The following is a 72,089-nucleotide window of genomic DNA, read 5'->3' on the forward strand; positions in this document are numbered from 1 at the left end:
ACTGCCTTAACTAGAAAAAAAAAAAAGCAGCTAGAATATGAACTGGGTTTTAAGATTAACGTTGAAATAATTTTATCACCGCGGCACATAAGGCTGAGAAGCAGTGACAGCAGTGCCAAGTGTGATGCTTGAACATTTGTGTCTGTGTGCGCGCGTGTGCATGCATAGGCAGAGGGGAAGAACAGAAGGAAAATTGACAAGATGTGAAATTGCAGGGCTGATTTTAGTGGCACAGCGAGGGGAAAAAAAGGATGGGAAAAAAAGCAGCCCTTTCATTAAACATCCTTATGGGGTGAGGGTGACTGAGATTCATTTGTTCTGGAAACCTTTAGAAAAAAAAATAAGTTGGTTGAATGGTCAAGGACGTCCTTCCCTTCCCTTCCCTTCCCTTCCCTTCCCTTCCCTTCCCTTCCCTTCCCTTCCCTTCCCTTCCCTTCCCTTCCCTTCCCTTCCCTTCCCTTCCCCTCCTCTCCTCTCCTCTCCTCTCCTCTCCTCTCCTCTCCCCTCCCCTCCCCTTTCCCCTTTCCCCTTTCCTTCCTTTGTGGAGAGCATCCTTTGGTCAGGAAGGACTGCACAACCTGCCTTTTCCAGCTTTTCTTTCAAATCTGGCTAATTTCCCATTGTTTTACTCTCCCATCTTGCAAGGAACATTATATAGAAAATAGCATTAAAGTATTTTATTAGAGCATTTATGTTTTCATTAAGACTCTGAAGCTATGTTTTATTTTAAGATTCTGTTGGCTTTTTTACTCTCCACTATTCACAGATCTGGAGAGAAGCTTACCCAGGGAGATGACATAAGATGTACATTCCAAAAAGAGATGCTGTTTAGATAAATATTCCCAGAGAAATGAGGGAGGGAGGGAGGGAGGGAGGGAGGGAGGGAAGGAAGGAAGGAAGGAAGGAAGGAAGGAAGGAAGGAAGGAAGGAAGGAAGGAAGGAAGATCTATATATGGAATAATGCTGAGATGGGAACGGAGTAAGGGAGTGGTATTTTACAGGAGAGGATTGTAATTGTAGTGGAATGCAGTCTAGATTCCCAGGAGAGAGAGAGGGACTGCATTCTTGAGAACAAAGAAGTAGCAAAGCTTGGAACGCTTGGTCAGGAGAAAGAGAATTAAGATGGCTCTTCCCTAGCGAGTCCCAGAGTATATCTTTAATGATGCAAGTAGTTGCTTTAGTTTGGCAAGATTTCTGTCTATAAGTGAAGAACAAAAAAAGAAACTTCTCAGAAGTACTTCCATGTGTTGTTCATGGTGCTTGGCAGGGGTGAAATCCAGCAGGTTCTGACAGGTTCTGGAGAACCGGTAACGGAAATTTTGAATAGTTCAGAGAACCAGCAAATATCATCTCTGACTAGCCCCAGAGTGAGGTGGGAATGGAGATTTTGCAATATCCTTCCCCCAGGAGTGGGGGGGGGGGAATGGGGATTTTGTAGTATCCTTCCCCTTCCACGCCCAAGGTATGCCTACCACACTCACCAAGCCACGCCCACAGAACTGGTAGTAAAACAAATTGGATTTCACCCACTGGTGCTTGGGACCTGACAATAATGAATATAACCTGTGCTAGTTGGAGGAAGGTCCTTACGGCCACCCACCTAACAGCTTGTCATTGTAGGTGAAAAATAAAGACTTTAATTCATGCAACTGCCTGGTTTTTGTTTTGTTTTTTAATCCCAGCTCAGAAACAAATGGTATAAGGAATAAAAATCCCAACAAAAAGAAAAGCATCATCTACTACAAGGGTGTCAAACTCACATCATCATGGTGGCATCACGTGATGTATCGGGACGTTTTTCCCCTTTGTTAAACTGAGCATGGGCATGGCCAATACATGATGCATCCAGCCCTGGGCTGCGAGTTTGATCCCTGATCTACTACATGAAGTAGATCTCAGGTACTTTCCTTGGTAGAAGAGAGGAATAAGCCAGGAATAAGAATAAGAGTTGAGCTGTGGTGGTGCGGTGGTTAGAATGCAGTATTGCATTGCAGACGTGGCATTTTAAAAATTCATTTATTTATTAGAGTTTTACCCCACCTTGATTAATTTACAAGTAACTCAAGGCAGCAAACACTTATAATATTCCTTCCTCTTCCTCTAGGCCTGGTTGAGGGTGAAATAACTCTCTTATTTGTCAGCCCCGGATATTTAACTCCGCTTTCCTTCAAAATAGCATTGTCATCATTCCTCCCAGTTTGCCAAAAGTCATATTGTCTCTGTGAGCAGGATGAAAATTGATCTCATTTGTTTGTGTGCAAGCAGCTGAATCAAAGTCTATTTGTGTATCTGTTCTAATAAAGGCTAGATATTCAATTCCATTACAGATAAGCACGCTGGCAGCCTTCTTTGTTTCATTACCAGGAATGTGAAAGGGGGAGAAGGGCAGGAAGTGTGTGTGAGAGAGAGAGAGAGAGAAAGAGAGAGGGGGGGAGATGACTGAGAGACAGAGACAGAAAGAGAGAGAGACTGAAAGAGAGAGAGAGAGGGTCAGACAGACAGACAGAAAGAGAGAGAGAGAAAGAGAGAGAGTGGGAGATGACTGAGAGACAGAGACAGAAAGAGAGAGAGACTGAAAGAGAGAGAGAGAGGGTCAGACAGACAGACAGAAAGAGAGAGAGAGAAAGAGAGAGAGAGGGAGATGAGAGAGAGAGAGAGACGGAAAGAGACAGACCGACAGACTGACAGGCAGGCAGGCAGACAGAGACAACAGAGACAACAGAGACAGAGTGATGGAGACAGAGAGAGAAAGAGAGCGAGAGAGAGATGGGAAGAGAGAGAGAGAGAGAGATGGGGGGAGAGAGAAAGGCAGACATGGAGAGACAGGGAGAGAGAGAAAGAGACACACAGAGAGTGGCTGACGTGAAACTTGGCAAAGCTGTTGTCTCAACTAACCTATGGATGAGTCATTAAGATGCACAGCATTCTAAAAAAAAACAACAAGTGTGGATGAAAAAATGGAGATAGAGGTGAGTTCCTGTTACTTGCCACAGCTCCCGTCCACCTAGCATGCAGATGTGATTAGATAAATAGGTACCACTTTCGTAGGAAGGTGGCAGTGAGTGTTCCATGTGCCTTTGGCATAGAGTCATGCTGACCACATGACCACAGAATTATCTTCAAACAATGCTGGCTTCCTCAGTTAAGAAACGAATATAAGCACCATGCCTTAAAGCAGGGGTCAGCAATCTGAGGCTCTGGAGCTGCATGTGGCTCTTTCACCCCTCTGCTGCAGCTCCCTGTCACTCAAAATATGCGTCTCAACCAACAATGTGCGACACCCACTGGCACACGATTTATTGAGCTTTTCAACCCTTGGTAGGCCAACCGTGGATAAATCCAAGAAAAGAAAAATTTCAGAAGAAAACAACATTTAATTCAACTACATATGCCATTTTTGTGGCCTCTCAAGAAATAGTCAGGCACGGGAAGGGTTTTGTGGCTCCCCGTGTTTTCTTTTCTGTGGGAAACGGGTCCGAATGGCTCTTTGAGTGTTTAAGGTTGCAGACCCCTGCCTTAGAGTCAGAAATGACTGGGCAGGGGAAACATTTACTCTCCATTTTCCATCATTTTCCCATAATGTATCTGAACCTCACTATATTATAACCTAGAGGAATTCTGGGCAAAGGAGATGGATGGGTGTTACTTCTGTAATAAGATTTTTAAACAAGAGAGGAGGTGGATCTCTGTCACCTGAACATTAGTAAATGATTAGTAAAAGCTCAACTGGCACCAGATAAGCGTCAATAGAATTCAGGAGGTGGTATTGGACTTGGAGTAGTTGTGTAAACACTAGGACTCTAAGCTGATGGCGCACTTAACTCTGCCCCCTCCAACTCAGCTTGCACTTCTCCTACATAAGTCTTCTGAAATTTGGACACCCTTTTCTTTCCAGAGGGTTCTTGATTCAACCTATTATTGCTTCCTCTAATTTCTGCTTCAGTAATTAATGTCACTACTAATTTGTATTTATAGGCATTTAAACCAGATTTTAGTGCAGTCATAATATAGGCTATATCATTTTCCATCAGTTCTTAATATGTTTTCTTAATTGCCCTGATGCTATTTGGTTAGAAACTGAGCTCTCTTTTGATATAAAGTCCTTATTTACAGTAGTATAAATATTAATACTCCCTGCATTCATGCTAGTGAATATTAATATTCTTGGATACAATAATCTAATCGCCCGAAGATGTTCTGCAGCTTGACATCGATCATTGTCTCTCAAGACCCCATGGAGGCAGATTCTGGGTAGAACATCGACCAGAAATCAACAATTGTCTTCTTTGTTAGAGAAATAGAATGCTGAAATTGTGTTGCTCACACAAGGGGGGGGGGGCTCACAAAGTTGAATTAACGGAATGATGTCTGGATTTGGCACATAGTGGATATTTAGCCATGTGTGCTTCATCTTATTTTGTCTGAAAATAATGGGAAAGTAAACATCAAACAATGACACACTGAATCATTGACTGGAAGATTAAAAGCAGTAGTGGGTTTGACTTACCTTCGCTACCGGTTCAGAACTGTGAGCGTGCGCATGAGTGCACTCACTTTGCTCACCTGCGGTGCTTCTGTGCATGTGCAGAACCTTCTGCACATGTGCAGAACGTCTCTAATGATGTCCGGGCGGAACCTCCTGCCGCTACCAGTTTGCCCGAACTGGGGCAAACCAGTAGAAAGCCACCACTGATTAAAAGGGAGTCTGGTGTCTTCTCCTCCTCTGTTGATCTTCACTTCTAAAAGTAAGGAGGAGAAGAACTATGAGCAACACTGCAAGCTACAGTCCATAGCTCAGCCTAAGAACTATATAGTGATGCTGTATCAGGAGAATTCGGAGAGATTATATAACAGCTAGACCCAGCCACCAAACGCTACTTCTTGTGCTGAAATACATTTCAATTGAGTGGTTGAATTCGAGCCTCTGAAATGTGTTCTTGGATTTATAAGGAAGTTTGACGCTAAGGAGGCCAAGTACTCTATGTAACACAAAGCAGAATGCTGTCAAGGAACTTAATGAGAAATGTTCATAATGCAGAGGCATGATTTACGTGCCCTGAAAATAACAAGAGTTGGAAGGGATCTTGGAGATCATTTCAGACCAAGGGATCACATTTGTCCAAGTGTCTCTACCTGTCCAACTAGATCAACCGGAATGGGCATGCTGCAGATCCCGTCAACCAAAGAGTGTCATCTGGTGGGGATCAGAAGATGGGCTTTTTCTGCAGTGGCTCCTATTCTGTGGATATTGGATCCTTCGGATATTGGAATGGCCCCAACCCTGTTAACACTCTCTCTCCCTCTCTCCCTCTCCCCCCCTCTCTCTCTCTCTCTGTGTGTGTGTGTGTGTGTGTGTGTGTGTGTGTGTGTGTGAGAGAGAGAGAGAGAGAGAGAGAGAGAGAGAGAGAGAGAGAGAGAGAGAGAGAGAGAGAGGCAAGAGACACTGAGATATGATAGATAGATAGATAGATAGATAGATAGATAGATAGATAGATAGATAGATAGGTGGGTGGGTGGAGACAGAAACAGAAACAGAGACAAACATAGATAGAGATAGATGGATAGGTAGGTAGGTAGGTGGGTGGGTGGGTGGAGACAGAGACAGAGACAGAGATAGATAAAGAGATAGATAGATAGATAGATGGGTGGGTGGAGACAGACAGACAGATACATTGATAAAGAGATGGAGGGAGGGAGAGAGAAGAGAGACAGAGATGTAGATAGATTAGATAGACAGACAGACAGATAGATAGATAGATAGATAGATAGATAGATAGATAGATAGATAGATAGATAGATAGATAGATAGATAAATGGATGGATGGATACAGAGACAGAGTGGGTGGGTGGGTGGATGGGTGGAGACAGACAGATACATTGATAAAGAGATGGAGGGAGAGAGAGAGAGAGGAAGGGGGGAAGGAGAGAGAAGAAGAAATTTAAGTCAGTTGTTCAAGTCATATAAGGAAGAAAACCAGCTAGTTAAATTGACCCTTTGGGCATGCTGTATCTTTGCTGCTTCCAGTACCTTGGACTTGGCTTACAAGGCAGGAAACAGAGATATCTTATTTCAGAAGACAAAGGATATTAATAACAAAGGACAGCTTTTCACAACAATGGTTCATGCATTTGCCAAGAACTTCTGATGAATGACTTGGGTGTCTTTTTCAAGAGGCATTGATCTCATTCCAGAATGGATGGGAACTTATTTTCTTCAGGACTAGCGTTATCATTCAACACAACTGCCTTGAACTTGTTAGGGTTGAATCCAGTGGTTTTAAAAACTTTTGACTTTCAGAAAATCATCAGCATGCTAATCAAATGAATATGAAAAACTGGAAATTATCCTTTCCCAGAGAAGGTGGCTCTATCCACCAAAATATCACTCTAACAACTTTTACGGGAAAATCAGCGATAACCGAACTGTGCAAGGCAAGCCTTTTAAATATTGAGGCCTTCACTTCCTAGCTTTTCCTGTCTAGAAATATCAATTTGATGACCGCTCAGTACAGGTGCAAAGGGCTACTAATGCTATAATCATTTTGCCAGGCACAAGAGTAATAATTGTATCCTGCCAACAGCAGTTAAGCTATTCAAGAGCCAAGGTGATTAGCCTTCCCTTGAATGATGTCCAGATTGGCGCCTACAAGAACACATCTGTATATATAAGAAGCCATCCAGTCCAGCTTGCTGAAATCCATGCTGGATGTCTCACCATTCCCCGGCAGAAACCTTTCTCCAGTTAAAGTTTAGTTGTGCTTCAACAGAAGCCCGAATGAGACTGTTCCAGGTGTAAATATTGAATGAAGCTAGCAATTGATGGCAAATTCTTAGCCCAGCTCACTGATAAATTCTCTTCTTTTGGGAAGAAATGAATCACCGCTGATTCGGTTTATTGCAGACTCTCAATCAACCCCTTATTCATGCTGGACTTTGAAAAAGCCATTAGCAAGGTGAAGCAGAATAGAGTTGGACGTACAAAATGAAAGGGCTAAAATATCATTCCCCCCCCACCCCCCGACACGGTCTTTATCAGCATGCCTGATGGTACTTCAAAATATTTTTTTTAATAATACCCCGTCAACTTCACAGAGAAGGGCATTGATTTAAATGGGAGCTTTGTGTCATTCTTTGGAAGGTAATGGAAGAGAGAACTCCCAAATTTTATTATTTATTTAAAATACCTATATGGCTACTCATCCGGACAAATACTACTCTGGATGGCTCACAACCACTGCATACTCCTTTTCAGACCCATATTTTGTGTTCTAGGTTTCCCAAATTAGCTCACCGTTCTTATCTGGGTTTCTGAAGCTTGACATACTTTTTATTAAGGCTAATGTTGGTTCTCAGATTACGACTTCTTATTCAGACACAAAGTTACGACAGTGCTGTATAAGCGGAATGTGCAACCAGTCCTTGGCATTCCAACTATTCAAGCATATGAGCTGCTATGAGCTAACCGCTGCGGTGGCACAGTGGTTAGAGTACAGTACTGCAGGCTACTTCTGCTGCCTGCCGGCTGCCTGCAATTTGGCAGTTCAAATCTCACCAGGAGAAGGGCAGGGCAGGGCAGGGCAGGTTTCCAGCAGGAAGGCAAGAAAGAAGGAAGGAAGGAAGGAAGGGAGGGAGGGAGGGAGGGGAGGAAAAGGGAAGGGAAGGAAAGATACAGGGAGGGAAGGAAGGAAGGAAGGAGGAAGGAAGGAAGAAGGGAGGGGGGAGGAAAAGGGAAGGGAAGGAAAGATACAGGGAGGGAAGGAAGGAAGGAAGGAAGGAGGAAGGGAGGGAAGGAAGGAAGGAAGGAAGGAAGAATATTTTTTCATTTGGATATTTTCAGAAATATTGATTCAGCTGGAACCATTCAGAGAAACAATTCTTTCCCAATATCTCTGCCTTGCAGAGATTTTTTCCTGAGGAATCTGAGTGTGTAATTTGGCTTTCCTTTATGTCAACTTTGGTTTGTAATTAATGCAGCCAAGCAGTGAGCTCCATCAAACACCGAGGCTTTGTTAACACAGCGCATGGGAAACCTGCGAGAGCGATTTCACTCCATTTGAACTACACCCATCCATAGCTGACTTCACCACAAAACATTCAGAAACAGCAGGCCGAGATTTGCACGCTCCTGATCACAGTTTTACCTAACCCGGAATTTCCTGCACTCTTGATGCTCATTTACCTTTAATCCCTTCCATTGAGCGGGTTAAGGTCCACCTATTAGCCATAGACAGCTGAGATCAAGATTTTTTGTACTCTAATCTACTGAAGGGCCTTTGAAATACTTGAAATAATCATAAAACAATGCCAGAACTGGCATTGGCAGGCCCAGCAGGACAACAACAACAACAAAAACGCACCACAAAATAGCGTGCTATTTCATCAGAAGTAAGAAGAGAAACGTAGCACCACCGCTTAATGGAAACGCAAACAAAACAGTGAGGAATTTTCAAGCCGTGTCTGGGCAGGAATGAATGACTGGCATAAAAGGGAATTAACGTTTTCTGCTGTTAAGGGACAAAGAGCCTCATTGTGCGTTTATCCCTATTTAGGCACCTGCCAAAATAGATTTTCTTTTGTGCTTAGCAAGAGCACAGAATTAAGAATGAAGGCGATATGAATTTTGCTCCACTCCAAAAGTATCCCAAATCACAGGCGCCAGTTCTCAGGCCCAGGATTGTGGTCCTCTGTAGTTTTATCAAAGCACAGGATTATGGTCCAAGGGCTTCTGCCGTGTATGTGTGTGAACAGTTCTACTGTCAGGGGTAGGGATTGGGCATGTTGCCCTAGTTTTCAGGTATTTCGTTTGGCTTTGGCTTTGGCTTTGGCCTTGGCTTGGCTCGGCTCAGCTCGGCTTTGGCTTGGCTTGGCTTGGCTTGGCTTGGCTTGGCTTGGCTTGGCTTGGCTTGGCTTGGCTTGGCTTGGCTTGGGCTTGGGCATGGGCATGGGCATGGGCATGGGCATGGGCTTAGTCTTTAGTTTTGGCTTTGGCTTGGCTTGGCTTGGCTTGGCTTGGCTTGGCTTGGCTTGGCTTGGCTTGGCTTGGGCTTGGGCTTGGGCTTGGGCTTTGACTAGGCTAGGCTAGGCTAGGCTAGGCTAGACTAGACTAGAATAGAATAGTTGGAAGGGATCTTGGGGGTCTTCTAGTCCAACCCCCTGCTTAGGCAGGAAACCCTATACCATTTCAGACAAATGGTTATCCAATCTCTTCATAAAAACTTCCAGTGTTGGAGCATTCACAACTTCTGGAGGCAAGTTGTTCCACTGATGAATTGTTCTAACTGTCAGGAAATTTCTCCTTAGTTCTAGATTGGATCTCTCCTTGATTCGTTTCCACCCATTGCTTCTTGTCCTCCCCTTCAGGTGCTCCCTCTTCTTTGTGGCCACCCCTGAGATATTGGAACACTGCTCTTATGTCACCCAAGTCCTTATTTTCATTAAACTAGACATACCCAATTCCAGCAACCATTCTTTATATGCTTTAGACTCCAGTCCATTAATTATCAGTTTAGCCAGCATAGAAACCATCTGTAGTAGCTTGCAACCCATATTTTATGGTTTAATGCGAGGCTTCCCAAATGTTCTCCTTCATTACCCAAATACATTTATTAGAAAGGCTTACTGAACTCCAAGGAGAGGTCATAACCCCAACCCCAACCCCAACCCTAAAACAATATAAATTGTAAAGATACAAGCAATAAAGTTATAGTCTTAAGTAGAAGGAGATAGGTAATAGGAAGGATGAGAAGAATAATAGTAACACAGTCTTAGTAAATAGTTTGACAGTGTTGTGGGAATTAGTTGTTTAGCAGAGTGATGGCATTCAGGAAAAAACTGTCCTTGTGTCTAGTTGTTCTGATGTGCAGTGCTCTATAATGTTGTTTTGAGGGTAGAAGTTGAAACAATTCATTTCCAGGATGTGAGGGGTCTGTAAATATTTTCACAGCCCTCTTTTTGACTCGTGCAGTATACAGGTCCTCAATGGAAGGCAGGTTGGTAGCCATTGTTTTTTCTGCAGTTCTAATTATCCTCTGAAGTCTGTCTCTTGTTTAGTCTAACACTCCATGTCAACTGTATCTCTGCTGCCTCGTCAGGAAAGAAGTGACATAAACATCGCAGCATCTTCACATATAGTGCAAAATAGCTCATTGTTTTAGAGAACACTTATAGTTTGCAAATCTAAGAATCTTTTTAGTAGAAGATGTTTACATCGGTTACGCTTTTCTTCATGGAACAAAAAAAAAAATATTGCCATTCTTTTAAGGGAGAAAATCCACGGTTCTCAAAAAAGGCACTAAACACAGACTTCATTTTAATACCTCCTAAGTCAACGGAGAAAATAAATAGAGATTAAAAGACATAACTCTAGCTTTACACCCCTGTAATATGTATTTCAGGGCTCCAAAAAAGAACTTCAATGTTTTCATCAAAATGCTAATATTTGCACAAGAACATTTGATTAAACCATCTATTGCAACACATTGCAGAGTGAGTCCAATTATCATAACAAGTCCTTATCATGCTTAATCTCTCTTTTCCTTTTTTGAATTCTTACCAAATGCTTACATTTAGTCACATGCAAAGGGGTGGGGTGGGGAGATGTATTTATGAATGAAACAGAATAAAACTAAAGATAACCAAGTAGGAAAGACTTCAAATATTTCATATGGTAAAATCACAAGCAGGCTGTGAATTATATAAAACTGTCAGTGACAAGGAATCAAATATTCAGTGGATTGGATTCAGACCCAGATATACTTAAGTCCGATGTGATAGATGGGACCATACTTCAATAGCTCAGCTTTTAGTATCACTAAAATAATTCCAACTCTTCTTCTTGCAGCTCTTGGCGCTTTGTTAGGCTGATACTTTTAGTTGACTCATGCAACTTATTCCTTGCTTCCTTTAAAAAGCAATAACACTTAGACTTATATACCGCTTCATAGTGTTTTACAGCCTTCTCTAACTGGCTTACAGAGTCAGCACATTGCCCCCAACAATCTAGGTCCTCATTTTACTGACCTCAGCAGAATGGCAGGCTGAGTCAACCTTGTACTGGTCAGGATCGAACCCTAGGCAGTGGGCAGAGCTAGCCTGCAATACTGCATTCTAACCACAGTGCCAATACAGTTTATTTTTAGGTAAAAGAAATCAAGGAGAAATTTAAACATAATCTTCAAACCAGGGCATATCACGACAAATGCAATTAAGAATTATCCATGCAGATTTTTGAAGGATGAGATTGCAGATTACTATGCAATAAAAAATGCTTTTAAAAGGCTCTGCCGATCAGGCAACTCGGCCAAAGAGGTTGTAGAAAAAATGCTTTTAAAAGCCTCTGACGATCCCAGCTGAGCCGTGCGATCATCAGAGGCTTTTTTTTTTTTTTTTTACTTTTAAAAGAATTTTTTTTCGGCCAAAGAGTTTGTAGAAAAAATGCTTTTAAAAATATTTTAAAAAGCCCCTGATGATTGCGCGGCTCAACTGGGCATTGGGGGGGGGGCAGGGATTTTTGCTACCGGTTCTCCGAACCACCCACCGCCATCACTACTGGATCGGGCAATCCGGTCCAACCCAGGAGCATTTCAACCCTGGTCAAGGACCATTTAAAACAATAAAGAAGGAAATCTGAGACAAATAAAAATCACAGGAAAAATTAATAATGATCAGGCTAAAGCAGGCAAAGGGTGGCATATTTTACAAATATCAATACAAAACCTAGCCATGTTAAATAGAAATAAAATCACATCGATCCAGCAGTAATGACTGGAATCAAAATGGGTCCAGGTGGCCTTGAAAACTGAACTAGATGGGACGTTTAAAGCTGCAACTAAGGATCTTTATCGAAAAAGATGATAGAAAAAGAAGTGTCTTTATGTTTCAGAAACATCTTCACCATGGGGGAAAAAATCTTTGTTGAATGAGATGCCCCATGGATTTCCCTCCAGAGAGCTATTGCAAGAGCAATCAATCAGGGTTGGGGAGGGGGTGTCTTTTGAATTTGGGAAGTATGATTTGGCTTAAGTATTTGGCTGACTTGTAAAAGGTGAGCAACTGTCCAAGGACACACCTTTGGGTAGGGGAGCTGGGTTTGATCGGGCTTTCAAAGGCTTGGCCCTCATATCCCATCATCAAAATTGCATGGAATGAGAAGCCAAAAATGGCATGTCAGTTTCTCCGACAACGTCCTGCTCTGAGATAAAACAAAGTCACCAGCAGTCTGCAGGCAACTCAGGAATAATGAATGCAATCTGAACTGGGAATACAATGTGTTTTTTCATAGTTGGTTGACAGTGAGAAGGTGATCTCAGTGACAGCTCTGAAGCCAACCAAATGTTAACTACAGATTCTTTTTTTCTTTCTAAAGTATTGTATCTTTAAATTGGAGTTGGACTGAATAGTCCGTCATCCTGAGGTTACCTTCCTATTAAGAATTTATCACTGGCAGTGCCAGAAATAGAGGGCTGTCCTTTGAAAAATAGGACAGGTGAACCACTCTTCCCATCCCTACTCTGCAGGAGTCCTGCTATGAAGCCAAATTGCAATTAAGAAATGTTGTGCCTCAGTTTTCTAGCTCTCCGTTACTCTCATTTTAAACTCTATCCCATGAAACTTTTCTTTGCTACAGGAAGTTGAATCTCAGTTCTTAACCCAAGTGAGGGAACTGGAAAGAATGTGCTATGTGGTATCATTGAAATTGTGCTGGGCCTCGCTTGCAGAATATGAGCACCACATTGGAATATTGCTTTTTGAACTCATGAGAGCCAATTTTTTTCTTTCTTTCTTAAATCTTAAGGGTGTTTGACAGGAGAGGCCTGTGAAACCCAACTTCAGGATTCTATATTGCCTGTTCTCGAAATCTAAGAATGGAATGGAATGGAATGGAATGGAATGGAATGGAATGGAATGGAAGAGAAGAGAAGAGAAGAGAAGAGAAGAGAAGAGAAGAGAAGAGAAGAGAAGAGAAGAGAAGAGAAGAGAAACAGAGTTGGAAGGGACCTTGGAGGACTTCTAGTGCAAGTACCGTGCTCAGGAAACCATATACAATTTCAGACAAATGGTTATCCAACATCTTCTTAAAAACCTCCAGTGATGGAGCAACCATAACTTCTGGAGGGAAGCCATTCCACTGATGAATTGTTCTCACTGTCAGGAAATTTCTCCTTAGTTCTAGGTTGCTTCTCTCCTTGATTAGTTTCCATCCATTGTTTCTTGGCCTGCCTTCAGGTGCTTTGGACAATAGGTTGAGCCCCTCTTTGATGCTTGATTATCATCAATGGTTTATTCAACACAACTTAGAAAACTTCATCTACAAAGTGGATGTAGCCCCTTTTCCAATGTCTAAAACTACAGGTCAGCTACTTTGTTAAAAACATTTTTGACATTACTTTTTCCCCTTGTTGTTGTTAGTTGTGAAGTCGTATCCAACCCATCATGACCCCATGGACAATGTTCCTCCAGGCCTTCCTGTCCTCTACCATCCTCTGGAGTCCATTTAAGCTCATGCCGACTGCTTCAGTGACTCCATCCAGCCACCTCATTCTCTGGCATCTACTTCTTCTTTTGCCCTCCATCATTCCCAGCATTAGGCTCTTCTCCAGGGAGTCCTTCCTTCTCATTAGGTGGCCAAAGTATTTGAGTTTCATCTTCAGGATCTAGCCTTCTAAAGAGCAGTCAGGGTTGATCTCCTCTAGGACTGACCAGTTTGATCACCTTGCAGTCCAAGGGACTCGCAGGAGTCTTCTCCAGCACCATAGTTCAAATGCCTCAATTCTTTGGTGCTCAGCCTTTCTTATGGTCCAACTTTCACAACCATACCTTGCAACTGGGAAAACTGTAGCCTTGATTATATGCACTTTTGTTGGCAGGGTGATGTCTCTGCTTTTTAGTATGCTGTTTTTCCCCTGATCCTACCAGGGGAAAAAAATGGACAGAATAAATGCTTTTTTTCCTCTTGATTTCCTCTCTAGTTTCTTTAGCATCCCACGAAAATAGCTCTCCCTGGCACAGTCCATTGTAACAATGTAGTAAAGGATGGAAAGATGCATTTAAAAACAACAACAACAACAACAACCAAGATAAGCGAAAAAGAAAACTATGCTCGATTGGAGAATCTGACATTGGTCACGAAGAAATTTTGCTTTACTTAATTATCCAGACTCTCAGTTCTCCATCTACCTTTGACGGTAATAGAGAATCTGGGAGCTGATGTTTGTTTAGTTGACCATAATTAGGCTGTTGTTTGTATTGCTCACAGCCATTAAGATGTTAAATGACAACTCAATCATTTATGTATTGATTTCCACTTTTCTTTGCATTAAAAGTTGCAATTTAGTACCAGCCAGGGATCGGGGTGGTTTCTCCAGATTGCTGCTGATTAGTTTGCTTGTCTGGGAGTCTGACCATGATTAAAATGAAACATGGTTTAGTTAAATACACAAAGGCAAATCTTTCTGTAATTATTTCTGCTTTATTTTCCCCCAAGTGGGCATGTAATGGAGTCCGAAACCAAGTGATAACCTCGTTACAAATACATTTGGAATTTACTTAGTCTGGGAGAAATGGTATAAATTGTTGGAGGAGAAAGGGGGGGGAAGGAGGGGGGACAAAAGAAAACTAAATTATGATTAAATTAGGTGGAGGAATATGGAAACAAATAGGAAGATATAAAAATTGTGGAAAGGAAATTAGGTACCTGTTTATGTTAAATGTAAATAAAATATTTAGATTATATTATAATATAATATATATGATATACTAGAAACATACGTATAAAAGATATATTAAGATAAGAAAGAGAAAATGTATAAATATGGATTACTGATGCAAAGATGTTGAAAAGAAGAAGATGTAAATATATGTTTTTGTTTGTTTCTTTTTTTAAAAAAAAACTGTTTAATAAAAATTATTGGAGAAAAAAAAATACATTTGGAATGGACGATAGAAAAACCCAGTTAGTTTTAAAACAGACATTTATTTTATCTTGGGACGGGTGGGTAATATTAATTAGCTGGCAATCTTTACAAGGGAAAGTTCAAATTGTGCTCGGATTTTATTTCTTTGAATCTTCACGGTGAAGGTCATTGTCTGGGAAATTATAGCCTTGAAACCATTTCTGATGCATAAACACCCCGGAATAAAGGCAGGGAGGAAGCACGAAGTCCTGGGTAATGATTCCGAGAAGTCAAAGGTCACCCCAAAAACATTTAAAGAAAAGACACTGCAGTGACTTTTTCCCACTTTGGCTGGTGAAAAAGCATCTGACATTTGCCCGCTGGAAGCTCTCAGAAATGTCTAGAATGTAAAATAAAAATAAAAATGCATCAATTATCTCATTATATTAGATTTCCGAGTGGGCACATACCATCCTTTTCCAAGATAAATAGAAAGATGTTTAAACGAAATCTTTCATTAATGAGTCTGGTTCTACTTTTACGTTCTTTTCCAGGAACAGTGATTAATACAGTGCCAGTGATTGTAATAAATGAAGTATAACTTTCTCTCTTAAAACGAAAGCTGGGCCCCAAAGTCTTCATTCAGCCTGGCAGCAAGATGGAGGCTCCTGGTGTGAATGTGTCTTCAGTAAATGGTTTTCGTTGCTATTCACTTGCTAAGTCATATCCAACTCTTTGTGACTCCATGGATCACCGCTTCTTCTTCTCCTTCTTCTTCGTCTCCTCCTCCTCCTCCTCCTCCTCCTCCTCCTCCTCCTCCTCCTCCTCCTCCTCCTCCTTCTCCTTCTCTTTCTCTTTCTCCTTCTTCTTCTTCTAACAACCCCATAATCCCTTGAAAGGTGGATTCTGGGCAACTGAATGGAGCTAGCAGATTGTTTAATGGCCGGATGCCCTTCCTGTCCCCAATGCGGAGTTTTGTTCAGCAGATATATTCTCATTGTGCCCAGAGAGAGAAATAGCTGCCTCTACCTAGGATTGAACTCACAGCCTCCTGATTGTGAGGTGAGAGCTTCACCTCTAGGCCACTGCACCACTCCTCCACCATCTCCCATAGTTTGCCCAAATTCATGTTCGTTGCATTGATGACACTATCTAACTATCTCATCCTCTGCCATCCCCTTTTCCTTTTGCCTCCCATCTTTCCCAACATCATGGTCTTTCCCCAGGATTCTTCTCTTCTCATTTGGTGGCCAAAGTATTTGAGCTTCGGCTTCATTATCTGTCCTTCTCAAGAACTGTTGGGGTTTTTTTTCCTTTGGGATTGATTGGTTTGACCGCCTTGCAGTAAAATATAAATGTAAGGTAAATGGTTAAGTAAAGGTAAAGGTTCCCCACGCACATATGTGCTAGTCATCAGCGCTGTCCGAAGACGTCTCCGTGGTCATGTGGCCGGCATGACCAAAGGCGCATGGAATGCTTGGCAGTTAAGAAGCAAAAAAGAACATTGTCTTCCAAAACTGACAGGCATTGGGGGTGTTCCTTGGAACCCTGACAACGTTGCTCCCTTCCCACCAAAGGCGATCCCTATTTTTCTACTTGCATTTTTTACTTGCTTTCGAACTGCTAGGTTGGCAGAAGCTGGGACAAGTCATGGGAGTTCACCCCGTTATGTGGCACTAGGGATTCGAACCGCTGAACTGCCCACCTTTCGATCGACAAGCTCAGCGTCTTAGCCACTGAGCCACCATGTCTCTTCCAAGGTAAATGGTTAGCAGCTCCTAAAAATGAGGAATATGCATGAAACCTCCATCGTGCAAGATAAACCTTGGAAATGCTGGCAATAATGTTGGGTATAAACAACCTCGGGAAATTTCCCCTGCCCCCCTGGTGGTTCCCATAAGCAAGATTCTGTCCTTCTTCTTTTAGAGAAGCTTCTGGTAGTTTTGCATTAATATCCCGCCTTATTTTATTTGGCCCCAGCAGTTGGTAGTTGGGAAACAAGGCTTGTCTTCCTTCGTCTTCTTGGCTGTGTTATCAAGGAGCCAGGGGGTAGCACATTTGTTATGGGTTTGATAGCCATTCCATCAAGCACTCCCCTTTGGAGATGTTTTGTACATACGTATCAAGCGTTTCCGAGTGCTTTCCTTTTCTTGTTATGGCTATAAATAGGTCAGCACGAGAACGGCCAATGAATCAAATTACAGGACTCTGGAAAGGCCAAAGTAGCACACTTTACTATCTCTCTTTGGAATATATGAGGCATTAAAACTCTGACACCTCATTCTCTGGAAATAGGCTTTAATGGCTATAGGAAATGGCTTGCAAGCAACAAACCCCTTCAAACCATCTTTAGAAAAAAAAAACAGCAGTGCCTCTATCCAGGTGCCTGACTGAAGCAGAATGTAATAAGGGATGGTTGTAGAGCAGCTGAAAGAATGTGATAAGAAGACATGCCTCCAGAGAAATCTTCGATACAATGAGATTTCGGAGGTTCTCATCACCATGTCTTTGAAGACGTACCACCAATTCCAAAGCACTGATGTGGAGGGGACATGTAAGTGCCAGATTCACAACATCTATTTGCATAGTTTGAAGAACACACAGGTGGAGGAAATGGTAGCACCAATGTCTAGCATCCTTCATCAACTGGTTACATGGTTTAGAGTTGGAGAGAGTTATAACTCCACCACTTCTGGAAAGCTGGAGGCTCTTCGTAACCAGTTGTACCAGTTGTATGAGCCACAGTGGCGCAGTGGTTAGAGTGCAGTACTGCAGGCTACTTCTGCTGACTGCTGGCTGACTGCAATTTGGCAGTTCAAATCTCACCAGGCTCAAGGTTGACTCAGCCTTCCATCCTTCCGAGGTGGGTAAAATGAGGACCCAGATTGTTGGGGGCAAGAGGCTGACTCTGTAAAACTTTTTAGAGAGGGCTGTGTAAAGCACTGTGAAGCGGTATATAAGTCTAAGTGCTAATGCTATTGCTACTTCAGCACTGCAAAATCTAGGAATACTGCACATTTGAGCATCTTCGATCAGTGCTGTCTCTTCTGCATTAAATGATACCCACTTTTTCCAGGCACCTGGATATGCAAGAGGAAAGTTTTGACATGAATCATTATAATTCAATGGGTTGCATGTGAGCAAAGTTTTATTCTTCTCTGGTCTTGAACTTTGGACTCTGTTCTTCTCTTTTATGGTTTAATTTTGTTATTTTTAGAAAAAACATTTGTTTATTAAATCTATCTTTTTGTATGGGCCTACTTTGTAGCATAATGTGAGATTGTGTGACACAGTGCTTGGTCATCTTGATCCTTTGTGTACTGAAAAACAGAATGATTTTTATAAGATTATATGTACTGAGAAGTACATATCATATTCTATCCAATAGTATCAAAGAATTATACACACACACACACACACACACACCAATTTCTGCATAGAACAGAAATTGCTCCAAAAGTATTTTTTCTAGAATGTTGAGATATTTTCTTTATCCCCATCAGCCTGAAAAAAAGACTGTATAATTTATTTATTAAATTTATTAAATAACCTTAAATCGTGGTGGCACAATGGTTAGAATGCAGTATTGCAGGCATACTCTGCCCACAGGCTGGAGTTCAATCTTGCTGACAGGCTCAAGGTTGACTCCACTTGCCATCCTTCCAGGTTGTTGGAGACAAGATAATGACATTGTAAACTGCTCAGAGATTTCTGTAAAGCGCTATGAAATGGCATATAGGTCCAAGGGCTATGGCTATTGGTGTTAAATTTATGTGCTTCCCATCTCATTTCTGATGTCAATTATAAATTCCACCACTCACATACGCAGAAACATAACACTCACTCCACGGTGGGATTCAAATTTTTCTACTACCAGTTCTGTGGGTGTGGCTTGGTGGCCGTGGCTTGGTGGGACGGCACCTTGCTGTGAGTGGGCAGGTGGGGTGAGCAGGCGGGTGGGGGTGGGGCCAACCAGAGATGGTATTTGATGGTTCGGCGAACCAGCACAATTTTCCACTACCAGTTCGTGTGAACCGGTCCAAACCAGCTGAATACCACTTCTGACTCACTCATCTTTCCATTATTTTTTTTTCACTGATTCTCTCTCTCCTCTGCAAACTGAAGGCAACTTCTATAGGAGTCTCTCCTAAATTAATCCATTGGACAACACCCAAGGTGCATGGAGGTGAAAGAGAGTGACAGCTCTCAAAATCACTCAGTAAGTCCAGTCATCAAAAGGGAACCTGGGACTCCTTCTCCAAATCCAACATATTCACCATGTTGTCTGTTCAAATATTTCTGCGCTTGTTTATTTACTTAATGGATATGTGGCTCAATAGGCCTGCACACTGGGTGGTTTTCAGCTACAGAGCCAAGCACAGCCAATTAAATTAAACAGTTGGGGTTTGCCAGAGGTCAGTCTATGCTACAGGAAACTCCAGGTCTTCTCCCTGAGCTTTTGCTGCCTTTTCAAAGAAAACGAGAGACTTCAAGCCTTACAATCCATGCAAATAATATTTGGCTTAGACCATGAAAATTCATCTGGACTTAGGCAGTGCTTGAAGATGTGGGGAAAGAAGGAAGGTTGCATCTTATATAAGGTTTCCAGTTATTGCTATTTCGTTATCCCTGAAAAGAGTATTCAAGAAATGGCATTAACAGGAAAAAAAAAAAAGTTGAACCAAAACATTGCTTTGTAGCGTTGTCGGTCAAAATGGGGAGAATTACTCATGCTAAAAAAAAAAAGAAAAGAGAGAGAGAGGAAGGATCTAAAAATAAAACATTAATCAGGGAGGCCTCTTCCCATGTATCTGCAGGAAGATGGATTTCAGAGCTCTTGCTGATTTCCAATGGGAGAAAATAGAAGATTGTGAGAGTACAAGTGGAAGTTGCACTCAGGAGGTGCTGTTGTGACCAGGAACCTAAAGGTTTTGGAAACAAAACATATTCTTAAAACCCCTGTGCATTAATTGCATTAATCTTTGGATCATTCAGTGAGTGAGTTGACTCCCCATTCAACGTAGTCCTTTCAAGAGCAACCAGATGGTTTTCCAGTCCTGCCCTTCAACTGGAACAAAATACAGAAGTCATCATTTTTTGTTTTTGTTTTTTGTAAAGTGTTCTCAAAGGGGAACCTATCACAGAATTCTAGAGTTGGAAGGGGCTTTTCAGACAATATGATGTATCCAACATCCTTTAAGTACTCTGAAATACTCTGGAAGGGAGGGAGGGAGGGAGGGAGGGAGGGAGGAAGGAAGGAAGGAAGGAAGGAAGGAAGGAAGGAAGGAAGGAAGGAAGGAAGGAGAGGTAGGGAAAGGAAAGGAAGGTGCGGGAAGGAAGGAAGGGAGGGAAGGAGGGGTGAGGGGAGGAGAAGGGAAAGAAAGGGAAGGGAGGGAGGGAAGGAACGAAGGAAAGAAGGGAAGGTGTGGGAAGGAAGGAAGGGTGGGAAGGAGGGGTGAGGGAGGAGGGGTGAGGGGAGGAGAAGGGAAAGAAAGGGAAGGGAGGGAGGGAGGGAGGGAGGAAGGAAGGAAGGAAGGAAGGAAGGAAGGAAGGAAGGAAGGAAGGAAGGAAGGAAGGAAGGAAGGAAGATTTTAGCTCACTAGTAAGAGATAGTACTTGGTGAGCTGAACCAATGATTTAATTTATACAGTACAGTATAACACAGCAGGTTAAGAACGAAATGGAATAATTGGAATGGTTTATTCATTCATTCCAAAACCAGGATGACTTCATTATTTGGGCATAAACTAAGAACAAGACATTGACTGCTAAAAGCATTTTCCCCTACAAATGTTTCTCCCTTGAAAGTTCTCCATTCTGAACTTTCTGAATATTCCAAATTCATAGCAATCAGGGATGGAAAACTAGTCTCATTAACCTGCTCCAAGTTACTCATCTGAACATTTCATCGTCTGGCAACGTGTTCAACGAAGTAGCTGATACATTGATGCTCGCGTTATGACAGTGAGTGAAATGAGCGAAGTGAATCTATTTCCAGTAATCTGTTGCTGCTGGGTTTTTCTTTTTTAAAAAAATCCCAAACTCTCTAATTAGTTAACAGATCACTACCATGTCTGTGTTTACTCTAAAACACCTAATTTAGCAGCACTTGGTTGCTATTTTCTGCAAATCTAATTATGCCAGGCTACATTGTAGCAATAAATAATTAGATACTAATTTGAGAAGGCATATCATTTGGGGTGATAGCTTTTCATTTGGGATGATGCTTTCAAAGTGCAGCTTCAGGGTGAAGTTTGGGATTATGTCTCATCAATGTTTTCGACTTTTCAACACTTTTTCCCGAAGACTTTTCAGTATATCGGTGCTTCGGAGTTTGCTTCCCTCCCTCCCAACCCAACCCAACCCATCCACGGTGTGTTTAGAACAGTGGGGGAGTGTGCTACCGGTTCTCCCCGGTTCTTGCAAACCGGTAGTGGAAATTTTGAGTAGTTTGGAGAATCGGTAAATACCACCTCTGCCTGGCCCCGCCCCCAATCTATTCTCTGCCTCTGGAGTCTCAGCTGATGGGCTAGAAGGAAAAAATCAGGGCTCACTTGACAAAGAAGAGGGAAAAAAAACAACAAGATACCTTAGCTTTAAATTGAGAAGCCAAGAAGCCTCCCAACTGATCGGCTAGAACCGATCCGCTCCTTGTAAACCGCTCGGTGGTGGTAGATTGGCAATTGAGGCCAAGCTGCTTGAAAGCAGTTTCCAATGCTCTTGATGGTGGCAGAGCGGCAAAAAAACTGTTTAAATTCTTGCCACTGCACTTCAAAGGGTTGCCCTACAGCTGATCAGCGGTAAAAGGCAACTCAGCTGGGATCGTCAGAAGCTTTTAAAGGCATTTTTTTTTCCTACAACCTCTTCGGCTGAAAAAATGCTTTTAAAAGTAAAAAGAAAAGCCTCTGATGATCTCGCGGCTCAGCTGGGATCATCAGAGGCTTTTAAAAGCATTTTTTTTTCTACAACCGCTTTGGCCGAAGAGGTTGCAGAAAAAAATGTTTTTAAAAGCCTCTGAGCTTTTAAAGGCAATCAGCTGGGATCGTCAGAGGCTTTTAAAAGCATTTTAAAAACAAGAAACAATAAATCCTTGGCTATGTTTGAATTAGCTATGAGCCATATTGTTGGAAAGTATTTGTGCTCACCTTCTTTTTTTAGCAATATGTTGATGTAAGTAAGTGTTTTCTGTTTTGTTTTGCCTTTATATCAAAGCAGAACTGAGGCCAGGGTGGGGGAAATCAGAGATTAATCATGCGATCCAACATATAGGCATGGTTATTACCATGGGTGGGCTTCAAAAATTTTAGCAAGGGGTTCTCTATCAGGTTGCTGGGTGGGCATGACCATGGTGGGCATGGCCTAGTCAGCCTCCTGCACCATGGTGGAGTGTGTGTGTTTTTGCACTCTCCAGGCTCCACTTTCCTTGAGCCTTCGGGAGGGCGAAAACAGCCTCTCCAGGCTCCAGAGGCCTCTGGAGGCTGGAAATGGGCCCATTTCCAGCCTTCCCGAACTTCCGGTAGGTAGGTCTGTTTTTTGCCCTTCTTGAGCCTCCATGTGTGCCCTGCATTTACATGCATCCAAAACAGGCCGCGTGGGGATTCGTGGGAGGGGGGGGCAGGATTGGCAGGGCCAGCCAGGAGTGGGATTTGGGGGTTCTCCAAACTGCACAGAATCTTAGCTAGATGTTCTCCCGAACCCTTGCGAACCCCCAGCAGCCCACCCCTGGTTACTTCAGGCCTGATCATTTTGAAGGCACATATTTTATTTTTTAGCAGAGTGTCAAAGAATTCCTTGGGGAAAAAAAAAACAAGTATCTATCCTTTCAAAGTAGAACCATTGATTCATGGTCCTTGCTACATTTTTCTCTATGGGTTCACAGGAGACATTGGAGATGAACCGTACAATCCTTCGGATATCTAAATAGAAGCAAAGCAAAATAAATCAAGCGAAGAAAATATGAAGGGATATCTGTTTGATATGTCATCCTAATTATCATCCTGGAAATGAGGATGACTATAAAAATGATGCAGTAGTGGAACTTGTTCTTAGAATAGTTTTTTTTTTTTATTGCTTCCTTGACTAGCATGGTAAGTTGATGGTTAGGAAGACATCTGCACAGATCCAGAATTTCTATGGTTTGCAAACTCAGAGAAGGATAACCACCTATTTAATTAAAGCAAAGGACCACCATACATCATTAATTTTAAGCCCATCAGATGCCAGAACACACATTATCATCAAGGTCCTTTTGACTCTAAAAGCTATGAACAACCTTCTGGATCCATGAAGCATGCTAGTCAAAGTGCTTAAGAGGGAGGTAGAGGCTGTACCAACAATTCTTTTAAGGGCCACATTCTCTTGGGACCAATTCTTTAAGAGTGTGACTTAAGCAAGCAAAAGTTGACATCACTTTGGGGACCTTTTTGATTCCTCTTTTTAAAAACTCACTAATGGTTCTCTCTGTTAGAAATTCTGCTTATATCTATAGCACTACAGAGCAAACAAAGAGCACAGTCACCATGTGCTTTTACTGCTCAATTGTTTAACTGTAACAGGAAACAGGAAACTCTACTTAGAACAAAAGAGCGTAGAGTATATGCCATAGATCCAAATTTATAAATACTGCAATCTACTGGCTGAATACGACTATAGTTGTTGCATAGAAATCCATTCCAACAATGAGTTCCCTTTTTCCTATTTCCAGATGGCTTCAAATTGAGGTCAACAGCTGCAATAAATTAAACAAAGGATTGCATATGATCCTAGAGGCTAAACACTGTCCACTCCCTTGCTTGGGTGTTGATGGTTGATAAATATGCATAAATAAGATTCTGATAAGCAGATGGCACAACAATTCATAGAAACTCTGCCTTGTTTCAAGGACAGCATACCTGAAAAAACAAACTCTGTATGATTCAATAGCACTGATCTCCTCAGAAAGTCTTCTGTGGGTAGAATAGGGTATAGAGAGCTGCTTAAAAAATAGTCTTCTTGAAAAATAGATATCTCAACTTTGAAAGTTGTTTTGACATCTATCATTCCATCTGAAAGTTCTGTTATTCTGTTAAACACCCATGAAAGTTTGGTTATGGCTCCTTTCCTCAAAGAAAGTATCTCCAAATGTTTGAAGACCATTCCCACATTACAAAACAGGTGGTGGTTTGTTTGTTTGTTTGTTTGTTTTTTCCTGAGGGAAGTGGAAATGTTGCCATGTAGGACTAGATAATTGACAATTCTGAGAGTTGTAGACCCAAGAGATCAGTAGACTTCAAAATTGGTGAAGTCATCTGCAGGAAATCAAAGGAGGAATACTTCCTTTATCCAAGGTGCTGCTCACCTTTTCTTTTTCTCAATGCTTTGCTTCCTTTCCCCTTTTAATTATTTTTTTAAAAAAGCATCCAGAAGAGCCTGTAACTACTTCATTTCAAAGAGGCCTGAAAGAAATCAAAAGAAAAATCAAATAATTGTACAGCCGGTGGAGAGAAAAGCTATTTCAGCTGACTTCAATATGCATTCCACTTTTTGCACTCTGATAACTATAATTTCCATCCTCAGCCTTCTCTTGCATGAACTAAAGAGATACCTGTCATGATTGATCTTGATAGAAGATCTTAATAAACTCGTGTATTATACACCTTGCACTTGGATTATCAGATTCAATGGGATTTTTGCTCGGTTTACCACTTTCTCAGCCTTTCCTCTGCAGTCTGGTTACGGAGAGCTTTGTTCTACTTGGATGGTATCCCTTCATATAAAGCTCAGTATTCAGAAAGAAGGGGGACGTGGTGGCTCAGTGGCTAAGGTGCTGAGCTTGTCAATCGAAAGGTCGGCAGTTCAGTGGTTTGAATCCCTAGTGCTGCATAATGGGGTGAGCTCCCGTTACTTGTCCCAGCTTCTGCCAACCTAGCAGTTCGAAAGCATGTAAAAAAATGCAAGTAGAAAAATAGGGACCACCTTTGGTGGGAAGGTAACAGCATTCCGTGCGCCTTTGGCATTGAGTGATGCCAGCCACATGATCACGGAGACGTCTTCGGACTGGCTCTTCGGCTTTGAAACAGAGATGAGCACTGCCCCCTAGAGTCGGGAACGATTAGCACATAAGTGCGAGGGGAACCTTTACCTTTTTATTCAGAAAGAAATGAAGACCAGTGACTATGTTATTCTGCATTTGGCTTATCCCTGTCAGAAGCCTGCTTTTGGAAGAAGAAGAATTTAATCTAGAGAAGTAAGGGTTGGCATTTGTTTGGTTTCTCCCTTCAGCAGGGAGCTGACGTTCAAGGAATATAATGGCTTGGAAAACAGAAGTCCAATTTAATTATTAGGACTGCTAACACTAGGCCTGTCCTTCATGCATCTGCTTAAATGCTTTCCTCCCAAGGTGGCATTTAAAAGACAGACTACATGATCAGCAATCTAATGCGATGATTATCCTTTTCCCCCTGTACATAATGAATCCTTCTAACCATATCCTGAATTCAATTCAAAAAATTCTTTCATTTCAGGTTGCCTTGAAAGATGTTCCCAATTTCAACTCATGCTTCAAAAAACCCAGGAAAATTGGAATGTAATGTGTGCATTTTATAATACGTGGCATGTTAGCTGCAACGTCTTCAACCTCCGATGTTATGAAATCTCTAAAAGGATGGATCCATGTATCTAATCTCTTTAGTCCTTCAGTTTTGTTTAGGGCAGATGGTTCGACAGACTCAGATTGCCTGGGCACTTGAAAGAGAGGTTTCTGATCAATGTGGGTCTGATGGGCTCGCATATAATAGCAGTTTTCTAAGCATCCATTGGGAGCCATTTGGGTGTAGTGGTTAAAGCATAGGCTACACATTGGGAGACAATGAGTTCCAGTCCCACCTTAGGCACAAAACCAGCTGGATGGTCTTGGGCCAGTCACTCTCTCTCAGCACTAGGAAGTAGGTAAACTGGTGCTGAAAATCCTTACCCAAAAATTGCTGGTCACCCTGTATGTGTATGTGTATGTGTATGTGTATGTGTATGTGTATGTGTATGTGTATGTTCCTCCTTATATATATTCTGTCTCATTTATTTTGGCCATGTCATGTAGGGAATTCACTGGAGAATGGAATGGAATGGAATGGAATGGAGTGGAGTGGAGTGGAGTAGTGTAGTGTAGAGTAGAGTAGAGTAGAGTAGAGTAGAGTAGAGTAGAGTAGAGTAGAGTAGAGTAGAATAGAATAGAATAGAATAGAATAGAATAGAATAGAATAGAATAGAATAGAATAGAATAGTTGGAAGGAACCTTGGAGATCTTCTAGTCCAACCCCCTGATTAGACAAGAAACCCCACACCACTTCAGACAGATGATTGCCCAATCTCTTCTTAAAAACTTCCAGTGTTGGAGCATTCGCAATTTCTGGAGGCAAGTTCTTCCACTGATTAATTGTTCTCACTGTCAGGAAATTCCTCCTTAGTTCTAAGTTGCTTCTCTCCTTGATTAGTTTCCACCCATTGCTTCTTGTCCTGCTTCAGGTGCTTTGGAGAATAGCTTGACTCCATCTTCTTTGGGGCAGCCCCTGAGATATTGGAACACTGCTATCATGTCATTAGGACTAACACCCTAGTCCTTCTTTTCATCATACTAGACTAGACATACCCGAGAAAGCAAGAGTTAGCAGTAAAAGAGAACCAGGCCACCAAAGAACCTGATGGTTGGACGCCATCACCACTGACATCAGCCAGAGCATAGAACAACTCAAAGAAGGAGTACAAGATTGGAAGACGTGGAGAGACCTGGCCCATAGAATCACCAAGAGTCAAACTCAACTAAATGAATAACATCTTCATCATCATCATCTATATATTCTGGTGTTCACAGTGATGTACATCCACAGCTTTATGGGAATGAGAAAAAATCAGCAGGGAGTCCTGTCAGATGAGTATCTAAGATGCTCAGGCTTCATTTATTCATATATTCATCATTAACACGTGAAGATTTCTAGTTTTACAACAAAATGAAGCCTTTCTGAATTTATAGACCCAAACTTTTTAGGCTCTCTGATGCTCCCCCTCTAGATTTCATTCGCTTACATTTTCTAGTCAAAGTGTTTTAAAAAGCATTAAACTCAATGCTAAATGTGCATGGGTTTTTTTTTTCCTTCTTCTTTCTCCCTGATTCTAATCTTTATCGCCACCCCATGAGCTTAACAGGTCGATCTCTTGGGGCTGACAGAGACAGATATTCCTTAGATTTCGAAAACCGCTGATGCAACTGAAATGGGGAAAAATGAGGGAAATTTGTCTCCTGGATATTAATGGCTGGTATTGCTTCCTAGCCCAGGAGAACCAATGCATCAATGTAGAAAGAGAGAGACAAGGCAGAGTCTATGGAGAAGGAACAGCTAATATCCCAACCTCAAGAAGAAAAATGTCTAATGAATGAAACGGTTGCATTTGCAGTCCCACAGGGGAGAAAATATCCAGGGCATTAAATAATTACAACATGAAAAAGAACTGACATCTCTTTAAGAGAAGAATTTGCTACATTTTTAAGCAAATTGTTTAACTGGAAAATGAAGCTAGATGAAGATTCCCTAATAGCATTTTCTTTTATGCAACGTTTATGGGCCTCTCTCTCTCTTCTGTGGCGTTCTAATATTTGCTCTGGCAGAGGTGGGATGTTCTTGGTGGCTGGTGTCATGGGCTGTGAGAACAACCTTGAGGAACAGGAGGAAGAGCTGCAACCAAGGCAATGGTCAGATAAAATCTGAGCTCAAAGAAAGAATGCAATTTGAGAAAGCATCTCAGATTTGCCCCATCAAAGCTGACACCAGCCAGAGCATAGAATTCAGAGAAGTAGTGCAAGATCAGAAGACGTGGAAAGACCTGGTCCATAGAAACGGAATGGGTCAATTTGGCACAACCAACTCACCACAGCCAATTCACCACATCCACATCCAACTCATCCACATCCTACTCACCACAGCCAATTCACCACATCCACATCCAACTCATCCACATCCAACTCACCACAGCCAATTCACCACATCCACATCCAACTCATCCACATCCAACTCACCACAGCCAGCTTGCTGCAGGACAATTTAACAGTTCTATTTAATTATTTCAAATAAATAAAAATATTTTAATTTTTGCCATTCACATTGTCAGCTTTGGAAGCCATATTAGCAACGGAAGCTTCCATGCTGCCACCTTCTTGTGTGTGGGAAAGTAGGAGGGGGGATTTAGTAGAGGGAATGTAGTTAGACAAAATAGCATTCTTCCTTTCGGTCAAGGTCAGGACAGTCCTGCATCTGGACTGTGGTTGGAGTGATGTCTCAAGATGGGACGGATGGTGATTGGACCATGGGTGCAGGGGATGGATTTGGGGGTTTTGATTTACTGAGGGAAACCCAGAGGGAAGAGTGTAAGGAAAAAATGCAAAAAAGTGCAAAGAGAGAGACAGAGACAGAGACAGAGAGAGAGAGAAAGAAAGAGAGAAAGAAAAAGAAAGAGAGAGAGAGAGAAAGAAAGAAAGAAGAAAAGACAGAGAGAAAGAGAGAGAGAGAGAGAGAGAGAGAGAGAGAGAAGAAAAGAGAGGAAGAGAGACAGAGAGACAGAGAGAATAAGAAAGAAAGAAAGAAAAGAAAGAAGTAGCTTCGAATTTCCCTAACAGCAGTTGTTACGTACAGTTATTAATTTACCTTTGCTCTATGGTTACATCATTACTCATTTTTTTTCTGTAGTCTATCCTGTTTAATCATTAAAACCATAAATCTTAAGTTTGTTTTTTTCTTTTTCACACACACATGCAAAAAAATCTATTTTGCATTTTTTCCTCATTTTCTCCTTTAATCTGCACCAGACTACTGGTATTTCCTTCCCCTGACATACATCTATGGACGGGCGCTGTAAATAATTAAAAATATTCTTGAACAGAATGAAAACACAGCTGCCTGCAATTTACTGCTGGTTCGAATCTCTCCAAGGCTCAAGGTTGACTCAGCCTTCCATCCTTTCTAAGGTAGGTTAAATGAGGACCCAGTTTGTGGGGGCAATAAGCTGACTTTGTATAAATATACAAAAGTATGAAGGCTATTGCTTAACGCACTGTAAGCCGCCCTGAGTCTCCGGAGAAGGGCGGCATATAAATCAAATTTTAAAAAAACAAAACAAAAAACAGCACAGTGCCTTTGCTTAGAAATAAAAATGGAGGGGAGATGAAGAATGATACAATTGCAGATGTTAAATATGTAAAGGTCTATTTAAAAGACAAATGGTGGCATTGGGAGGGTAAACAATTAGGCATAATAAATAAATGAATGGCAGCTGCATTAAAGTGAAGCTTGGTGACATCTGGATTTGACACTGCAGACATAACCTTAAATCAAAATATAGATCATTCAGGATGCATTGCTAAAAATTAGTCTTCCTCAAGTCAAGTTTGTTCTTGTTCCCTTCATAACAGTAGAGAAATAGGCTGCCATTGGGGTCTTCCAAGATTTTGTTTCTGGATTTGACACTGCAGATATAACCTTAATCAAAATATAGATCACCCAGGATGTATTGCTAAAATGTTAGTTTACCTCAAGTCAAGTTTGTTCTTGTTTCCTTCAGAATAGTAGAGAAATAGTCTGCTATTAGATTCTTCCAAGTTTTTTTTTAATCCTCTGATCTGGTCAACAGTTTAGATCAGGGTTGCTCTACCTCAACAATTTATGCCATCAGGCTTGAAATTTTGGGCTTGGACAACCTGGAACTACGCCGCCTATGGTCTGACCTAAGCATAGTACACAAAATTGTTTGCTACAATGTCCTACCTGTCAACAACTACTTCAGCTTCAACCACAATAATACATGGGCAAACAACCGATACAAACTCAAGGTAAACCGCTCCAAACTCAATTGTAGAAAATACAACTTCAGCAACAGAGTGGTCAATGCCTGGAATGCTTTACCTGACTCTGTTGTTACAGCCTCAAACCCCCACAGCTTCAACCTTAAACTGTCTACCATGGACCTCACCCCATTCCTAAGAGGCCCGTAAGAGGGCGTGCATAAGCGCACCAGCGTGCCTACCGTCCCTGTCCCACTGTCACCATTTATTTGTACTCATTACCTGTGCTCATGTCCATGTTTATAATTATACCTGTTATCTCATAAATGTTTGACAAACTAACTAAATAAATAAGTAAACTTTAAGAGATGGAGACATCAACTCCCAGAATTCTGGGAGTTGATGTCCACAAGTCTTAAATTTGCCAAGATTGAGAAACATTGGTCTACACTTTTTTGTTTTTTTTTAACTTTCCTCTCCAAATGTTAATGAGATGTCTCTCCACTAATGCATAAGTTGCTCTGTTACATTTTGTATACAGTTGGCTGAAGTGTGCGACCTAGGAACGTGAACTGAATAATGTTGGTCTGTAATGTGTGGCCATTTGCTTTCTTTGTTTGCTGTTTGCAGGAACAGTTTTCTTCTTACACAACAATTTGTTTATACTTTGAGCTACGATTGTTAGAAGTTCTGCAGAGTGCAATCGTTTCCGAGATCAGGAAGTCAACAATTTAGCACAGAAAGTTCATAGCTCTAGCGGTGGTTGTGATAGATACAATAATTGGCCAGCTATCTCCTGGCCAGTGATAGAGCTGCAAGGATCAGAAGGACGCTGCTTCTTGTGGGCTGAGTTTATTGTCAGAGTGTTTACAGCATGACTACTATTTTGAGACAACCCAGGAGCAAAATACAGGACACAGAACAGGAGTGGGTTCTATTTATCTTTACTACCGGTTCGCATCGTGCCCGCGTGCGCAAGCTTGCTTTGCTCTCTCTCTCATGCACCCTCTTCTGCGCATGTATGTGCGCCCTTCTGCACACTTTGATGATGTCCGGGTCAGTGGGCGGAGCCTCCTGCCGGTTTTACTACCGGTTCTATAGAACTGGTCCAAACTGGGGGCAACCCACCACTGACACAGAGGTTTGTCTTACAAACAGTGGTTTATGTACAAGACCTCTATATAAAAACATAGACATGGTAGGCAGATACCAGACAAGCAATCAGTCTTCTTCAACTCTACACAGAGAACTACAATGCAGATACATGAGGAGAGTGATACATGAGAAGAGAGAAAGAGAGAGAGAGACGCCCTCTCATGGCCCCACTTATATAGGCAGCTTCTTAACCCAGCTTCTTAAAGTGGCAGTAACCCTGCTGACTCATCCTCAGTTATCATCTCGATTTACAGCCTTATAGCTGCTGTTCAGCTATTAAATCATCATTACCTTAACAGTTATTGTAGCCACTTCACAGCTTAGTTGTGGCTTGACAATACCAGCCATCTTTCAGCACACATCAGAGCTGATGGCCAATGCAGGTAAATGTCAGAAATTGAAAGGGAAAAATAGCTTCCATTGAGTCCTATGTTGCTTTCTTCTATGAACGTTAAGTGAATGGATTCAGCCATTTTGTAAAATCAGGTGCGTCTTTTTATGTTAGGCAAACTTCTTCTTTTTTTTTTAAAGATACTTATGGGGTTTTTTTTTTGCCCCAGTACTGAATCTCGGAAAACTCCAAAGGACTATAAACTGTCTCAGCAGAAGTTTTGAAAAAAGCCACTCCTTTACAGAACGGTAAACCCTGCAAACAAAGTAAACTCCACAAAATTGGATTCCCAGATTGCAAGCTGTAGAAAGGACAGCCAATAAATGAAAGAATAATAGAACATTGATCAAGCTTTTATCTCAGCAGGATAACTAAGTCGGCTGTCTTCAAACATGTCATTGCCGAACCATTTGATTAAATACAAGTAATAGGTTGAGATGGATGGAAATGTTTAGCTCCTGTCAGCAACTATGAACAAAGGAAGATAAGGAAACCTACTGAAATTATAAGGCTCATCCTTAGCTGGGGGGCTGGGGGGAAGGAGGAGGAGAAATTACATCTGGCTTCCTTGTTCAGATTTATATAGATTTGCACTGAATCTTCCTGGGTACAGCTTCCCGCATTGCTTATTTATTTTGTATCCCACCTTTATCATTTTTATAAAGAGTGCAGAGAAGAGCAGTAAAGATGATTAGGGGACTGGAGGAGAAAACCAGGGGTGAAATTCAGCAGGTTTTGACAGATTCTGAAGAACCAGTAAATTTTGAATACTTTGGAGAACCTACAAATATCACCTCTGGATGGCCCCAGAGTGGGGTGGGATTGGGGATTTTGCAGTATCCTTTCCCCTGGAGTGGGGTGGGAATGGAGATTTTGCAGTATCCTTCCCCTGCCACGCCCATCAAGTCACGCCCACCAAGCCATACCCAAAGGTAGTAAACAAAATTTGAATTCCACCACTGGATAAAACATATGAAGAACAGTTGCAGGAACTGGGTATGTCTAGTCTAATGAAAAGAAGGACTAGGGGAGACAGGATAGCAGTGTTCCAATATCTCAGGGGCTGCCACAGAGAAGAGGGAGTCAAGCTAGTCTCCAAAGCACCTGAGGGTAGGACAAGAAGCAATGGGTGGAAACTAATGAAGGAGAGAAGCAACTCAGAACTAAGGAGAAATTTCCTGACAGTTAGAACAATTAATCAGTGGAACAACTTGCCTCCAGAAGTTGTGAATGCTCCAACACTGAAAGTTTTTAAGAAGATGTTGGATAACCATTTGTCTGAAGTGGTGTAGGGTTTCCTGCATAAGCAGGGGGTTGGACTAGAAGACCTCTAAGGTCCCTTCCAACTCTGTTATTCTATTCTATTCTAAAGCAGCAAACATATCCAACATACTTTCCTCCTCAGTTGGGCTAAGAGAGAGAGAGAGAGAGAGAGAGAGTAATTAGCCCAAGGTCAGGCAGTAGGTTTTCATGCCTAAAGTGGGACTAGAATTCATAGTCTCCTGGTTTCTAGGTTCGTGCCTTTATCACTAGACCAGGGATGTCAACCTCAAGACCCGAGGCCCGGATCTGGCCCACGGGGTGCTTAGATCTGCCCAAGGGGCTGCACTGGAAACAGTAAAGGACTGGTCCACGGTGCCTCTACTAGCAAAAATGGAGCTCAGGAGGGCCATGTGACTAGATGGCTCGGTGGCTAAGACGCTGAGCTTGTCGATCAGAAGGTCGGCAGTTCGGCAGTTCGAATCCCTAGTACAGCTCTCCTGCGTGAGCAGGGGATTGGACTAGATGACCTCCAAGGTCCCTTCCAACTCTGTTACTGTTCCTGAGCTCTCCTGAGGTCTATTTTCACTGGCAGAGGGTTGCAGGAGGCCGTCGCAGACAAAAACGGAGCTTGAGAGCCCGTTTTTGCTGGCAAAGTACTCGGACCACCATAGGCGCCCCTGACATGAGTGACGTCAAGCTGGCCTCACCCCCGCTGGCCATGCCCCCCTCCATGCCCCCCAGGGTCAAACACATCCCTGATGTGGCCCTCAATGAAATCGAGTTTGACATCCCTGCACTAGACAAGGTAGCCTAGTCGTTCACTAAGTGAGTTAGTGACAAAGTGATTAATGTGGGAAAGTTTATAGTCTGTTTTTACACTGCACATATGAAGCACTTTCCATAAACACTGAAAAATGGTTGTCGTGACTTAGGCGAATGTTACATCATAAACCATGCTTTATAAAACCTAGTGGATGAGTCACACATCCAAGCATCAAACAGTCTACATTATGGTCCACGGTGTTATGTACATCCAGACGAGCATTGAAAGCAGAATTGTATATTAAACATCGTAATGAAATACAGTATTTTCATACCGTGGGGATCTCATCCATGCAACTCACATAGCCTGCAGAGTTTACAGTAAATACTCAGGATAATGGAAACATAGGACATTGTGCTCCCAGAGCCAAAACAATATCTCTATCCTGCTCTGAGTTTAGCTTACAGAAGCCAGTTCGGCTAAATTAAATCAGATTTCCAGCAGCAATAAGAAGAAGCATCTTCTTCCATACCAGGGATAGCCAAAGGGCAAATGTAGAACGTTTCTAATAGAGAGGAATGGCAAGGCAATTAAAGAGGAATGCCTCCCACCCACCTGCAACCTGCCACCAAGGCAACGGTTCCTCTTAGCTCGCATACTGTAAGTAGAATACTCTACTTCATGCATTAATTTAATCCTGAGTCATTCCTCTTGACCGTTGTCCAACCACATTTAATCCCAGCCACACAAGAAAGCAGGAGATCAAGACAATAAAGGCAGAGATGGTCAACAGTAAGAAGGAGTGTTCTTCTGTGCCAGGGCGGTGGATTTAAAAAGTAAGCTTCACTAGAGTAAAAAGTAGTGACAATGCTATTAATTATAGCGAGCACCATTTGCCATGGGAAAGAAGAAAGATGATCATTCAACTTCTCTCCAATGAACCATTTAACCCAGGGCTGTCAAGTTCCCAGGCTCGTGGGCCAGATGTGTCATGTGCTGGCCATGCCCATGCCCAGTTTAGTGAAGGAGAAAAAAGTCCCAATACATCACGTGACACCGCCATGATGATGTGACTTTGACACCCGTGATAACCCATTGGGAATGGCAAGCATTTTCAGTCCAAAGAAAGTAAATCCTTGATCCAAGTTGAACCTTGTAATGATTCATGGACTCCTTAAAGACAGTGTTCTTTCTGTAGTAAAAAGGTAAAGGTTTCCTTCCACTTGTGCCTGACTCTAGGGAGCAGTGCTCCTCTCCCATTCACAGCCAATGAGCCAGCATTTTCTGACAATGCTTCCATGGTCGTCTGGCCAGCATGACTATATGCCAAAGATACACGGAATGCTGACACTTTCCCACCAAAGTGGTACCTATTTATCTACTTGCAGTCGCATGGTTTCCAATTGCTAGGTTGGCAGGAACTGTGGCAAGTAGCAGAACTCCATCACATGGTCCTTAGTGTTGTGGTCCGCCAGCAGCCTGCGGAGCTGGCAGTGGAGTCGGACAGTGAGGAGGCTGGGGAGGAACATCGGCCAGTCCTGGAGTCTGGGGAAGGCCCGGATGAGGACTCTGTATCAGAGGCAGAGATGGGGCCAAGGCCATCTGGGAGTGATGCATGGACTTCGGAGCCCCCAGAGTCGGACAGCAGAGAGGCAGAGGAACATTGTGGAGCTTGTTCCTAGTGCACACATGCACAGAGCTGCCAGAAGGCTAAATCAAAAGGGACAACTCGGGAGTAAGGCCAGGAGATGTTTGGCCCCTCCCTTAAGGCTTAAAAGAGAAACAAAAACACTTGGATCTTTTGCAGGAAAGCAACATTGCTAACTCTGTTTTCAGTCGGCATCTCTTGTTTGTTTCTGAACTTCATGGGGCTTTGCCAAGTAAGGCCTTTGGCAGGGTGTCAAAGAAGATAAAGGTTGGTGATTATCCCGAAGGACTTCTTCCGAAGGACTTAATTCTAAGCTGTTACAATAAAATAGGTTTATTTGGGACTAATTGTGTCTTGTAATGATTCAGTAAGCCTAGGTCACAACACTTAGCTCTTGAACTGTCAATCTTCCAGTTGACAAACTCAACATCTTAACTGCTTGGCCACCTTGTTCCAGTTCCTCTGTGAAGTGTTGGCAATTGACTATGGTTCTTTGAACTTAAGGATTTTTTCCATCATAATTGTCAACAAAGACCCAACTATTTAGTGTTTGCAAATAGTTACAAAGCCTAAATAGGCTTTCAAAACCCAAGAGGACCATTAGTCAATTGGGTATCTTGGGGTTAGAGCAGGGGTATCAAACTCAAGGCCCAGGGACCGAATCCGGCCCATGAGGTGTTTAGATCTGGCCCGTGGGCCCGCCCTGGAAACAGCAAAGAACTGGCCCTCAGTGCCTCTGCCAGTGAAAACGGAGCTTGGGAGGACCATGTATGGCCCACCCAGGCTCTGTTTTCAGCCACGATGGCCTCCTGCAGCCTCTGCCAACAAAACTGGAGCTCAGGTAGGCTGCACATACCAACCTGGGCTCTGTTTTAGGCTACAACAGCCTCCTGCAGCCCTCTGCTAGGAAAAACAGAGCCTGGGCCGATTGCGCACAGCCTCCCTGAGCTCCGTTTTCGCTGGCAGAGGGATGCAGGAGGCTGTCGCCATCAAAAACGGAGCCTTGATGAGTAACATCAATCTGGCCACGCCCACCCACAGCCACCCCCACCCCCTGAGGTCAAACACAGCCCTGATGTGGCCCTCAATGAAATCGAGTTTGACACCCCTGGAGTAGAGGATGAAGATGAACAGAGAATGGAGTATATAGCTAATCAATAAATTAACAATCATGACGAATCACCTAACATGCTTAAGAGAAACCGAATCTTGGGATCTTAGGAAATTGCAACTGGTTTGCCAATCCTATAGTCACCTGCAAGACTCTGACTTTCAGGTAACATGGCAGAGGAAGCTCCAGTTTGGTTTCCCTTCGGTGTAGCACTGCCTCTGACCTTGCTGTATGTTATTGCCACAGTCCCATTCACATTGCTGATATCTTTTCTAAAAGGACCAGGGACCGTTCATCAAGTAGCTATTAAGGCAAATTTGTTTTCCTTTATTTGAACAGCTGCTATGTAATAAAATTCATTACACTTGGTTGAGTCTCTCTCTCTTTATAGCTAAGTGCTCTGTTTAGAGACTTACAGCACACACACCAGGGCGGGGGAAGTGCTAATATGCCTGTTTCCCACATGCGAGCAAACTCTATCTGCCTGGAGTTGGTTGCAGGGCCTGAAAAAACGAAAACAACAACAAAACGGAATAAAGGAACTATCCAAGGGGGTCCTGATGTTATAGTATTTAGACTGGCTTTCCAGCGTTAAATTAAAAGTCATGTGTGATACAAGATACATGATATATATGACATACACACATGCATGTAAAGTGGTTATGGATCATGGAATCTCATTCGAGATTCTTTAGACAAATGCAGATTATATGATGGCTGACTGGCTAGCCCCTTCTTCCTCCTAATTCTCTGTGTCTAACTAATATTAGTGATAAAACCATCAGGGTGTCGTATATTTATTTCTCATAGGTGGAGTATATTATTTTACAATTAAGGTAAAGGTAAAGGTTCCCCTTGCATATATGTGCTAGTCATTCCTGACTCTAGTGGATGGTGCTCATCTCTGTTTCAAAGCCAAAGAGCCAGCGCTATCCGAAGACGTCTCCGTGGTCATGTGGCCAGCATGACTCAATGCCAAAGGCGCACGGAACGCTGTTACCTTTCCACCAAAGGTGGTACCTATTTTTTCTACTTGCATTTTTTACCTGCTTTCGAACTGCTAGGTTGGCAGAAGCTGGGACAAGTAACAGGAGCTCACCCCGTTACGCAGCAGTAGGGATTCGAACCGCTGAATGGCCGACCTTTCGATTGACAAGCTCAGCATCTTAGCCACTGAGCCCCCAGGTCCCTAATTAACAATTTTTTTTTACAATTACTTAATTACAAAATGGCCAAGGGGCACGTAGGAGCATGACATAGCTTTCATTGTTCATTGTCTCTCAAGTGGTTCAAGATCAGCCTCTGGGGCTTTCCATTCTTCCATTAAATCCCAAGTGAAGAATAAAAGAAAAACTTCTCTACTTGAAGTCTTGGAGGAGTTGTGGTTCTATCACTGCCAAGAGAGTGTCCTGCCCTTGAGAAATGATTGGAAAACTTATCTATCTGTGGAGACATTCAAGAAAATTAACCGTCCCTTTCCTCTGTCCTCCAAATTAAGTGGAGACTTTTGAAAAGTTATTTGTCGTTCGCCAATGGCCGCGATGCTCAACATCTTGTCGTCCTCCTAAGTTGATGATGGTCTCCCATTGGTTTACCTTATCTGCCAGTTTATCAGAAAACTTGATCCCGAAGCAAACCAATACAAAAGCGTTCAGTTTTGACCTCTTCACTTTTTCCTTGTTAACAAGTGCTTATATTCTGAAATGAGATGCAACGCGAGACGTAGAATGTATAATTTAACTACTTTTGCTATACTCCATCGCAAAGCAATTACATAAAGATTAATTAGAAAGCTCCCCAAACAGTAGTAAGCTGCAAAGTAGTTTAATTAAATGCCATTATCTCTAGAATCAGCAAGTTAATAACATAGTTGCCGGTGGAGAAGAGGGGAAAAAAACAACAACGCACGGGGCAACTAAAACATGAAAGAAGGCAACAGAAAAAGAACTTTCTAAGATGAAAGACCTATGAAAACCGGTTAATGAACTGCTTGTAGTTTTCATCTAAATGTAAAAAAGGAGAATTGGTTATCAGCAGTGAATGGATCCCCGAGATTATGGAGTTTGATAGATCGCAACACTTTTTTTGCCATCAAATATTGGAAAATCAAAAGAATAGCTCACAGTTATTCATAACTCTGCAAATAAACGGGGAAAAAAAAGCTTAACATTCAATAACTATCTCTAGTTTTGTTTTGTTTTTTAAAACTAGCTTTCGGTCATGTTAATAGATGTACGATATCATATATTATGATACACCATCACACCAGTGGTGAAATCTAAAATTTGTTACTACCGGTTCTGTGGGCGTGGCTTGGTGGGGGGTGTGTGTAATGTGACTGGGTGGGCGTGGCCAATTTTTTTTTTACTTTTAAAACCATTTTTTCTACGACCTCTTAGGCGAAGAGGTTGTAAAAAAATGCTTTCAAAAGGCTCTGACGATCCAAGCTGAGTTGCCTGATCAGCAGAGGCTTTTTTTCTTTTAAATGCCTCTGACGATCCAAGCTGAGCTGCGTGATCATCAGAGGCTTTTTTTTTTTACTTTTAAAAGCAGTTTTTCGTCGGAAGAGGTTGTAGAAAAAATGCTTTTAAAAGTAAAAAAAAGCCTCTGATGATTATGCAGCTCAGCTGGGCATGAGGGGAGGGGCAGGGATTTTTGTTACCGGTTCTCCGAACCACCCATCTCCATCACTACCGGATCGGGTGATCCGGTCTGAACCGGGAGCATTTCACCGCTGCATCACACAGACATGAAAACACAGGTTGACTTATGACAATTTGTTTAGTGGCCGTTCAAAGTTACAATGGCACCGAAAAAAGATGGGACTTATGACCATTTTTCATACTTACGACCATTGCAAGCATCACATGATCAAAATTCAGATGCTTGGCAACTGATTCGTACTTATGACGGTTACTGTGTCCCAAAGTCCTATGATCCCCTTTTACGACCTTCTGAGAAGCAAAGTCCATGGGGGGAAAATGGATTCACTTAACGACCAGGTTACTAATTGATCAACGGCAGTGATTCACTGAACAACTGTGGCAAGAAAAGTTGTAAAAGTCATTTAACAAATGTCTCACTTAACAGCAGAAATTTGGGCTCGATAATAACAAATAACCTATTTTGGTTATATAGACTTACAATGAAAACACACACGATTACATTGAAACCAATAAAACAAAAACCAGTATGACTATACTATTGCATTGATTTACTGATTTTACCTGAGCCTGGCCCCAAATATGTAAAATAAAATGATATTATGGACTCTTCTGGATCTTTCAATTGTCCCCAATTAGGGGACTCAAGAATAAAACATATAAAGAACAGTTGCTGGAACTGGATATGTCTAGTCTTATGAAAAGAAGGACTAGGGGAGACACGAGAGCAGTGTTCCAATATCTCAGGGGCTGCCACAAAGAAGAGGGAGTCAAGCTATTCTCCAAAGCACCTGAAGGCAGGACAAGAAGCAATGGGTGGAAACTAATCAAGGAGAGAAGCAACTTAGAACTAAGGAGAGATTTCCTCACAGTGAGAACAATTAATCAGTGGAACAACTTGCCTCCAGAAGCTTTGAATGCTCCAACACTGGAAGTTTTTAAGATGATGTTGGATAACCATTTGTCTGAAGTGGTTTAGGGTTTCCTGCCTAAGCAGGGGGTTGGACTAGAAGACTTCCAAGGTCCCTTCCAACTCTGTTATTCTATTCTAATTGCATATGCCACTACACTTGGAAAGAATAATTTGAAACAATGGCTTAGGAACGGCTAATGAGAAAGCATCGATACTAATACGGCCACAGTTTCTCTTCTGGGTTCCAAAAATATTATTTAATGAGGCACTCTCCCACATTTCACAGTTCAAAACACCGACACCCTTTTGACGTTGGGAACAGCCTACTTGCTGTACTTATACATTCTATAATATGTCCTGCACTGATTTAAAAAGCTTGTTCTTACCATTAAATATATATTTAATGGTTAAGCTATTATTAGAAATTCACAATTTGCCTTATCAGCCATTGCATATGAAATGAGCATTGCAAAAGTTGTATGCTGCATGGGGCACTTAAAAGAAAGCAAGCCCTATACACACACACATACACACACAAAAGCAGCCAAGCAGAGTTGGCCTAAAGAAGAAAAGATTTAAATAAGAGAAAGAAGATTGCTTCCAGGGCTTTTGAAAGGCTGTCACATGGAAGGTGAGTCAGATTTACTTTCTCCTGCTCCAGAGAACAGCCTTGGAACTAATTGGTGAAAAGCACAAAAGAACCGATATAGGAGAAATTTCCAAACAACCAGAGTGGTTTGATGGAGATCAGTCCCTAAGAACTAAAGGGGAATTCAGCTGGACTGAGCCCCAGTCCTTATGTGTCATTTAGGGCAAATGAGCTTCATCAAGAAAGTCGCAAGAAAAAAACAAGAGAATTTTTTTCCCACTGCCGTTCCCCAGCAGCTAATATAAGGTATTGTTGTTGTTGTTAGTTGTGAAGTTGCGAAATGTTAAGAGTTGTTAACCTAATCTTGTGTAGCTTCTTCTCTGGTAATGTTGTACTACTAACTAGAGCATACAAAACATTTGCTAGACCAATTCTCGAATACAGCTCATCTGTCTGGAACCCACAGTGCATATCGGACATAAATACAATCAAGAGAGTCCAGAGATATTTTACGAGAAGAGTCCTCCATTCCTCTAACTGCAATAAAATACCTTATGCCACCAGACTTCAAATTTTGGGCTTAGACAATTTAGAACTACGCCGACTTCAGTCTGACCTAAGCATAGTACATAAAATTATCTGCCACAATGTCCTTCCTGTCAATGACTACTTCAACTTCAACCACAACAATACATGAGCAAATAATAGATACAAACTCAAGGTAAACCGCTCTAAACTCGATTGCAGAAAATGGACATAAGTCACTTTTTTCAGTGGCCTAACATTGACTGATCACTGAATGAACTGTTATAAATTGAGGATTACCTGTACAGTATATTATGGAAACAATTTTATACAAATATAGTAGAGGCCAAAATTGTGGAAATCTTTTGGGAAAAGTGTCTAAAACTAGCACCATAAAATTATTTATCAATGGAAAGATAATTTAAAAGAGCCTTGGTAGTACATGGGTTTAAGGCACCCTGTTATTAAGCTGGTTATTAAGACCAGCTGCCTGCAATTACTGCAGGGTTCGAATCTCGCCAAGGCTCAAGGTTGACTCAGCCTTCCATCCTTTCTAAGGTAGGTGAAATGAGGACCCAGTTTGTGGAGGCAATAAGCTGACTTTGTATAAATATACAAAAGGATGAAGGCTATTGCTGAGCACATTGTAAGCCGCCCTGAGTCTTCGGAGAAGGGCGGCATATAAATCAAATTTAAAAAAATAATAATAATCAAGAATGGAATGCAATAACTTTTATGAAGGATTTGCTATTAGAATAGCAGCTACCGTATAAAGAAGAAAAATGAAACATGTAGAAAAAAATGAGATATACAAAAATTATCATCGTAGAAAAAAAATGAGATATACAAAAATTATCACCATAGAAAAAATGAGATATACAAACATTATCACGTCAGTTAATACTTAGTTGGGTAACCTTTAGCATGAATTACAGCCTTACAACATCTTCCCATGGAGTGAACCAAGTCTTTTAATTTCTATTGGCTTCAGTTAACTGGGTTTTATTGCTGGGTCACTTCTGACTAACAAGTTTCTTTAGTCGGCTCCATAGATTTTCAATTGGGTTAAGGTCTGGGCTATTCCTAGGCCATTCCAGCAGTGGAGTAGGATTATCTTGAAACTCAAAAAAAAAAAAAAGTGGTGTTATTAGCCCTCAAACCTCAAAAATACACTTTTCCCAAAATGTTTCCACAATTTTGGCCACTACTGTACCATGTCAGACCGGTTTAGATGGGATCACAATTAGTTCTATCTGTCTAAATAATTGAACCAATCCTGTAGTAAGAGAACCAGAACGCTAGACTGAGACAATGCCAGTATCTGTTACAAAATACAATTTCTTCCAGCAGGCAATGAAGTAGCACTGGTGCTGATAATTTGTTAGACTATCGACTGATTTTTCAAACAGCTTGGCCAAGGAATCTAATCTTCAGTCTCTGTGGATTTATAATCCCACTATACCGAGGAAAAGTCTCTTTTTGCCCCTTAGGAAATGCATATATAAATTTAATCAAAAGAACTTGCAGAACCAAATCTGTTGGGAAAAAAAAAAGAGAAAGAAACCTGATTGAGATGCTGTCATTCCCGCCTAGGTGTCTCACAGACAAAATGCAAATGTTCTGGCAACAAAGAGCACAGGGTTTGGTAGCAGTAAAAGTAGTACCTAGGCTATTAATATTGTCCCAGATCTGTCCTTTGAATGATTTACAAGCGCTTTTCTCCAGAATATTGTCAAGGAAGGTTTATGGGAGCCACCTTATTGATTGGAGAAAGATGCACGACCAAGGTTTTATCATTACAGGTCCAGATACTTCCACAATTGAAAATCTCCCAATAAAGGAGGTAGATGCATCACTTTCATAAAAAGTCTATAGTCACTTTATAATCTATAATCCATTCATCATTTTAACACTTCACCTGTATACAAATACAAAATTTTTTTTAGTTTCCTTTCCTGAGGTTTTGTTTTCCTATTTTCTGCAAAACTTGGAGAAAATCTACATACAAATTTATAGTTGTTTCTGTAGGTTTTCCCCCTTTGCATAGATTTTTATGGCCTACACCATAAAATTGGTCTTAAGACCAATTTCCCAGAATATAAAGGGTTCGTGTATGCTAATTTCATTTGCAGATACGTATTTATGTCCATACTTGTCCAATAGTTACTATTTTGTGGAGAGTACCACGTCATAACACTGGAAGAGGACTTATTGCATATCACTTCTGATATTAACTCACACTTAAGGAAACTATTCTTGTCTGTTAGAACTCAGTAAAATGTTCTACATAGAGACTCAGGCAAAAACAGATACCAAAATCCCTGCAAAATAGAGAAAATTGGAGGCTAGTAGATAGCCTGCTAATTATGGTATTCAGGACCATGGAGAGCAACACCAATACTATTAGAGTTTTACATTCCAATACTTGTTTAATCTACAATAGTGTTGGCAATTTTAAGTGTGTGGACTTCAATTGTAAATGTGTGGACTTCATGCTGACTTGAGAATTCTGAGAGTTGAAATCCACGTATTTTAAAATTGCCAAGGTGGAGAAAAATTCTAGTCTATAGCAACTGAAAAGTTTTAGTTCTACATCCAGATAGACCAGCTAGAATTGACCATGGAGTCTAGGTAGTTATAAACAGCCTAACAAGTTTTGATGTGGATGGTGAGTTGTTGTTGTTTTTGGTGGGGTGTGTTTCTCCTAAAGTTTGAGAATGCAAGGCAGAGATTGATAAATGTTGTTTGACATTAACATAGTCACTAGAAAAGGCAGGGGCCAATTTCTCATTGGTAATGATCATTAGCACCTCTTAGAATGATATGGTCCAGATGTATCCAGACTGTGATGCCTCCACAGATTTTATACCACCAGAGCCTTCACTAATCAAGCAGTCCTGGGGATAATTCTCAGAACCATCCTAACGAAATAAATAGTTTGGTGTTAGCTGTTGATAGAATAGTACATTCCACTCATGAGCATGGTAAGAATGGATTTATCTCTTTCTCCTTGTGTCTTATTAGTAATTCCATTATATGAGCAAAAGGATTTTATTTATTTTTTTTATACCTTTGAGTCAATGATGACTCTTGGACAAGTCCCTGTACTTTTCTTGCAAGATTTCAGGAACAATTTTCCATTGCTTCCTTCCTAGGGCAGAGAGACAGAGAGAGGGAGGGAGGGAGGGAGGGAGGGAGGGAGAGAGACTGGCCCAAGGTCATTCAGTTACCGTATTTTCCCGAGTATAAAATGCACCAGAATATAAGACACACCTTAGTTTTTGGGGAGGAAAATAACAAAAAAGCTGATTGGCAGGTGGATTGGCCTCCCAGAATACCCCCAATCAGCTGTTCCCAGAGGTGAATTTTAGCAACAGGTTCCTTGGTTGTGAGCTCTGTGCCTTGCTTTTTTTCTGCCTCTGAAACTTCTGAAACTTTGTTTCAGAAAAAAACTTTTTTTCCTGCCTCTGAAAGCCTCCAAAACAGAGCTTCAGAAAAAAAAGCCTCTGAAGCTCTGTTTGGGGGCTTCTTTTCTGAAGCTCTGTTTGGAGGCTTTTTTTTCTGAAGCTCTGTTTGGGGGCTCCTTTTTTGAAGCTTCTTTTCTGATTCTTTTTTCAGCCTCTGAAACCTCTGTTTGAGAGGCTGGGCAGGGCTACATTCGGAATATAAGACGCACCCAAATTTTCACCCTTTTTTGGGGGGAGAAGGTGCATCTTATACTCTGAAAAATACGGTAGCTTTGTGCTTAAGATGGGACTACACAATCACAATCTTCTGATTTCTAGCCTGCTACCATATGCCTTGCCAAACTGGCTCTTAAACAGACAAGAATTGGCTCTAACAATGGCTGTCATTCTTAGAGACAACGATGAAGATATTCAAGTCCAAGAATTCTTGCAGATGATTGAGCAATGCATTTCCCTCTTTTGCTTCTTCTGCAGCAGAGATAATGGTCGAAGGAGGTCTGTTTTTTGTAAACCACTGCTGGCAATAATTTCGAATGAAGGCTCGCAGAAGCCTAACAGCCAATTTAAGCCTAATGAAAACATATTATTTCATTTTGATGAAGCCAACAAAAGTGCCCCGAAGAGAGGAAATATTCATAGAAACGCTCTGCAATTTATCCCAGCTTGGGTACAAGCACTTTTGACACGTTCAATTTCAGTTTGATACAGTTATTTGCATGCTCCTGAGAGGTGGGCTGGAGTAGTCTTATATTAGTAACATACAGAGGACACCCCAATTAAATTTTGCCTGAGCTATTTTGCATATTTATGTAGAAAATATCTGAGGGAAGAAAGAGCAGAAATTGCCCAATTCCCAGGATTTTTTTTTTAAAGGATGGTTTTAACTCACCTTAGCTTAATACACATGAAGTGACTTTATTTCACATATGCTCGTGCGTATTTTAAAAACTCACGTTATTATTATCCAGAGAATCCCATAGTAAAAGTCACCAGTATTATTAACGATTGTTCCTACGAATTATTTTGCTTGTAGGGACATTTAGTCCTTGCCAACATTTTGTAAGATCTATGCATTTTTATATGTAATTGTATCAAATATGCATATTTTCCAGTAGGAACAGCTTTATAAATGGATTTTGTTCTTAATATAAAATCCAAGCTCCTACTTCTAATGTACTCAAGTTTTGAGTGGTAATCCCCAGTTTTGTCATTATTCACTTCATATACTGATTAAAAAAGAAGAAGAAGAATCTAATAATTTTTGTTCCTATGCACCCATTTTAAGAGCAAGATTGGAACCCAAGAATGATGGATCTACACATTTATTCAATATGAATACTGCACGTCATATTGTGCATTTATTTGCTGCAAAACGTTACCCCTACCAAGGGGTCAAGAGACTTTAAATAGAAGATGAAAAATGATTATATATGATTATCCAAAAAGTAAAGCTTAATGGCTTTGGAATGGAGGCAGAAGACTTTTCATTTTCAATCACAGAAATCTGAGATGAGCATTCTGGATGAATGCCTTGAATGTTGCAAGCATATTTCCAACCATTGTATTTCCACTGTAACCTTTCTATATGCCAGGGATCAGCAACCTGCAGCTCTGGAGCCACATGTGGCTCTTTCATTCCTTTGCTGCGGCCCCCTGTTGTCAGTCAGCTCCACAATTGATAGGGCTTTCAGTTAGGATAGGTAGAGAAAAAAGGACGCCATGCTAGGAGAAGACTCTATGGTGGGGGAACCAAACTTCCGGTTGGTTTCAGAATTGAACGGGGGGATTCTGGTTGTGCCTCTTTGAGTGTTTAAGGTTGCCGACCCCTGCTATACATGGAGGTGTTTTCATTCGCACTCTGTTTTGCTTGTATGCTAAAACAATGACCTTTCCTGTACATCAAAGGTCTCCAAACTTGGGAACTTTAAGACTGGTGGACTTCAACTCCCAGAATTCCTCAGCCAGCCTGTAGATCTGAGGTGCCAAACTCAAGGCCCGGGGGCCGGATGCGACCCACGGGGTACTTAGATCCAGCCTGCAGGGCCACCCTGGAAACAGTGAAGGACCGGCATGCAGTGCCTCTGCCAGTGAAAACAGAGCTCACGAGGGCCGCCTGTGGCCCTCCCAAGCTCCATTTCCACTGGCAGAGGGTTGCAGGAGGCCATCCCAGCTGAAAACTGCGGAGTCTGTTTTTGCTGGCAGAGCGCTCGGGCCACCACAGGTGCCCCCGCAACACGAGTGACATCATGCTGGCCACGCCCACCCCGCCCCCTTGAAGTCAAACACAACTCTGATGCAGCCCTCAATGAAATCGAGTTTGATATCTCTGCTGTAGTTGAATATATGACGCAGTCTGTCACCCGTGTGTGTAGTCGCTTTTAGTAAATTACTTAATAGTACTATATCAAGAAAAGAATCTCACATGAAGGCATTCTTGGTAGGTTCAATTTCTTCCATCTTACTTTCAGTTAGAACGAATGGGTCCAACCCATAGCCCATCGGCCACAGGCAGCCCTGGGCAACTAGTAATGCAGCCCCACACACGATCGTAAATTTTTTAACATTATTATGTGATTTCTATACACTGATAATATTAAATATTGTATATGTGGCCCAAGACAATTCCTCTTCATTCAATCTGGCCCAGGCAAGCCAAAATTTAGAGGGTGGGAGGTACTGGCAGAGTTAGAGAAAAAAAAAATCAGGTGATCACATGCCTGCAGGACCCTGCAACCGTCATAAGTGTGAATCAGTTGCCAAGCACCTGGATCATAACCACATGACGATGAGGCTGCTGGGATGGCTAGAACTTTGAGGACCAATCATAAGTCCCTCTTGTTCGGCACCATTGTAGCTTCAAACAATCACTGAATGAATGGACATTAACTGAGGACTATTTGTATGCCAGCAAACTGAATATAGAAAACTTCATTTATAATTATAACTATAGTTAGTCCTTGAATTACGACAACAATTGAACCCCAAATTTCTGTTGCTTAACCAAGACATTGGTTAAGTGAGTTTTTGTAAGTATCGTATCCCAAATGGGGTCAACTTTTCTTAGAACTTTTAGCCCTATTTTTAAATGTGCAACTAGCTGCCTGCTGAATAATCAAAGTATCCTCTTTAGAAAGGATGGAAGCCAAGTTCTACGAAGCTCTTTCTTCTGAAATATGTCCACAACCTCTTTTAGAGCATGAAGTATGCATCTCTACGTTCATAATTCAAGTGTGGATCTTTATTTCAAACGTTTGGATTCAGCTTTATCATTCCTGGTCTGGTATTCCGATCTTCTGCTTAATTAATGGCCTCTTTGTCAGCCAGTGGCGGGAAAAGTCTTCAGCAAAATTTATTCTTTGTGGTTCCATTCACAGATATTAGATAGCATTGGTATGATAAAGCTAAATCTGTTTTAAAAAAAAACTATGGAAGGTAGATATTGACAAACAATAAAAGCTGACTTTGGTTGATAATTCCTATTTAGTTGGCCATCCTTTTATTTTCTAATGAGTTATGTGCAATAAGTAAGTAAGTGAACTTCCGATGTATAAACATAAAGGAATTTTGTCGTTAGTTAGGAGTAAGATCTTGCTCACAGCTATCCCCAAGGGACACCTAAAATAAATACCTAACCCAGAATAGATCCATCTTCATTTAGCTATAGATTAAACTCACTATGATGTCCTTCCTTTTTTTGCATTTGGTATATATATAAAAAATCTCAGAATGTAATGTACCTGTCAGGTATCAGATATTTCTACAGGGATGCTGGCATTTTAGTGGGAGGAAGGAGGTGGGGGAGGAATGGAGTGATCTGTATATAACATTCTGTTTCCTGCATTACTGTGCTAAACTCTATATGAAGTTTTTGTTTCTGTTTCCCTGCAATGATTTCAGGGGTGAGCTGCTGGGGGGTTCGCAGTGGTTCAGAAGAACCTCTATTTTATTGTATTGGTTCGATTTATATGCTGCCCTTATCCGGAGACTCACGGCGGCTTACAATGCGTTAAGCAATAGCATTCATACTTTTTGTATATACTTAGTAGGGCTTTCGGGTCCCCCTAAGCGGTGTTCTTTTTATACAAAGTCAGCTTATTGCCCCCACAATCCGGGTCCTCATTTTACCTACCTCGGAAGGATGGAAGGCTGAGTCAACCTTGAGCCTGGTGAGATTTGAACTTGCAGTAATTGCAGGCAGCTGACAGCTAAGTGCTACTTAAGAGCACTTTAGTCCACTGCGCCACCAAGGCTAAGATTCTGTGCAACTTGGAGAACCCCCAAATCTCACTTCTGGCTGGCCCTGCCCACCCCATCCCTCTCCCTCCCAAGAGTCCCCACATGGCCCGTTTTGGATCCAGGTAAGTGCAGGGTGCCCACAGAGCCTCGGGGAGGGCAAAAAATGGACCTAATGGAAGAGGGCCTTTGGAGCCTGGAGAGGCTGTTTTTGCCCTCCCAGAGGCTCGAGGAAAGCATCCAGAGTTCGGGGAGGGCAGCAACATCCCCCTAGCCATAGTGCAGGAGGCCTACTAGGCCACACCCACCATGGCCACGCCCACCCAGCAACCGGGCAGAGAACCCCTTGCTAAAATTTTTGAAGCCCACCCCTGAATGATGTCATGTGGGAGGGGTTTGGTTAGCATTGCTTTAAATAGCTGATTTTAAGTGATAAGCTTCAGTTCTTGTCTATTTAAAGCAATGCTAACCATTCTCACCCCACTCTGGGGCCAGCCAGAAGTGATATTTGCCGGTTCTCCAAACTGCTCAAAATTTCCGCTACCAGTTCTCCAGAACCTGTCAGAACCTGCTGGATTTCACCCCTGCTTCGAATGGTCACTAAATGAACTATTGTAAGTTGTCAATTGCCTGTAACACTCCTGCCCTGAAACCAATAATCCTATGGATGGGAACAATGGGATGACACAATCGTCTGATAATCCCAACATAAATTGAAGTTACTCAATGAAGAACTGTGGCAGTTTGTTGGCCAAATAAATGCCTATGAAACAGCTCATACTAAGGAACTCAACAATGCATTAATTTTGAAAGGGTTGTTTAATAAGTTCCCCTAACAGCAGAAAATTATTTTAACTGTAAGAGAAAATGTAACGTATGACATGGCTCCAGCTCCTTTATTTAAAAGAAAGGGTCTGAAGCTATTTCCTCACCCCCCTCCCCACATTTCATTTCAAAGAACTCCTATATTCTCATTACATGATTGGATTTCCCCCCCTCCCCATTCTAGAGAGAAGCCTTGGCCGCTGCATTTTTAAAATGAATTGCATCTGCAAAATTCGCTTTTCTCTCCAAGAATGTGGAAATCAAGATTGATAATAATTAGCACAGACACCAATCAGAGCATATTTAAATGTCTTTTTTGTGATAGGACAGCCCACCAAGGAATCATGAATCATCAGATCATTTGGAGAGAAAGAGAGGAGACAAAAAACGCTGAAGCTGGGATGAAGAAAAAAAAAGAGAGCGAATGAAAAAGAAAAAGTATTGACAGCGATCTGAATACTTTTACAAGTGACCTCTCTTGTGGCTTTTAACATTCTCATCCAAATTAATTAACATGAACTTTAGTACATTCAAAAAGCTGGAAGGAATTCCAGCATTCTCTCTCTTGGCAACAAATGAACAATCTAGTATTATACCAAAATGTATTCTTTCTTTCTTCTTCAAATTTTATTCTCTCGCAAAGAAGATTTTGGTTTTCCTTCTTTAGCATTCTCGCAAACAGCACTTTGAATCTCCTTTTTTAACTCCAAAGTGAATGCTTGTCCTTTCGGGGTTTTGGGGGGTTTTTTGGGTCACTCATTAACTTCCTGGACTGAGAAGAACTTATGGGGAAAAAAATCCACTTGAGAGATCTCTAATGGGTCAACAGAAGTGTAGTAGCCAAGGAAACTGGAGAGAGGGTTGTGTGAAGGAAGAGTGAAGAATTGCACTATCCCTTATTCACCATGTCAGCGCTAGAAAATTGTACTCAGATTTATGTAGAATTTCATTTTAAAGGGTTGGGGTAGGAAGGAAGGAGACAGCTTCACACTGATTAAAAAATGGCAGTGATGGGATTGATTATATCTTTGTGCCCTCCATGATATTTGGAAAGCTTGATTGGGCAAATCTCTGGAGGAGGAGGAGGAGGAGGAGGAGGAGGAGGAGGAGGAGGAGGAGGAGGAGGAGGAGGAGGAGGAGGAGGAGGAGGAGAAGAAGAAGAAGAAGAAGAAGAAGAAGAAGAAGAAGAAGAAGAAGAAGAAGAAGAAGAAGAAGAAGAAGAAGAAGGAGGAGGAGGAGGAGGAGGAGGAGGAGGAGGAGGAGGGGAGGAGGAGGAAGAGGAAGAGGAAGAGGAGGAGGAGGAGGAGGGGAGGAGGAGAAGGAGGAGAAGGAGAAGGAGGAGAAGGAGGAGGAGAAGGAGGAGGAGGAGAAGGGGAGGAGGAGAAGGGGAGGAGGAGAAGGAGAAGGTCTGGAAAGAAATTCTTGCCAGGAGTTCAGTGTACTGTATCTATTCAACCAACTCCTACCTTTTGCGTTATATTTACTGATATCTGAAAAGCGCCAAAATAAAAATGGTCAGTAGTTGGTCAGGGAGAACAAAAAAGAAGAAGAAGAAGAAGTGAAAAACAGTCCTAAGCTGAGAAAATGCACACCTTATTTTCTCATCAGCTGAACACCTTAATTGAGCTGCAGAAAGAACAATGCCATCCGCCCGATTCTGTTTTTTTGCTTAAGGAACACAAGGATAATGCCATCTGACAGGTGCTGTTTTATGCCAGACCCTTGAAAAGCAGATAACATTTTTTTTTTGCACATTCCCTTTAGCATCTGCCAGGAATCAACAATCCAATCAAACAATATTGTCCCTGTTCTGGATGGGAAGACAGGAAGGGTAAGAGAAGGAGAGAAAGGTGACATCCTTATTGTATTGTACAGTGTTGGCAAAATATACACATTGTTTTCTTCCTCATTTTAGCAGCCCAACACCATGAATTTATGGACAGGAGGAATATTCAAGGAGAGGTTGTAAGTTTAATATCCACAATGAGGTGAATAAAGAGTGGCGGTAGGGAGGGAGAGAGGGAGGGAAGGAAGGAAGGGATTTACAACACAAAGACTAACAGCTACTATTAAAAACATCATCAAAAAAGCACAACAAAGAATGTTCTTTCGGTGCCAACTCAGAAAGCTCAAACTGCCCAAGGAGCTGCTGATCCAGTTCTACAGAGGAATTATTGAGTCTGTCATCTGCACCTCTATAACTGTTTTGGCTCTGCAACCCAACAAGACAGACACAGACTTCAGAGGATAATTAGAACTGCAGAAAAAACAATGGCTACCAACCTGCCTTCCATTGAGGACCTGTATACTGCACGAGTCAAAAAGAGGGCTGTAAAAATATTTACAGACCCCTCGCATCCTGGACATAAACTATTTCAACTCCTACCCTATAGAGCACAGCACACCAGAACAACTAGATATAAGGACAGTTTTTTCCCGAGCGCCATCACTCTGCTAAAGAAATAATTCCCTCAACATTGTCAAACTATTTACTAAGTCTGCACTACTATTAATCTTCTCATCATTCCCATCACCTTCCACTTATGACTGCATGACTGTAATTTTGTTGCTTGTATCATTTGTACCCTACGGCTATCATTATGTTGTACCTTATGATTCTTGATGAATGTATCTTTTCTTTTATGTACACTGAGAGCATATGTACCAAGATAAATTCCTTGTGTGTCCAATAAAAAATTCTATTCTATTCTATTAAGAGAGGTGGGCAGAAGACTAGGAGAAAGCATCCACGAACATCAACTAGCAGTCAGAAGATAAGATGAGAACTCATAATACATGTACTGACTCTACCACAGTTTCAACTGGTAAACTATTAGCATCTTAGACCAAGCCAAATCCAAAAGTGCTGTGGAATTCCCAGAATATCGGCATTCAGACAAATCAGCCATCCATATTCACATAGAGATGAAACACATTTACACACCGTTCATTATTTGTGTTGGTTTCACTGTTGGCAGCTGGTTTCTTGCATTCTTGCCTGACCCAAGATTAACAAAAGAAATAAGGCACTCCCTGAATTCTTCTTTTAAATAAAATGTCACAACGTAAAAGGGAAAAAAAACAATGAGGAAGACAAAGGAAAATAAGAAAATGCAACCACTGATTTTTAATTAAAGAATTGTTTTGATAATGAACAGCAAGGACTCCCTAGAGCTGAAAAGGACATGCAGCTCTCCAGATGTGGCTCTTTTGCAGGAATGGCAGTGGGTCACACATCTCCATAACACCTGGGGAGCAGTTCCTCCTTCACGCACGATTACACGTGACATAAGGATAAACACAATAATAAACATGTAAACTATGACGTGCGTTCCTTCTTTCTGGGTTATAAAAAAAAATATTTGGCTCTCCTGCACTCAGCTTCTCATGTACTTTCTAAGGTTGAAAGCAGTGCTAAGAAATTAATTAAGTATAAATGCCACTGTGTGAAATTTGGTTTCAAAAGAAAAATGAACATTTGAGTCTAGACAAGGCCTTCAAATGTTGGCTCATTGACTTTTAAAAGAGGCCAAATGGAGGGTCAACGATACCTGAAGCCTATGGACTAGTTCATAGATGATACAACTTCTCAGCCTTCATGTCACATTCAATATAACTCCTTACTGAATTCTTAGCATTGACATTTATCTCTACTGAGGGTTAGTAAAGTGCCCTGAAATAAGGATGCCCTGCAGAATTCTTGGAATATATATATATATTTAAAGCCACACTCTGCTTTAAGCTTCTGGTCTTCAGTAGTTTTTATCATTTTAAACGTGTTCTCTTTTGTCAGTTTTGGTCACATGTATAGGAGACAATGTCTTCACAAATTAGGATGGATGCCAGTATTCCACGTTTTAAAATGTAGGCATCAAAACAAACTTTCGTAGTTTGTAAAACAAGGGCCCTTTGGCACTAGCAACTTTGTGATTTATTTATCACAAGCCAACATAAATGCCAAGAAAGATTTAACTGGTTGATCTTTCTTTCTTCCTTTTTTTCTCTCCCACTTTCCTCCTAATTATTCACTCCTCTGTAACTGTAAGTCTATAGTCATCTACTGTAGTCCTTAAAATGATTTATAAGATTTATTTTATATGGGAGTAAGAGTAAATCTCAATCCAGGAGCCCTCAAGCAGTCGCAGTACATTATATTCCATATTTCATAATAGTCCGAATCAGTGGTGGGTTCCTCCCGGTTCGGTCCGGTTTGGCCGAGCCAGAGCGGTGACGATATGACGTCACTGAACCGGTTCTCCCCCCCCCGCCCTCCCACGTTATTCTTACCTTTTATTTGGTCCCACCCCCAATCTATTGCTGCCTCCTGACTCCCAGCTGATGACTAGAGGGAAAAAAACTGTTGAAACTCTTGCCGCGGGGCTTCAAAGGGCCGTCCTACAGCTGATCAGTGTTAAAAGCAAACAAATGAGTCGGGTCGTAAGTGCGAGGACTGGTCATAAGTGCGAGGACCTTCCAGAAATGACTCTGACCAGCTAGCCACGCCCACCTAGTCACACGACCTCCAAGCCACACCCACAAAATAAGCCACGCCTACAGAACCGGTAGTAAAAAAATTTAGAACCCACCCCTGGTCCGAATCCTCTCTCTCTTTCAACTCCATAGTCATTTTAGCCATCTCTGCACATTCTAGAATTTTCCTAATTACTGTTTCGTCTGAGGGTACATTTTTTTTGTTTCCAATTTTTTTGCGAATGTAATTCTTGCTGCAGTGAGTATGTGTAATATGTTTGCTTTTTTTCATTTGCGTGCTTTTGAACTGCTAGATTGGCAGGAGCTGAGGCAAGGAACGGGAGCTCGCCCTATTGCGCAGTCCTTGGGTCTTGAACCCAGGCTGCCAGCTTTCCATTTGATAAGCCCAGGATCTTTAACCACTGAGCCATCGCATCCAGAGGTGGTATTCAGCCGGTTTGGACCAGTTCACCCAAACCGGTAGCAGAAATCACAGGTGGGCCCCGCCCACACCGCCCACCCACCCCAGCTCTATGCCATCCTATTTAGCCACATTTTTGAGGCCAGGCACATGCGCGGAAGGCATTTGTGTGAGCAAAGTGCGTGTGCAGAAGGCAGACATGCGCATGAACTGAGCGTGCACACACGAAGCGAGCGTGTGCACGCGGGGCAAACCAGTAGTAACATAAAGTGAAACTCACTGCTGATTGGATCCCAATATCCACTCGATAGATGGAGAAATGCTGGCTGACTGAGATCAACTAAAATCATTTTTAAAAAGGTAAACCCTGACGGTGCCAATTAATTAATTAACCTAGAAGAACATCACATTCTGATAGGACATTCTCTTCGGCATTCCCTGATTGGCATTGTTCGATGATTAGCAGTCAGGCTAGGAGGCTCCTAGTTTTTCTTTGTTCAAAATAACACGACAGTGATATGTTTTCCCCATATTTGGGTGCCCCCCGTGGTACCTTCTCGTTATAAATAAATTTCTGGTTTCAAAGGTTTTCGAAAGTCTTTCATCTAAAGTAAATAAAAAAAAAATCCCTGCCTGTTTTTGACCTGGTTGGACTTGATTTCAAGGCAGCCGTTCTGGAAGTGTCAAGCTTTTTTGGGGGGGAAAAGCTTTGAGAGGCTGGTATAAAATATAGATTGAGTTAACTCTCAGCAGAAAGAGCAGTTATTGTGCTGCCTTGCCTGTGCTCAGCTGAGGACTTCAAAAGGCCAAAGAACCGGGAGATCCTTTAGTATCTCCTTTGTTTGATGCCGAAACTGGATTTAAAGGCTCCCTGACCTTTAAGGAAGGCTGAGATGCTGACGCTGGACAAACTCGGAAAGTATGGAAATGTCTATATCTGTGCGGTTGAAAGTTGGAATGGCTACATCCTTCGACTGGGAAGGCATAAAATATCAGGGTAACCAGAGTTTCCTTATTTTTTTGAGTCCTCTTGAGGGTCTTGCTAGGCTTTTGATCCCAGTGATCTGCTGCTGCTTGGCTGATGATCAACAAGACATTTTATTTTATTTATTTATTTATATTTAAATTTATATACCGCCCTTCTCCTGAAGGACTCGGGACAGTGAGAAGAAAAAGACAAACAAAAAAAAATCCTGTTGGATTTCCTGCTGGTAGAAATATTATTATAGTCCCACTGTCATTGTTGTGGCCTGTCGGTCGCCGGCCCCTCCACCAGCCAAATCAGAGGAGGAGGGGGAGGCGGCGTGGAAATCAGGGTCAGCATCACGGCTGTTGTGGTCTGCCTGTGGAGCTGGCAGCCGAGTCGGAGAGTGAGGAGGCTGGGGAGGACAATGGGCCAGTCCTGGAGTCAGGGGAAGCCCGAACGAGGGCTCTGCATCTGAGGCAGAGATGGGGCCAGGGCCATCTGGGAGCGATGCGCAGACTCCGGAGCCTTCAGAGGCAGATAGCAGAGAGGCAGAGGTACAGGAGGATCCTGTTCCTAGTGCATGCATGTGAAGAGCTGCCAGAAGGCAAGAGCAGCTAAAGCAAAAAGGACAACTCAGGAGTAAGGCCAGGAAATGATTGGCCCCTCCCAGAAAACTTAAAAGAGCAGCAACAGCTCTTGGGATCTTTGTAGGAAAGCAACGTTGCTACCTTTGTTCTTGTCGGCGCCTCTTGCTTCTGAACTTTTGTCAAGAAAAGCCTTTGGCGAGGTGCCAAAGTAGACAAAGGTTGTTGATAAGGCCAAAGGACTGTTTACAAAGAATTTGTTTTGGACTTAATTTGGACTAAGCTGAGAATGAAGTAATTCTCAGCTGTTCTAATAAAATATGTTTGTTTAGGACTGATTGTGTCTGGTAATAACTTTTTGGGCCTAAGTCACAACAACGGCAACCTGAGAGCTCCGAGGGGGAAGAGGGAATGGAGATGGCAGAGAGAGAGAGAGAGAGACAGAGAAGGAGCCTTGGCCGTCTGTCAGCCCTCAGATGGAGAGTCAACAGCCCTCAGGTCTGGAAGTAGCTGACCAGGAAGAGGAGGAACAGCTGGGTCCAGTGCCTGACATGTGGATGCTCTGAAGGCAGAGGAGAGGAGAGCAGTGGAAATCTATGGGCTGATTCTTGGGATGGAAGAGTCACTGCTACTAGCACAGCCCCATCCTAGCTCTGGGAATAAAAGGCAGAGGGTGGAGTTGAATAGATGTGGCAGGCAACTATTCATCTTCCGGAAGGATGGACTTGTTAGCCTGCAGTGAGAGAGAAACTTTTTGTCGGGGCTGCTGGCACTCCTAATAAAGGAATCTTTGAGTTGACTACAGAAGTTTTGTTGTGTTTGGAGAGCTGGATCAGAACAGTCATCTGCGTTTTAGCTATGGCCATCTCTGTTGCTTCAGCAGAATGAAGACGCCTACTAAAGTTAGGGCTTTGTTGACACTTCTGAATGTCAATATGCAGATGTATTAAAAGTACACAAAGGTTAGTGTAAACAGTGCAGAATGTGTAGCAATTTGGCATTGTTCCTAGGATTGATGGTTGAAGGCAAATATTTTTTTCTGACCTCTGATTAATCACCAAGGAGGAGGGGAAAAACACAAGGAACACATTCTTCATAAATATATCCAACCTTCTTCTTTTCCAGTTTTTAATCTATGCAGTTATAAGATCAACATTATATTTATTTTTAAATCCTCTAAATTTCTAACAGTTCTGCCTGACTAGCATGGTTAAATGCATTTCCTAGGCTATTTTGAATCATGGCTTGGAGCAAATCTGTCAAATGGGATAAACCATACCGGGAAAGCAGAAACCTTTGGCGATAATTAATAGCATTTTTCTAAAAAGACTAAAAAGTCTTCCCAAAGTGACTTTGAACATAATGAGAACCAATTGGGGAAACCAAGGTGACCAACATGCCGGACACCAAAACTGGCCAAAAAAAACCACAACAAAGCTAGAATGTCAATATATACAAAATGCTACCTTCAGAAAGCCAGACAGATAGCCATTGGAGCCAGTTTTTCTTCTGAATTTCTAATGAATTTATTCAGGGGTGGACTGCTGGAGGTTCGCAGGGGTTCGGGAGAACCTCTAGCTAAGATTCTGTGCAGTTCAGAGAACCTCCAAATCCCATTCCTGGCTGGCCCCGCCCCAGTAAAACACACTAGTAGTCCCAAAAACCTTTTTTATTTTAACAGCTGTGAATTCTGTTCATTCACAGATTAGTCCCAAATAGTTGTAAAGAGTCCTTCGGGATAAGGCTGATAATCACCCACCTTTATCTCCCTTGACAAGCTGCCAAAGACCTCATTGGCAAAGCCACATGGAGTCCAGAATCAAACAGAGCTTCAGACTTTAAACTGCACAGAATTAACAATGTTGCTTCCTGCAAAGGCCCACGTGCCTTTGCTCCTCTTTTAAGTCTTATGGAAGGGGCCAATCATCTCCAAGCCCTACTCCCGAGTTGTCCCTTTTGTTTTAACTGTTCTTGCCTTCTGGCAGCTCTGCACATGCACGCACTGGAAACAGGCTCCCCCTGTTCCTCTGCCTCGCTGAGGTCCGACTGTGGAGGCTCCAAAGGCAGAACGTATCTCCCAGATGGCCTTTTCTCTGCCTCCGACACAGACCCCTCGTCCAAGCCTTCCCCAGACTCCAGGACTGGCCCATGTTCCTCCCCAGCCTCCTCACTGTCCGACTCTGCTGCAAGCTCCACAGGCTGCTGGCAAACCACAACATTACCCAGCTGAAGGTGACTAAAAGTTCAACACCTCCATCACCATACCACCATTGCCTTCACCGTATCCCAGTTTTCCTCAAGACACTCAGGAGCTCGTGGAATCGGAGCAATTTTCTTTTTTTCAAACAGAGAAGTGAGAAATTTCCCAGAAACAGAAGTTTGCTGTGAATAACTCCAAATTAGACATTGCCCTAGGCCAGTGATAATGAGAGAAAATGGTTGCCATTGTTAGGAAGTCTGTAGGCTGTCACACCCTAGTTATAGAGGACTGCACTCCTCTAATCTGCAGGAAGATAGTGAAATCAGACTAACAATAAAGCTAAAGCTTTATTGATCGAGTCAAGCAAAGCTAGCTCGAGACACACATTTCTACGCCCTGCTTCACCTCATCCTGTTCAAGCAGGCTTGGCCAAGCCACTAATTAGGAACAATGGGAGAAAACTGGTCAGGAGCAACTCTCAACCCTTTTCATTCACTTCTCTTAATCTTATACCTTGTTGCTGGACAGATGTAGAGTCAGGAAAAAAATTGCCTTGTTACTACTGAGCTATCTTAAAAACTGGGTGAAATTATTCCCTTCCTCCTTGAACTCTGCTGCAGTTTCCAGGATCTTCAGCAGGGGTGGTATTAATAGATAATGACAGTTAGACCATCCTACCACATCCTCCATCCTGCATCTGTCTTCATCTCTTGCCTTTTCTTCACCACCGGTTTGCAAATGTGAGCATGCGCGCGCTCACGCTCGCTACGCTCGCACGCACCATCTCCGCACATGCGCAGAACCTTCCACACATATGCAGAGTGTCAAAAAAGGGACGTGATGACATCCGGGCAGGTGAGCGGAGCCTCCCGCAGCTGCTGCTACAGGTTTGCCCGAACCGGATATAACCAGCTGAATACCACCACTGATCTTCAGTATATCTCAGTCTTTGATTTCTCCCGAGCCTGCCTCTGTGTTGGCTCTGCTTTGAGGATATAACAGAGTTGGAAGGGACCTTGGAGGTCTTCTAATCCAACCCCCTTCTCGAGCAGGAGACCCTATACAAGTGATGGCTAACCTTTTCCGGACCGAGTGCTGAAAGCGCAAGCATGCCCGAACCCCCAAAATGCAATGTGTGTGCAACCCCCATGCATGCGCCTCAGCCCCCATGCATGCATGTGCTCCCAACCCCCCATGTGTGCACGTGTGCTCCACGCATGCACTCCGCCCCCACGCATGGCCTCCCCCACGCCTCCCACCCCATATGCATGCACCATGCCCCCCGCCCATGCACCCCCCCCATGCATTTGCGGCAGAGATCCAAAGACCAGTTGGCCAGTGGGAGGCCCATGAACAGGCCCATGTGGCAGAGCTGAACTGGGGCGATGGCTCGCGTGCCCACAGAGAGGGCTCTGCGTGCCACCTTTGGTATATGTGCCATAGGTTCACCATCACGGCCCTATACCATTTCAGACAAATGACCGTCTTTTTCTTCTTAAAAGCCTTCAGTGATGGAGCACCCACAACTTCTGAAGGCCAGCTGTTCCACTGGTTAATTGTTCTCACTGTTAGGAAGTTTCTCCTTCATCCCAGGTTCTTTTTCTCTTTTGTTAGTTTCCATCGATTGCTTCTTGTCCTGCCTTCAGGTGCTTTGGAGGATAGGTTGACCCCCTCTTCTTGGTGGCAGTCCTTCAAATATTGGAACACGGCTATTATGTCACCCCTAATCTTTCCTTTCCTTTCCTTTCCTTTCCTTTCCTTTCCTTTCCTTTCCTTTCCTTTCCTTTCCTTTCCTTTCCTTTCCTTTCCTTTCCTTTCCTTTCCTTTCCTTTCCTTTCCTTTCCTTCCCTTCCCTTCCCTTCCCTTCCCTTCCCTATCTCTGTTCCCTTTCCTTTCCTTTCCTTTCCTTTCCTTTCCTTTCCTTTCCTTTCCTTTCCTTTCCTTTCTTCCTTTCCTTTCCTTCCCTTCCCTTCCCTTCCCTTCCCTTCCCTTCCCTTCCCTTCCCTATCTCTGTTTCCTTTCCTTTCCTTTCCTTCCCTTCCCTTCCTTCCCTTCCCTATCTCTGTTCCCTTTCCTTTCCTTTCCTTTCCTTTCCTTTCCTTTCCTTTCCTTTCCTTTCCTTTCCTTTCCTTTCCTTTCCTTTCCTTTCCTTTCCTTCTTACGGCAGATAGTTCATTGATTCATAAAGATGGCTCTGCCTTTGCTAGGTTTATCCTAATATTGACAATCATTCTGACAAGAACATGCAGCGGAAACAGATAACTGGAGCTAGACTTGGATAAGATAGATAGGAGAGCTCCCGTTAGTCTTGCTAAGGTTAAGCAAGAGATAAAGACAGATGCAGGACGATGGCTAAGAATGCTGCAGGATGGAGGATGTGGCAGGATGGTCTAACTGTCATTATCTATTAATTGGAGCTATTGAATTAACCCAGAAAATGCCCTTTTGAGAATCTGTTTTGCCTCCCATCTCCCCTGTAAGGCAACTCTGGGCAGCTTACAGATGATAAAAAAGCTAAGTAAAAAATAATAATAATTAAAATGTTGAAACTGTGCAGATTAAAAATTTAAAACTATATAAAACATCAGGATTAAGAGATGGACAAGGATGAGGTCTCCTTACCCCGTCAACTTCCTCCAGTGGTCAGAGCCCCCCTCAGGCCCCAAGCCAATGGGCCAAACCAAATTTTAATACCCTTCCATGTTGTTAAGGGAATCACATGGTCATTAAGCAGATCTGGCTTCCTTTATGGACTGCTTGTTGGAAGGTTGCAAATGGTGAAAATGTGTCTAATGGCCAAGAGCCTGAATTTTAATCATGTGATTGTGGGGGGGTCTTGCAATGGTTGTAAATGCAAGGACCGGTAGTAAGTCACTTTTTTCAGTGCCTTTACAACTTTGAACCATAGTTAAACAAATGATTTTAAGTTGAGGACTATCTATATTCCCAGTAACAATAAAGAGACCTGTTTGGAAACAGAGTAGTAGCTTTAAAATAACCTTAAGCCTCTGGTTTCCATTTATCCTTCATTCAACCAGAGTCCGGCGTATATTGTTATATACTCTGCAATTACGGCACTCATCCAGTGAACAATCATTCCATAAACCTTTCCTGCCTGGATTTTGATTTCTGCAGGTTTCTCTCCATGCAAATGCTAATTTGTTTCACCGTGCACAAGAAACCAGATAATTTAAACATCTCACTTGTGTAAACACAGAGGGAGGGGCAGTTACAGATCTGCTTCTGGTGCCACATCTGATGGTATAATTGTACCCTTGAGACGCTGTAAAGACATTAGGAGGCTTTTTTTAAAAAAAAAAAAAGCCTCAGTATTTACCTGTGGAAGGCAAAAAATACTGTCTACGTTACTGTCATTTCACTCATCTCCAGTGAAAACAGACATTAGCTGTCTGAGCTGGCCTGTTTGCTTGGTAAAAAGGCTATTATTCCATATTAAAGATAATGGGGTGGTGAAGAGCTACGCTGGTGATGCTTAAGTAAGTATGCAAGTGATTTAATTGTTGAGTAAGTGATCAAGGGTAAAGCCAAGAAAAATGATGGGGGGAAGAATTGAAAAAGATGATCTGGATGTACCACTTCATGATCAGGCATATATATTCCAATTAGGTGAGTCCTTGAAGAATAACCTTACAAGTTACAAGCTGAAAAGTAAAGTCTGCTCTGAATCAAAGCTCAGCTCATGGGGATTCCATGGCATCTCCATGTCATATTCTCGGCCAGGCAAAGAGTTGACCATTTGTCTATGGAGATTCTCGATCATCCAGGGCATGGTTGTCCCAGAGGTGGTTCCTCCAAAAGGCAACAGGATTTTCTTGCTATTTTTTCCTCTCTTTGAAAACGTTTCACTTCTCCTCCAAGAAGTTTCTTCAGTTCTGAAGAAGTTCGGAAGTTCCTTCAGTTCTGAAGAGGTTCTGAAGCTTCTTCAGTTTTGAAAGTTCTTCAGTCCTGAAGCTTCTTCAGTTCTGAAGAGGTTCTGAAGCTTCTTCAGTTCTGAAGAAGTTCTGAAGACGTTTCTTGGATGAGAAGTGAAACATTTTCAAAGGAATGTCTATGGAGATTCTCAGTCATCCAGGTCGTGATTGTCCTAAAGGTGCTTTTTCAAGAGGCAACTGGACTTTCTGATTTTTCTTTGAAGATGTTTCGCTTCTCATCCAAGAAACTTCTTCAGCTCAGAGCTGAAGAAGCTTCTTGGATAAGAAGCAAATCATCTTCAAAGAAAAATCAGAAAGTCCAGTTGCCTCTTGGAAAAGCACCTTTGGGATTTTCAAAGAAAGAAAGAAAAAAAGCCAAAAAAAGTCCGGTTATCTTTTGGCAAAGCCATCTTTGAGTCTTGACTATTTACCTTCTTCCGCTGAAGTATGTATTACTTCCCAGTTTTGCCTATAGCCCTAGTATTTTCCCAGCGATGTTCCAATCCTGCTTAGTTTTTGGGAGATCAGTCAGGTTCAATTTGGTGTTACCATCTTCATCAAGGCGCTCTAAATTAGGGTAGAGAGGAATATCTTCATTTTTAGGCTAACTAAGATGGCTTCTTCACCTCCTGATGTAGTAATTATGACAAATTGCATTGGCATACATGGAATAAATTACTCATGAAGTAGTGCATCATTAACCTTTCCCTCAAAGTTATTACCAAACTTGGCTTCTTCCCTGAATCATCAAAACAAAGCAGAACATTGCTTGATCCCTCTTGGTGTCCTTTTCTGAGAAGTTGCTTGAGTTCACAAAAGGATGTTCTCATATTTGCATTCTTCAAATGTTGTTGGAAGACTCCATTTCCTGTGTCCTGAGAAATTGTCTCATTTCTCTGATTCCTTCCCAAAATGTGATGCCCAGCATATTTTTAGTCCCAAACCTAGAAATAACACAGTAATAACTCCGCTCTGAACTCAAAAGACATCAAGACCAAGGAGAGACTGACTTATACATTGACTACCATGCTGACTGTATTAAAAGTTAGAACTGTATTAAAAGCACAACAAAGAATGTTCTTTCTGCGCCAACTCAGAAAGCTCAAACTGCCCAAGGAGCTGCTGATCCAGTTCTACAGAAGAATTATTGACTCTGTCATCTGCACCTCCATAACTGTCTGGTTTGGTTCTGCAACCCAACAAGACAGACACAGACTTCAGAGGATAATTAGAACTGCAGAAAAAACAATGGCTACCAACCTGCCTTCCATTGAGGACCTGTATACTGCACGAGTCAAAAAGAGGGCTGTGAAAATATTTACAGACCCCTCGCATCCTGGACATACTGTAAACTGTTTCAACTCCTACCTTCAAAAAGACGCTATAGAGCACTGCACACCAGAACAACTAGACACAAGAACAATTTTTTCCCCAACGCCATCACTCTGCAAATAATTCCCTAAACACTGTCAAACCATTCACTAAGTCTGTATTACTATTAATCTTCTCATCATTCCTATCACCCATCTCCTTCCACTTATGACTGTAGGACTGTAAACTTGTTGCTGGTATCCTTAAGATTTATATTGACCATTTCCCTATGACTATCATTAAGTGTTGTACCTTATGATTCTTGACGGATGTATCTTTTCTCTTATGTACTGAGAGCATATGCACCAAAACAAATTCCTTGTGTGTCCAATCACACTTGGCCAATAAAGAATTCTGTTCTATTCTATTCTATTCTATTCTATTCTATTCTATTCTATTCTATTCTATTCTATTCTATTCTATTCTATTCTATTCTGTAAGACTAACGGCCCACGTCCCAACAACCACCACCCCAACAACCAACACTAGGCATGCATGCCCCTAACTTCCACAAGATCCACCACTACAGACCTTAAATGCAAACTACTTAACACAAGAAGCCTCACAGCCTCCTGCCCACACCCTCTTATCTTTCTTGGTGACCTCAATCTACCTCTTATTAATTGGACCCTAAATGAATGTACAACTGAACCCATACATGCAACCTTGTACAATGCCATTACTAATCTGAGGCTGGATCAACTAGTAACAAATAACAAACAAACAGTTGGCACCTTTCATTTCATAGGACCCCGAAATTTAATCACAATTGGATCATTTTGGTTGTACGTAAAAGTGTGGGAACAAAAGATCACAAAGATGACAGAGAATTTTTTTTTCTAGAGAAGGAATCGGGGGTGGGGGGGGAAGCAGTGGTGCCTTAATGCTGTATGTATGCAAAGATATTTATAATGCATGTTCAAAATGCAAGATGTCAGCCTCCAGATACATCTTTTCAGTGAAAAGATGCACCACTGTCCTAGCCTGCTTCTGACACTGGGAGTCTTCTTCTTTTGTAAAAGAGAATCAAATAAAAAATAAATTAGGTAGATCCATTTCAGAGAAGCTTCCTAAAACAGACCATTCTTCATTTATTGCTTGATTGGCCAGACATTATCATGGGCCACATTTTAATTATGCTTCTCCTAAATTCATTTCTTCTCTGGATGTCTGACAAAATGCAAGATGAGCTACAGACTGCCTCATAATTTCTTTCATTTGCATTGGCAGTTAGTTCAGACCCAGAGGAGCTTAAGCTGTCTCCTGACCTCTGGGTGTGATGCCAAAGAAGAGAGAGAGAGAGAGAGAAACAGTTTTTGGTCATCAGAACAAGTTAGAACTACTCCAGAGATAGGATTCACTTACCTTCCCTACTGGTTTGCAAATGTGAGAGTGCACGCATGCCAAAACAATAAAACTTTCCCGTGGGAACCCAAGAACATTCCCACAGGTGGCTGGCCAGAGAGGAGGAGTGAAGTAACCAAGCAACTGGCCAGCTCTTGGATTGGACAGCGTGACCAGTGACTTGTGGGGAAAGGGGAAACTTTCACTTTTAATTTGGCGAAAGCTGCAGGAACTCTTAGAGTCGGCTTTCACCAGTTGTGCCAATATGATATACCCAGCAAAACTGTTCTTTGAGGAATTTGCCTGCCTCGGAGTTTTAATTTCTGTGGGTGCATTACTTGGAACGCTGACACTTGGGAGGTATCAGCAGTGGTGGGATTCAACTGGTGTAACAACTGGTTCGCTGAGCGCACACCAAACAAGCACTCCGCGTGCATGCGGTGCGTGTGAAAACAGCTCTAAAACTTACCTTCTACTGCAGCCCCGGTGAGTAAAACAGCTGAGGCACGGCAATCCGCTCTGCCGCGCCTATCAGCTGAGCTTCGAACAAAGGAAATATAGGTCGGTATAACACAGGGCCCAGCTGATCATTGGAGTTACCGGTTTGCCCAAACTGGTCCTAACTGGCTGAATCCCAGCCCTGGGTATCAGGGTGCTCAGGTAAATGTTCTGCTATTTAAAAAAAACCAAATCAGTTTTAAAAATGGACACTACCAATTGCATTAAATCTCAAGTAGTGTTGCTCTGAGTCCTCCAGGATCAGTAGAATGTCAATAAGGGGGAAAAGAGAGTTGCCAAAATCTGCCTCACATTTTCTCAAGAGTCTTCTTCCATCGAAAAGCGGTCGATATCTCTCTTCTTTCTTTCTCAGTGCTTTGATATTTTTTTGTTTGCTTGCTTGAAATTTCTCCTGGTGGCATTAAATGGATTTTATCGCTGAAGTTTGGCAGATGATGCTACTGAACAGGTTGTTTCCATATTTTCATTTCTCTGAAGTGTCTCCAATTGGCCCCAATTCCCAAATTGAAAAAAATGATGAGAGGACTTTCATCCTTGTGTCTTCCATTAGGATTTATTTTAAGCATAAACTGACGAGAGAAAATACGGAAAAATTTTTTTAGTTCTTTACACGGTGTGTAATCCACCAGTGGAATATGTTGCACAAGATGTTGTGTTGGCCGCTGGTTTAGATGGCTGCAAAATGGATTAGGCAAATTTCTAGAGGGTTTAGTGCTTACTGACACTGAACTTCCTCAATGTCAATTAATCCAAAACTAAAGTAGTTGTTTTCAGAATGAGTCAAATCCAGGTTTATTTGGAGCCTGGCTAGGGAACACATAGAATAAATGTATGGCTGTGAAAGTTGGACCATAAGAAAGGCTGAGCACCAAAGAATTGAGGCCTTTGAATTCTGGTGCTGGAGAAGACTCCTGCGAGTCCCTTGGACTGCAAGGTAATCAAACCGGTCAGTCCTAGAGGAGATCAACCCTGACTGCTCTTTAGAAGGCCAGATCCTGAAGAGGAAGCTCAAATACTTTGGCCACCTAATGAGAAGGAAGGACTCACTGGAGAAGAGCCTAATGCTGGGAACGATTGAGGGCAAAAGAAGAAGGGGAGAGCAGAGAATGAGATGGCAGCAATGATGGGATTCAGTCAGTTTGCACCACTTCGGGGGAACCGGTTGTTACCTTTCTGAGCAGTTTGGTGAACTGGTTGTTGGAAGAAATCATTAGGGCAGAGAACCGGTTGTTAAATTATTTGAATCCCACCACTGGATGGCTGGATGGAGTCACTGAAGCAGTCGGCGTGAGCTTAAATGGACTCCAGAGGATATTAGAGGACAGGAAGGCCTGAAGGAGCGTTGTCCGTGGGATCGCAATGGGTCAGACACGACTTCGCAACTAACAACAACAGCAACAACAAAGTCTTATCTGTATTTAGGATTTGCCTTCATTCAAATATGTCCTGGCTCCCTAGAGCCCTGTTTTAAGAGGATTTGTTTAAGGGCTACAGCCTGTGCCAACACCATAAGGTAGCTTACAAACCACAGCTATCCAGGTTCACTAGTTCCAATCATAAAGGTATATAACAGCAAAATTGATGCAATGATCACATATGGCACCGAACTGTGCAGATATATAAATGCTAGAGGGCAAATGTGTCAATGGTTATTTGTTTTGATATTTGAGTGTTCCTGCCAGGCCTGGGGTTGTCCCTCTCTCCATGCTAGGTACAAGGATCTAAGAGGAGAGCAATTTTGATGTCCTATTTGTGGATATCAAAGATGCAACTAATGCCTATTGTGTAATATGGAATGCTATCCGCCAGATGACACCAACCAATCAGAAAACTGATTTAAATGTGAAAAGAAGGACTTTTGTGAAAAGAAGGATTAGGGGTGACATGATAACAGTGTTTCAGTTAGTGGTGGGACCCATGTGTTAAAACTATGACTGCTCTACTTCAAATGTTCTTTAGGGGACTGGAGGCTAAAACTTACAAAGAACGTTTGCAGGAATTAGGTATGTCTAGTTGAGTGAAAAGAAGGACTAGGAGAGATGTGATAGCAATGTCCCAATATGTGAGAGGCCACCACAAAGGTCAACCTATTCTCCAAAGCACCTGAAGAAATGATTGGAAACTAATCAAGGAGAGAAACAACCCAGCACTAAGGAGAAATTTCCGAACAGCAAACAACCAATGGAATGACTTGCCTTCAGAAGTTGTAGATGCTCCATCACTGGAGGCTTTTAAGAGAAGACTGGACAGCCAATTGTCTGGAATGGTAGAGGGCTTCCTACTTAAGCAGGGGATTGGATTAGAAGACCTCCAAGATCCCTTCCACCTCTTTGTTCTTTTATTCTAACTCACCTCTTGTACCTCTTGCTTTCTTGACAGCTTCTGTACAGCTTTTCCAGGCTCATCTTCATGGTTTCCTACAAATGCTGACTAGAGGAACCTAGACCAGGACTAATCTCATATTCTCATAGATGCTGTCACTAAGTAGACAGCAGAGAGACTAGAGGGGTATGATACAATTAAAGAAAAAAAGACATTCATCCATCTTCTCTTGGTCATCTCCTGATTAAGGAAGTGCAACCATGCCATACTTTACCCAGGAGAATTTCCTCTTGATTCTCGTCTCTTTTGAGATTCGAAAGAAATCCCTAAGAATCATGAATGTGAACTACAAGGGAAAAACAATTAGGAGAACTTTTCTCCCTGGCAATAACTGAAAATGATAAAAAATGGAAATGTGCAAGCAGGTAGTGATTTAGCGATTTAGATTTATAATCCATTTTGGCTAGTTGCCTGGCTGGAGTAGAAGAAAAAAAAATCCTAAGAGGAGAAAAAAGTATTTATATACCGTATGTATGTATGTATGTATGTATGTATGTATGTATGTATGTATGTATATGTAGTTTACAAAATATTCCTGCAGGATGTGCTCAAAAATGTGGTGTGCTGATCTGTTTCATTTACCTGGACAAGGGGGAACTTGAGGCAGGTAAAGCTTATGAGAAAGAGGATCATCAATGACCTTATTCCTTTGTTCAGATTCAATAGTTCATTCTAGAAGAAAGAGGAGGAGGAGGAGGAGGAAGAGGAGGAGGAGGAGGAGGAGGAGGAGGAGGAGGAGGAGGAGGAGGAGGAGGAGGAGGAGGAGGAGGAGAAGAAGAAGAAGAAGAAGAAGAAGAAGAAGAAGAAGAAGAAGAAGAAGAAGAAGAAGAAGAAGACTATACTAAATTGATTCTCTAAATATAAGCTCTAGCTATATTAACAAATGCAGTGAATTATGAGAAACAGTGAGGAATATAATTAAAGCAATGACCTCTGTCTTCTACAAAGTTATTAAGCTCGGCCAAGATTTGTTCTTGCTCCTGTTTAAATCCACGTTGATCTATGAACAAAAAGGAATGGAGAAAACCTTCCTGATTTCCTCCCAATTCTCTGGAGACAACCATAAATGTTCTTAAATTCCTATTAGAGACAGGAAGCAAATTGATCACCTTCCAGATAGAAGTGAGAATATAATTTCCAAAGCTTCATAAATTAACACTACCAGAAAATTCATTTATATTAAGTTGGCAAATCTAAACTTCTGACCAACCGAGTCCATTCCCAAAAGTTTCCATCTGTAAATACCAAGAGGGGAGTGGGACAATAGCCACTCCCCCAGTAATTGTATCTCATTGGTGCCTCTTAGGAGTCCCCATACAGATTTTACTTCACTAGTCGTTGCCAACTATAGGGAGTGGTGTTCATCCCTGTTTCAAAGCCATTGAGTCTGTGCTGCCTGAAGACATTTCCACAGTCATGTGGCAGCATGACATCATGGAGTGCTGTTACCTTCCCACCAACATGGTACCTATTTATATACTTGCATTTGCATGCTTTTGAACTGCTAGCATGGCAGGAGCTGAGCCAAGGATGGGAGCTCACCCCATCATATGGTGCTTGGGTCTCGAACCCAGGCTGCTGGCTTTCTAACCAACAAGCCCAGTGTCTTAACCACTGAGCCACTGCACCACTCTTAGACACCTCTTAAAGTCAACATGTTATTGATTGAGAAGCTTTTTTCCTTCCTAGGCACCTTATAGATATCAAAGAGTCCCAAACAATATGACCGTTACTGGAACACTGAAGATATCTAGAGTATGTCCCAATTGAGGAAAGTTGGACTAAAATCATCTTTATACGGTCTCTGTGCAGGTAGATGGTCAGTTTGGTTTCCAACCAACCTACAATGGCAACACATGTGCAATTGAATTGAGATAACAATCCAGTTGTGTTATCTTTTTTGCAACTTTAGCAATGCATACAGGAAATGGAAGCAGAGCAGAGCAAGTTCAGTCACTGAAGGCGGTTCCAATTCTCTCTTAATGGCTCCTTCAAAAATTGGTGGAATGAGGTAAGATCATGGTGATATGATAATAATGAGGCAGCATATTCTCAGATAAAATGCTTTACCTCCTATATCCTCCCACAGAATATGGATTGTATCTTCTGTAGCAAGTGAAGTTTCTCTGATCGGTCATTGGGTATGTAATTTGGGTACCTTATGAACCACATTCTTCATTTTAGTCATTTCCATGTTCCTTTCTACCTCATTTCTCATGCTCCTTCATTGTCCAGGACTGTATTTGCTTGTTTATTAAAACTAAAGAATCCTTGAAAATGAGGTTGAATAAAAATTAATCGGCTGAAGCACAGCTTTTGAAATCCTGCATTCTCTCGCATTACTGCCTTTCTTTGGCAACAGCAGAGGAATAAAAAAAAATCTCAGATAAACTTGGAGCATCTAAACTACTTGCTCTACTAATGTTCATCTAGTGCAGAGGTCAGCAACCTGCAGCTCTGGAGCCACATATGGCTCTTTCACCCTTCTCGTGCAAAATATGCATCATAACTGCCAATGTGCGACACCCACCGGCACGCAATTTATTGAGTTTTTCAACCCCCTGGTAGGCCAACCATGGTAAATCCAAGAAAAGAAAAGTTTCAGAAGAAAAACAGAATGTTTAATTCAACTACATATGCTAGTTTTGTGGGCGCTCAAGAAACAGTCAGGCACGGGAAGTGTTTTGTGGCTCCCGGTGTTTTCTTTTCTGTGGGAAACAGGTCCAAATGGCTCTTTGAGTGTTTAAGGTTGCAGATCCCTGCTCTAGTGAGTGTAGATTCCCAGATCCTTAACTACAGACCCAGCATATTTTCATTTGATATTTTAATCACTGTTCTTTTTATATTGTAAATTTTCCTATTTAAAGGTGCTTTTATTTCCATCTGCCTTGCTGAGCATTGTTTTAGCAAGAAATAAGGAGGATTTCATTCACTTTATTTGTCAGAGGTATATCTTATCTTTTCTGTGGGAGTTCAAGGCGGGTGGATTACACAGTCCATCAACTCTGTCGAGTAGAATCAACTGTAGTTCCATGGTTAAATGTGTCTCTCCATTAAACTGAATCTCTCCAGTCCCACCCAATCCATTTCTCCACACTCATTCTTAGATAATAAATAGGGGGGAAAAGAGGCTATGTATGCTTATCTGCTCAGTGATTTTGGAGAGGGGAGGATAGGGAGGGAGAGAGAGAGGGAGAGAGAGAGGGAGAGGGAGGGTTGAGAGAGAGAGGGAGGGAGAGAGAGGGAGGAAGGGAGAGAGAGAGAGAAGAAGAGGGAAGGAGAGAGGGGGAGGGAGGGAGAGAGAGAGATGGAGTGTGTGAAAGAGAGAGAGAGAGAGACAGACAGTCAGACAGTCAGACAGACAGACAGACAGACAGGGCAGCCATTTTGTCCAACTCTATTATTCTATGTTCTTCGTAAGCGGCCTTACAAATGGGCAGCCATATAAATTCTCTAACTAAATAATAAATAAAAATATTCCGTGTTCCACAATAGCTTGCAATTTATATTTTTTTTACGGTATGGCAGCTAAAACAGCCTTAGTAGATTAAGGAATCCTATTCTTTCCAAGTAACTAGTTAGCAAAAAATACACCTTCCAGCCCTGATTTCGACCCTACCTAGCTATTTTTCCTGACTGCTTTCCAATATCCCCATTATTTGGGAAGGCTCATTTCTTTTCTTCTCTCAAGCAGAAGACCGATCTTCCAGACACAATGTAATTGCCTGGAATGGCTCTGAAGCTTTCCAGATGTCAGCAAATGCCTTTAAAATGGGTTTTTGCCATTACCTACAAAACCTCTGAACTGTTTTCTTTTAAAATCTGGTCGATAATGCCCAGGACACTGTTGCTGGTATATAACTCTTTGGTTTTGTGGCGCCCCCTTGGAATCTGTTCAGAAGGAGAGAACTGGGGGGCGATTTATAGCATCTATAAACAATTAGAATAAATCAAATAGATTCTCTTTTTGGATTGGTTTAGATTACTTTATAATTAACAAATGTGCTACACTGGAACTGGTTTTATGTTATCCTAATGGCAACATAATGAGATCCCTAACTTAATGACTGCATAACCACAGGAAATGTTAATGAACTTTGAGAAAAAAAAAAAAAAGACTTGCTTTGCCTCCGGCTAAAACTCGGTGGTGATTCAAATATCACAAGATATTGAAGTGTTAATTAATAAAGATTCTACAGAAATATTGAGCAAGCTCTGGAAAAGACCCAGGACATGTAAATAATTTTAAATAATTTTTTTTTTAATGCCATCATTGATACAAGTGTCAAGGATGAAGAATTTCCTGGATTCTTTCTCCCTAGAGTTTTAATATATGCCACAAAGCTCTATATAACTCATCCAAGTTCAATAGAGCTTTACAATCTGGTTCATAGCTGCAAACCACTGAATGTGATACAAAAGGGACAGTATTAGAGATGGGCGAGTGTATAACAGAATTGGTGGGACATCTTCTGTAGTGACATGTTAGCAATGGAGAGAATGAGGAAGGTGATGATGGTCAGGAGTTATTTCTGAGTAACTCCTTTACCGTTGTTCTCCTATAGACAGAATCTTGCCAGGTTAAAGCAACTATCTGCATAACTATGGATATATTCTATGGGAGGAGCTGCCTTGACTCTTTGCTGCCTGCCAGCCATT

This window comes from Pantherophis guttatus, chromosome 11 (genome assembly GCF_059756535.1).
Source record: "Pantherophis guttatus breed Tessera chromosome 11, ASM5975653v1, whole genome shotgun sequence".
Classification (NCBI taxonomy): domain Eukaryota; kingdom Metazoa; phylum Chordata; class Lepidosauria; order Squamata; family Colubridae; genus Pantherophis; species Pantherophis guttatus.